The sequence below is a fragment of the Strongylocentrotus purpuratus genome, unplaced genomic scaffold (assembly GCF_000002235.5).
Source record: "Strongylocentrotus purpuratus isolate Spur 01 unplaced genomic scaffold, Spur_5.0 spur5_scaffold_21, whole genome shotgun sequence".
NCBI classification, from domain to species: Eukaryota; Metazoa; Echinodermata; class Echinoidea; order Camarodonta; family Strongylocentrotidae; genus Strongylocentrotus; species Strongylocentrotus purpuratus.
The window spans coordinates 37,504,448-37,576,536 of NW_022145607.1; the positions used below are offsets into that span (position 1 = coordinate 37,504,448).

General features: G+C 37.6%; 2 protein-coding genes across 2 annotated transcripts; one reads left to right on the forward strand and one right to left on the reverse strand.

Annotated features, from left to right (window-relative positions):
- The first annotated feature begins 6,302 nt into the window (after nt 1–6,302).
- LOC105441698 lies at nt 6,303–39,983 on the forward strand. The gene is made up of 30 exons (XM_030994382.1): nt 6,303–6,330; nt 7,391–7,504; nt 7,937–8,056; nt 10,695–10,808; nt 13,074–13,199; nt 14,156–14,275; nt 15,304–15,417; nt 16,672–16,785; nt 19,906–20,025; nt 21,587–21,697; nt 22,612–22,737; nt 23,293–23,412; nt 24,659–24,778; nt 25,346–25,465; nt 27,236–27,354; nt 27,749–27,893; nt 28,325–28,441; nt 29,423–29,677; nt 30,464–30,573; nt 31,049–31,283; nt 32,004–32,117; nt 32,680–32,801; nt 33,128–33,274; nt 33,611–33,796; nt 34,532–34,909; nt 35,085–35,225; nt 36,615–36,739; nt 37,753–38,036; nt 38,416–38,482; nt 39,243–39,983. Exons 1-30 carry the CDS (start codon nt 6,303–6,305, stop codon nt 39,739–39,741), a joined length of 4,611 nt encoding a protein of 1,536 aa, XP_030850242.1. The 3' UTR covers nt 39,742–39,983.
- A 14,018-nt stretch (nt 39,984–54,001) lies between these two features.
- On the reverse strand, nt 54,002–55,228 carry LOC115927966 (protein ALP1-like). The gene has a single exon (XM_030994383.1). It carries the CDS (start codon nt 55,226–55,228, stop codon nt 54,002–54,004), a length of 1,227 nt encoding a protein of 408 aa, XP_030850243.1.
- Nucleotides 55,229–72,089: the final 16,861 nt, after the last annotated feature.

Genomic DNA, 72,089 nt, shown 5'->3' on the forward strand with positions numbered 1-72,089 from the left:
TCTAAGTCATGACCTTTGTCTTGTATTGTTTCATTTAAAATCTTTGCTTTGAAACAAATATGTTCAGTATTTATCATGTTGTAAAAAATGCATTAATTGTTTGTAGCATTTGTCCAATTACCTCTAGTATATGTTGCTTGATTGATATTCCTAATATTTATACCAAGAATCACTAAATAATTGTGTTGATAATAGAGAATCCAGTTTGAGTCTTTATACTTGCTTCTGAATTACAAAAGAGACTAGAAGTTAGCAAAAAAGTCCTGGTAAACCTTTGTTTAAACTTGCCAATGTCAGATTTTGTTTTATATTTTGATATGAATGTGAAATGAAACTCTTCAGATTATGAATGAATGCTATTGAAAAAAATATTACCTGACTTCCCCTTCACTGCAGATGTGGATGAGTGCTCGTCTGACCCTTGTCTTAACGGAGGGTATTGTAACAATCTTCAGAATGCATTCAACTGTACCTGTAATTCTGGCTGGATTGGAACAAGATGTCAAACTGGTGACTATTTTCCCTTCCTTTTGATGTTTTGTTTTGCATATAACACCTCAAGCACAATGTTTGTTTGTGATTTTTTTTAATTCAAGATGATGTTCATAAAAATGTAATGTCCTTGTCAGATAATTAACAATAATAATAATAATTATGATTTATAACGAAACTAATTAATTGCAATTGGGTTTTATGTTTAGGATTAGGGTTAACGTTAGAATGAGGGTTGCAGTTTGGTTTTAGGTCTAGGGTTCGTGCAAGGATTAGGGTTGCAGTTGGGTTTTAGGTTTAGGGTTAGTGCTGGGATGAGGGTTGCAGTCGGGTTTTAGGTTTAGGGTTAGTGCTGGGATGAGGGTTGCAGTTGGGTTTTAGGTTTAGGGTTAGTGCTGGGATGAGGGTTGCAGTTGGGTTTTAGGTTTAGGGTTAGTGCTGGGATGAGGGTTGAAGTTGAGTTTTAGGTTTAGGGTTAGTGCTGGGACGAGGGTTGCAGTAGGGTTTTAGGTTTAGGGTTGGGATTAGGATTAAGGTAAGACCGAGGGTCGCAGTTGGGTTTTAGGTTTAGGGTTATGATTAGGGTGATATTGGGAAAATGACATGCAGAAGATAATCGAAAATAAGAATAAAGAATTCATGAACATAATTATGTCAACTATAACGAAAAAACTTCCAATTTAACGAATTTTAAGATCGCTAAGAATTGTCTGCATTCTGACTTTTGGAGATGAGGGCGTCTGTCATTCTGGTCTCATGAACTGACTTCCGTATACTGTCATCGCATACTATTGCTCCTTTCTGGGATAAATGGAGTAACGACTAGAACTGCAATCGTATTAGAACGATATGCATGCATTGATGTCTGTGTTTTAAGTGGCATGTCTCACACTGTCCCAATAAGCAGCTTTGTCATTGCAAGCAAACCCTTTTTTCACTTTATTTTGTAAGTAAAATTAATCAATGTAAGTACCTTTTTTGATAGTACTCACATCTTCAGGAATTTTCCTATTTTTTTCTGTTACTAATAGTGTCAGTGATAAGCGATTTCAAGCATCCTTTTTTGTAATTATGAATCCACTTTATGAATAGTCCCATGTACTGACTTCCGTGTAATGTTATCGTATAATAATGCTCCTATGAGTGGGATAGATATATCAAGAATTAACAAGCGAGAATCTCTTTATCCTCACATTGAAGCCAACTCGTAAGACCAGCGGGTAATTGCTGGAAGATGTAAGACAATTAAACAATATAAAATGAAAATGATAGAAAGAAATACATAAGGGAAGATAGAAAATTATAACAAGAAAAATAAGGAAATATCTAAGACAGATCAAAGAAGTGCATATAAGAAAAGAGAAAAGAAAGATAAACAAAATAAGGATATGTAGAAAATAATAGAAAAGATGAACATTGAAATAAATAAGAACAGATAGAAAATAAAAACAAAGCATTAAAAAAGGGAAAATTATAAGAAAAGATAGGAAGATAAACAAAGAGTTACATAATGAAAACAAGAAAAACAAAGAAGTACATAATGAAATATAGTAATGAACAATTTTGTTTAATGAAAGGAAAGACAGAGAGAAAGAAATACGAAGAAATACATGTACATCAAGAACAGAAGAGAAGAGAAATAAATCTAATCAAATTATATTATTATGCTGTATAACACTGAATAAACAGCACAGTATTATACAGCCCATTAGCACTAGCTTTCTTAAGCTCGTGTATTCTATTTTCATTTTTTATTGGTCAAAGATTTCTCTCTCTCTCTATCTTTTTCTCTCTTCATCTAATGACATCTTTCCTCACTCTATAAGTCATGATCTTTGTCTTATTTTGTATCATGTGAAATCTTTGCTTTAAAAAATATATGTTAAGTATCTATCTTGTTATAAAAATATGCATACATTGTTTGTAGTGTAAACAAATCAAATAACCTCTCACGGATATATCTTTAAAACATCAATCATCCAAAAACCACCGCCAAACTCACTTAAATCCTCTCTCCTTAATCTCCAACATAAATGTAGCAGAGCCCCAAGTCAATACGACTGACTCAGAAGATGTCCAGTGCAGGTCTGTCTGTCTTTTATAGTAGGCTGCCATGTTTCATCATACTTAGTATTTTTAAGCAAAGTATATTCAAATGAAAAACATCTTAAACAAATGGCAAAATAGGATTTAGGAGTAAGACTGAATATCCAAAAGGAAAGAGAGAAGAGAACCAATGATAAGTAAGAAGCGGAAATACCTAGTATCCATCAATAAAGAATTGAAGAAAACAAAGGAACATACCAGGTGAGATGGAAGACTTGGTAGGTAGAGGAGATGAATGGAGGAAGGCAGTGAATATGTATAGAAAGAAGAGACTAGAGAGACAAATAGTAATTGTAACAAATATAAGTATTAAATGAGCCTAATATGAACTCTTACATTAGCATGTATACAATTACCTCTAATTTATGTTGATTCAATACTATTCCTAACATTACCAAGAATGATCTGACATTTCCTTCTATGCAGATTTTGACGAGTGCTCGTCTTACCCTTGCTTTAACGGAGGGTCTTGTACCAATCTTGAGAATGCATTCAACTGTACCTGTAATTCTGGCTGGACGGGAACAAGATGTCAAACTGGTGACTATTTTATTCTTCTTTTCGATGTTATGTTCTGCATATAAAACCTCAAGCACAATTTTTGTATGTGATTCGATTTTATTTAAGGTGATGTTCATAAACAAGTAATGTCCTTGTGAGATAAATAATAACAATGTTAATGACGATGATAGTAATAACAATGATAACAATAATCATAAATATGATGGTTAGTTGGTATTATTTATAGTGCTTCATACTAATGTTTCCAAAGCAATGCACTATTATTACCTGGTATTAGCCTTGCGGCCCTAATAAGGCGCTCTGACATTCAAGGAATTTCTTCATACCAGGTACCCATTTACATCACCTGATTGGAGAGTGGCAAATGCAGATTAATGTCTTGCATATTTAGTGCCGGGGCGGGACTCGGACCGCGATCGATGTGATCCACAGTCCTGTGAATTATCCACTAGACCAGCGTGTTAAATCGGGGTACCATGGGACAACTCTAGGTGTGGTGAAAAGAGAAATTAGATGAAAGATCCATACATACTTTTATCCGTTATGATATAACATATATTTCTTGAAAACAAGATATTAAACACCGCTATGTCTTTTCATGACGAACAACATTTTAAAAGACAATTAAATGTCTTTTTCCTTCGCTCGCCTGCGTCATTTCGAAATGGTATGTATATAGTCATTGAAGTGCCTGATTACCCACATAATTAGGAAATTAGTTGCCAGCATATACTTTTACCACGCACTTTCGGTTCACTCCCTCAGAATAATTAGAAACAGGATGCTTCTTAACAACGAGATGCCCGTCGAATATCATCATATTCGTGTGTCGAGATGACGGATTATATGATTTGTTTGTATTCATGTATTTGCCAGCAAGGTGCTCTAATACATATCATCATTTCTAAGTGTGTTTTATTTACAAAATAACATTTATACCATACTGAAAATGTCGTTTTTTTTGGTCGCTCGCTCGCAATTTTGTTGGCACTTGGCGTGTACCGGACTGGTGGAAAATGAATCTTTTGTTATAAATTTGGGATTATAGGGTGACGCGAAACTTTCTATTTCTTAAAAGGGTGCCGTGACTATTATATAGGTTGACAAACACTGCACTAGACCATGACACCTCTATAAATATATAATACTGTTCATGGTATGGTAAATGTATACTTCCGCTAATGTTTCATCGCTACCAACTACAACGTACATGTATGTCTAAGTCTTTTGTTCATACATGTAACTACCTGGCAATGCAATTTAGTATTTTAATGTTACCAAACTTGTTCCATACATACACTGTCGCTCATAACGTTGAAATATATATTTTTTTACCCCAATTTATGGAATTTTTTTGACAATGATTTATTCCTAGTAGATCTAGATAATAGTTTACATTCTAAGATTTTATTGAATAATAATTTGCCAGTGTTTGTTTTGCGTGACTGCTAAAGCACGTGTATGCTAATATGCTTATCAACTAGGGGACCTACGCCCTTAAGTAAAAAAAAACCATAATGAGGATTAATGCCTCACAAAAGGGCACTAATATAGCACATCGGCACGGTTTTGATCCTGGTGCTTAACAGTTACGAGGCCATTGCTTTGCCACTGAACCATGACTGCACGCAGCGGGGGCTAGGGTAGGGGGCAGTTCCCACAAATAAAAAGAAACTAAGAAAATGCAATACATTTTCAATAATTCATTGAATTTTACCCCGGTCCCCAACATAAATTCCTCTGTACGGCCATGCATTATGGCTCAAGGCATGAGCACACAGAAGATTTTTTTCTTCATATAAGCATAAGCCTGCTTTAGCAGTCACGCAAAACAAACACTGGCAAATTATTATTCAATAAAATCTGAGAATGTATACTATTATCTATTAGGAATAAATCATTGTCAAAATAATTCCATAAATTGGGGGGAAAAATATATTCTGACGTTACAATCTGCCTCTATCGATATTTTTAAGAAGGCTCTGAAAACTCATCTCTTTACATGAATTCTCCTCTATGTTTAATTATTTAATTTAATCAATTGAATTTGATATTTTATATGGAATATCTAATTGCAGCCTTTAATTACTACATGTAGTAAAGACCAATAATATTATTTGATGTTAGCGCTCTGAGCCTTATGGGAATGGCGCCCTAAATGTTCATTGTATTGTATTGTATTGTATAAGCGACAGTGTATGTATGGAACAAGGTTGGTAACATTAAATTACTAAATTGCATTGCCAGGTAGACATACATGAACATTGTAGTTGGTAGCGATGAAACATCGGAAAAAACGCCATATACCTTTACATTGAGGTGTTGCTGAGTCAATGAGGAGACGACAGACTTGAAGGCAGGGTTTCCTACTGACACCACTTCGGATTAACGCAAACTGCCATATACTGCTATAAAGCAATGTCCAGATGTGGCGACAGCAATGTCCCACAATGCATCACCAACTGATAAAATGCACGCGATTATGACCTGCCTTTAATTGATGACAAATAAACTTGAGCAAACAAATGAGGTATCATTATTTTTCTTTTTCTTTTGTAGATGTGAATGAATGTGATTCAAATCCATGTGATCACGATGGGATTTGCCACAATCTTCGGAATGCATTTAATTGTACCTGTGTGAACGGCTGGACAGGAACAATGTGCGAGGAAGGCAAGTATATTTACTTGTAAAATAATATGTACTTATATATATATATATATATATATGCATATTTATATTAGAAAGCTTTTGCAGATACAATGCAGTGATTGGTCCGGAGCTCTTCACAGTCATGATATCGATTGCGACGATCGTAATTAGCATATTTACATTCCCGGTAATTTGTCGATGTCTAAAAGGTTTATGACCAACCGGTCAAATGAGTATATTATTGCGGTGTACCATATCCAAGCAACCTTGCAAACGTACCCATTGTTTGCATTTTCTCAGCTGTGTGTATTTGATGCAGAAGCAGACGGCCCGATATGTTTTATTTATTTTGAAGGCATAATATTATCAAGGCTATCTAATATTATACCAGGCAAAAATGTCCGACGTAAATATGTCCGAAGTAAGAATGTTAAATGTACAAATGCCAGAGACAAAAATGTGTATTACGCCCTCATTCAGTTGATATATGTTTTATTATATTGTTCAGTGTAAAAATGATAGAGGTAAAAATGGCAAAGTCTAAAATATCAGAACTAGGTAAATAATATGCACTATGAAATTAATGAAGTACCTAATTCTTTTGAATCGAATATCACTATGATATTTCAGTGTCGAGTCAATCCCCATCCTTGCCTTTTCACAAGTTTTAATGGAAATATATTATTTAATTCAATAACCAAAGTGTTTTATCGCCAAGGATGGCAATTTCCCGCGGGAAATACTGGTATTTTCCCAGCGGAGTGCCAAAATACTTAGAAATATCAGGAAACACTTGGAAATACCAGGAAACACCGGGAAATACAAGGAAATACTGGGAATTACCGGGAAATGCCGGGAAATACCGGGAAAGAGTGAATAATACAGAAAAATACAGGGAAATACCGGGAATTACAGAGAAATCCCGGGAATACTGGGAAATACCGAGAAATACTAGGAAATACCGAGAAATCCCGGGAAATACTGGGAAATGCCGGGAAAAAGGCCCTACTGGGAAATACTAGAAATACTGAAAAAATAGCGCGAAATACTTGTATGCGTGCCAACGATATTGTACATCGTGTAGTAAGGGATAGTATAGTATAGTCGTATAGTATTTATTTTCCGTTTTAAAAACAAACATATAATACAAGTATATACATAGTGTAAATAAAACGGCTGGATAGCCCATATTCAGCTGTGCCAGGCACGACACTGCTGGTCTTCCATGGGGTCCAGGGATCATGGCATCGATACCAATATCTTTCATCTCACTAAATTCCAACTTTCAATTAGACTCCATATGTGAGGTGCTGTGGTCGAGTGGATACGTCGCCGGACTGTCGATCACAAGGTCCGCGGTTCGAGTCCCACCGCCGCACTAATGTCCTTTGGCAAGACATTGATCAACATTTGCCACACTCCACCCAGGTGAAGTAACTGGGTACCTGGTAGGAATTTATTCCTTGAAATGCTAGAGCGACGTATGGCAGCCGTGCTCAAGCCAGGGTAATAATCGGGAGCGCCAGGAGGGTCAAATCTGACTGACATGAGCGCTATACAAGAACCCACTATCAGTATTATTTATTATATGTATTTTGATTGTCCTTACCGTTGATAGATTTTGACGAGTGTTACGTTAGACCGTGTCACAATGGAGGAACTTGTGATAATCTTCAAGATGCCTTCTCTTGCACGTGTATGCAGGGATGGACTGGATCTATATGTGATGAAGGTAACTATTCATCAAACTAATTTTGCATTTATATGTAATTCTAATATAGACGCCGATTGATCACTCCTTTAAAGGCATCATTTTGTGTGATGGAACAAATTGGATAGTAATGCCCGGCACTACATCATATTTCATATATTTTATTTGTTTGATTAGTGACAGCATTGTGAGTATATCCAGGTTTTACCTTAAATATATTAAACCTGCATGCATATTGAGGTTACAAAAAATGAGAATTATGTAAAAAAAACTGTGACTTATTATTTAGCCGTTCAGCAAATTAAATAGAAACAGCATATGGATAATTCATAGTGTATACTTTTGAACCTGTAAATGAAAGTATCAGAGATGTGAGAAATGTGTAAAAACCTTGTCCTTGTTTTCCGTCGATTAACGGCGACTCTTTTTTTTTCTTCATTTGTGTTCTTTCAGACATAGATGAATGTGTTGTTGTCCGTAACTGCAGTCAAGGATGCTCTAACACTGAAGGCAGCTACATCTGTTCGTGCAATGATGGATACAGTCTTGATATCGACATGAGGACATGTAAAGGTACATATACACACGTTGCGTATCCCCAAGCGTACATGGGCATAGCCATCCCCTTTCTCCCTCTCCTCCTCTTCCAAATCGGATGACCAAGGCCTGGGAAGAAAAGAAAATGAAGGAGAAAGAGAGGAGATAGGGTTGGGGATTTAAAACAAAATAGTTGTCACCATTAAGTCTCATATGAAATATTCATGTGTTAAGTAGAATTCTTCAATGGCCATAAATCAGAACTTTAGATGTATTTCACGTTTCGATCAACATATCCAGTGATACAAAACATTACACTTGTCTAAAGTTAGGTCTTAAATATGCTTAGTCGCTTAATCATAGGCGCCGGAAGTGGGGGGGGGGGCAGTTGCCCCCCCCCAGTCAAAAAAGTGGGGGGGGGGGGGCAAAACGCATTTTTGCCCCCCTCCAAAAACAAAACAACAAACAAACAGTAAAGGAGTAAACATAGTTTGTATTTTTAATCCAAAAGAACGTAACAATAATAAAAACCTGAATTAAATCACATATACAATTCCATTCAAAGAAAAAGGAAAGTTCACAGGAATTCAATTTCATAAACATTGCGCATGCCACCTATACCGTATTTGTCAGTGGAGGTCTTTATAATAGCGATACGCGCATATCGTGGACATATTGTGCGAGAATGGGAAAGCGTGTCCGTTTTTTGTTATAGGTGTTAGAAGCCATTAGCCCCTGAACGCTGGCGTACTGATGGGGGGGGGGGGGGGGGTGGTGTATTTCTTATTCGAAACAAGTGATTTACAAATGTTGATGTTGTGAGCACACAGAAGATTTTTTTCTTCATATAAGCATAAGCATGCTTTAGCAGTCACGCAAGACAAACACTGGCAAATTATTATTCAATCAAATCTGAGAATGTATACTATTATTTATTAGGAATAAATCATTGTCAAAATAATTCCATAAATTGGGGGAAAACAAATATTCTGACATTATGAGCGACAGTGTATGTATGGAACAAGTTTGGTAACATTAAATTACTAAATTGCATTGCCAGGTAGACATACATGAACATTGTAGTTGGTAGCGATGAAACATCGGAAAAAACGCCATATACCTTTACATTGAGGTGTTGCTGAGGCAATGAGGAGACGACAGACTTGAAGGCAGGGTTTCCTACTGACACCACTTCGGATTAACGCAAACTGCCATATACTGCTATAAAGCAATGTCCCGATGTGGCGACAGCAATGTCCCACAATGCATCACCAACTGATAAATGCACGCGATTATGACCTGCCTTAAATTGATACCTTTAATTGATGACAAATGAACTTGAGCAAACAAATGAGGTATCATTATTTTTCTTTTTCTTTTGTAGATGTGAATGAATGTGATTCAAATCCATGTGATCACGATGGGATTTGCCACAATCTTCGGAATGCATTTAGTTGTACCTGTGTGAACGGCTGGACAGGAACAATGTGCGAGGAAGGCATGTATATTTACTTGCAAAATAATATGTACTTATATATATATATATATGTATATTTATATTAGAAAGCTTTTGCAGATACAATGCAGTGATTGGTCCGGAGCTCTTCACAGTCATGATATCGATTGCGACGATCGTAATTAGCATATTTACATTCCCGGTAATTTTTCGATGTCTAAAAGGTTTATGACCAACCGGTCAAATGAGTATATTATTGCGTTGTACCGTATCCAAGCAACCTTGCAAACGTACCCATTGTTTGCATTTTCTCAGCTGTGTGTATTTGATCCAGAAGCAGACGGCCCGATATGTTTTTTTTTATTTTGAAGGCATAATATAATCAAGGCTATTTAATATAATACCAGGCAAAAATGTCCGACGTAAAAATGTCCGAAGTAAGAATGTTAAATGTACAAATGCCAGATGCAAAAATGTGTATTACGCCCTCATTCAGTTGATATATGTTTTATTATATTGTTCAGTGTAAAAATGATAGAGGTAAAAATGGCAAAGTGTAAAATATCAGAACTAGGTAAATAATATGCACTTTGAAATTAAAGTAGTAATTGTTTTGTAAATGAAGTACCTAATTCTTTGGAATCGAATATCACTATGATATTTCGGTGTCGAGTCAATCCCCATCCTTGCCTTTTCACAAGTTTTAATGGAAATATATTATTTCATTCAATAACCAAAGTGTTTTATCGCCAAGGATGGCAATTTCCCGCGGGAAATACTGGTATTTTCTCAGCGGAGTGCCAAATACTCAGAAATATCAGGAAACATTTGGAAATACCAGGAAACACCGGGAAATACAAGGAAATACTGGGAATTACCGGGAAATACCGGGAAATACCGGGAAAGAGTGAATAATACAGAAAAATACAGGGAAATACCGGGAATTACAGAGAAATCCCGTGAATACTGGGAAATACCGAAAAATACTGGGAAATACCGAGAAATCCCGGGAAATACTGGGAAATGCCGGGGAAAAAGGCCCTACTGGGAAATACTAGAAATACTGAAAAAATAGCGCGAAATACTTGTATGCGTGCCAACGATATTGTACATCGTGTAGTAAGGGACCATGGCATCGATACCAATATCTTTCATCTCACTAAATTCCAACTTTCAATTAGACTCCATATGTATTTTGATTTTCCTTACCGTTGATAGATTTTAACGAGTGTTACGTAAGACCGTGTCACAATGAAGGGATTTGTCATAATCTTCAAGCTGCCTTCTCTTGCACGTGTATGAAGGGATGGACTGGACCTACATGTGAAGAAGGTAACTATTCATCAAACTAATTCTGCATTTAAATGTAATTCTAATATAGACGCCGATTGATTACTCCTTTAAAGGCATCATTTCTTCATAAAAAAAACAGAATAAAACCCCAAAACAGCTTCTGAGTAACTGATACTTTATGTTTATGATGTATTTATACAAGGAATTACCCAATGCATTTAACTCCTAACCCCCTTTATTGATGGTACCCCGATGACCCTATATTTGCTTCCGGCTTTATTTTGTCAAAGTCATGGGAGCAAGAGAAAGAGCAACGTCGATCTGGCGCTGCTCAGTGCCTGCCGGGCTCACGATCAATTGGGCAAAAAGAATTTCCGTTTCGGTTTAATACAATTTGGAGTGGACTATTAGGCTATTATTATTATTATTATTATGATATGTATTCGATTATGCTAAGACCAAAGTTGAAGATTGAATTAAGGATGAAGTTTTGCCCTGGGTACGACATGGACAGCGGGACTAATTTAATATCGCCGGAGCATGGATCGTACATTGGCTACCTTAATACCCGGACCCCTAGCAGCAACATCCGTTTGTTTTGTGAATACATATTATGCCTGCAAAGCTATCTTCTTCTTCTCCCTGGGTTAGAGTTTCACTTGGATGTTGATGTTACGATTATTATTTATAATTTTGAATTCAATGTTGACATGGTTTATGTTTTGTCATGTGTACAAGTTTTGTTCCTGAAACATGAATCGTACATTCAAGTTTCAACTTTCAAGTTTTTATTGTTCCAAATTAAAAAAAATATATAGACATAAATATAAAACAACAGTTATACAATGCATGTAGTATCAATGAGCACTTCTCATTGATTTTCAATTCATAAAATAGATTAAGTAGAATGTGAGGAACCTATAAAAAAGCATTGCTTGTATATGATATGTTCCTGGAAAAAAAAATATTGTAGATGAAAAAACCGTAGCAGTAGAGAAAGACGTAATTTAGAGTGGAGAATTTAAAACACAACGGAATAAGAACATTTGTAATCCATTAACACCAATATCCAGAAACACCGGGTTAAAATGCGTAGTCAAAATGCGTAGTCACCCGAGCAATTTAGTTAGCATAGCACAAAGTAATTTGTTTTTATTTATTAAAAAACTGGAACAGGCATCATTAATTAACAATTAACATTGAAATTAGCATTGAAAAAACAGGACTGGAGAGGGCAAACAAATGATATTAGATTTAAGAATTAAAAAAAAAATCAAATATATTGCGCAAATCATCCTTATTTAGCTGATAGATGAACATTCCGAGGAAATAATTGAATAAATCAGATACTTTCAGAAAACGATTTGCAAGAAATAAAACGTTACTGTGTTCCTGGAAGTCTGCCAGATTTATTATTCATATTGCTCTTCTTTTGGATTATGAAAATCGAATTGATTTTTGTTTTGGAACAATTTCCCCACGCTAGCACCCCGTAATTTAGATAAGGTAGTAACAGAGTTGAATATAATATTTTTGAGACATAATATTTCAACTTATCTATTACACCTACGTTCCCAGACAACAGTTTGCATAAATGATCAATTTGAGTATTCAATGTTAGTTTGCAGTCAATAAAAAGGCCAATAAATTTAGTGGAGATTATCTGGGTTAAAGGTAAGCCATTAACCAAAACTTGTCCTGGTAGCTCAGATAGTGTATTGCTGAAAATCATAAAATTAGTTTTATTCAAATTTAGGGACAATTTGTTTGCTTGTATCCATTCAACTACCAAAAGCAATTCAAAATTCAGGGAATCAAGAAGAATTCTGGGATTGGGATGTGAGCAGAAAATGCTTGAGTCGTCTGCAAAGTGTAGGAACGAAAGAACCGTGGATGAATTTATGAAGTCATTTATATATATATATACCAAAAGAGAACCTTGTGGTACTTCTTTTTTCTTCCTCTTCCTCTTCTTCCTCTTCTTCTTCTTCCTCTTCTTCTTCTTTTTCCTTCTCTTATTCTCCATCTTGCATCTTCTTCTTTCTTCTACTTCTTTTCTTTCTTCTTTCTTTTATTCTACATATTCTTTCTCTTCTTTTTTCTTCTTCTTCTCTTCCCTTCTTCTTCCTCATCTTCTTCTTTTCCTTCCTCTTCTTGTCCTTTTTCTTCTTGTTCTTCTTTTTATCTCATTCTTTCTCTTCTTCTTCTTCTCCTCCATCTTTCATTTCTTTCTTTCTCTTCTTTTCTTATTATTCTTCTTCTTTCTCTTTTCTTGTTCTTCTTGTTCTTCCCATTGTTCCGTAGATGTGGATGAATGTGCCTTGCGTCATAACTGTAGTCAGAGATGCATCAATGAAGATATGGGTATGGGATATAGCTGTGTCTGTTATGAAGGCTATCAACTTCAGCCAGATGGAACATCGTGTCAAGGTATTAGTCTTATGAAGTTGATGTTTAAAAGCCCGATTTCGGTTGTTCAACATATGTAAATATTTCATACTTGGGAGGATTCATCCATATTGATAAAATTAGCTAAAGGAACTAAGCTCATTAAGGGGAATCATCACCTTGTAATTAATGCATTTGTATAAAGGCAGAAATAAAAAAGACAAACTGAATGGCGAAAGTTTGAAATAGATAGGACCAAATATAAAAGAGTTTTGACTGCCTGGAATATGATATCACTATATCTAGGCAAATCTGAATTGTGAAATTTTGTCGGTTGATAGTGAAACAGTCACACTTCCCTGTTTGTTGTTTACGAATGTGTCATTAATTTCTGTTTGTCTCCCAAATGCTTTACCCCTTGAGGCAGTACTAATATATATTATGGATAGCACATTATCCTAGGTACTCTAAAAATAATAGACCCTCTAAAGTCATACATTTTGAGAAAAAAAAGAAAGAAATTTTAGTCATTTTGTGTGATGGAACGAATTGGATAGTAATGCCCGGCACTACATCATAGAAACGTTGCCGTTTCAGCCAATTGGAATTTCCTAAGTTATAGTGATTACAACTTTAGAGTTTCAGAGTTGTTAAATTGTTTTTTTATTATTCCTGTAACCTTGTATCCAATGCAGCACTTATGTTTTTATTTGTTTGATTAGTGACAGCATTGTGAGTATCCCCAGGTTTTACCGTAAATATATTAAACCTGCATGCATATTGAGGTTACAAAAAAAAAGAGAATTATGTAAAAAAAACTGTGACTTAGTATTTAGCCGTTCAGCAAATTAAATAGAAACAGCATATGGATAATTCTAAGTGTATACTTTTGAACCTTTAAATGAAAATAGCAGAGATGTGAGAAATGTGTAAAAACTTTGTCCTTGTATTCCGTGGATTAACGGCAACTCTTTTTTTCTTCATTTGTGTTCTTTCAGACATAGATGAATGTGTTGTTGTCCGTGACTGCAGTCAAGGATGCTCTAACACTGAAGGCAGCTACATCTGTTCGTGCAATGATGGATACAGTCTTGATATCGACATGAGGACATGTAATGGTACATATACACACGTTGCGTATCCCCAATCGTACATGGGCATATCCACCCCCTTCTCCCTCTCCTCCTCTTCCCAATCGGATGACCAAGGCCTGGGAAGAAAAGAAAATGAAGGAGAAAGAGAGTAGATAGAGTTGGGGATTTTAAACAAAATAGTTGTCACCATTAAGTCTCATATGAAATATTCATGTGTTAAGTAAAATTCTTCAATGGCCATAAATCAGAACTTTAGATGTATTTCACGTTTCGATCAACATTTCCAGTGATATAAAACATTACACTTGTCTAAAGTTAGGTCTTAAATATGCCTAGTCGCTTAATCATAGGCGCCGTAAGTGGGGGGTGGGGGGGGGAGGCAGGGGGGCAGTTGCCCCCCCCCCCCCCAGTCAAAAAAGTGGGGGGGGGGGGGCAAAACGAATTTTTGCCCCCCCCCCAAAAAAAAAAAAAAAAAAAAAAAATACAAATGTTGATGTTGTGAACACACAGAAGATTTTTTTCTTCATATAAGCATAAGCATGCTTTAGCAGTCACGCAAGACAAACACTGGCAAATTATTATTCAATAAAATCTGAGAATGTATACTATTATCTATTAGGAATAAATCATTGTCAAAATAATTCTATAAATTGGGGAAACAAATATATTCTGACGTTATGAGCGACAGTGTATGTATGGAACAAGGTTGGTAACATTAAATTACTAAATTGCATTGCCAGGTAGACATACATGAACATTGTAGTTGGTAGCGATGAAACATCGGAAAAAACGCCATATACTTTTACATTGAGGTGTTGCTGAGTCAATGAGGAGACGACAGACTTGAAGGCAGGGTTTCCTACTGACACCACTTCGAATTAACGCAAACTGCCATATACTGCTATAAAGCAATGTCCAGATGTGGCTACAGCAATGTCCCACAATGCATCACCAACTGATAAAATGCACACGATTATGACCTGCCTTTAATTGATGACAAATAAACTTGAGCAAACAAATGAGGTATCATTATTTTTCTTTTTCTTTTGTAGATGTGAATGAATGTGATTCAAATCCATGTGATCACGATGGGATTTGCCACAATCTTCGGAATGCATTTAATTGTACCTGTGTGAACGGCTGGACAGGAACAATGTGCGAGGAAGGCAAGTATATTTACTTTTAAAATAATATGTACCTATATATATATATATATATATGCATATTTATATTAGAAAGCTTTTGCAGACACAATGCAGTGATTGGTCCGGAGCTCTTCACAGTCATGATATCGATTGCGACGATCGTAATTAGCATATTTACATTCCCGGTAATGTTTCGATGTCTAAAACGTTTATGACCAACCGGTCAAATGAGTATATTATTGCGTTGTACCATATCCAAGCAACCTTGCAAACGTACCCATTGTTTGCATTTTCTCAGCTGTGTGTATTTGATGCAGAAGCAGACGGCCCGATATTTTTATTTATTTTGAAGGCATAATATTATCAAGGCTATCTAATATTATACCAGGCAAAAATGTCCGACGTAAAAATGTCCGAAGTAAGAATGTTAAATGTACAAATGCCAGAGGTAAAAATGTGTATTACGCCCTCATTCAGTTGATATATGTTTTATTATATTGTTCGGTGTAAAATGGCAGAGTCTAAAATATCAGAGCTAGGTAAATAATATGCACTTTGAAATTAAAGTAGTAATTGTTTTGTAAATGAAGTACCTTATTCTTTGGAATCAAATATCACTATGAGTCGAGTCAATCCTCATCCTTGTCTTTTCATAAGTTTTAATGGAAATATATTATTTAATTCAATAACCAAAGTGTTTTATCGCCAGGGATGGCAATTTCCCGCGGGAAATACTGGTATTTTCCAGCGGAGTGCCAAATACTTAGAAATATCAGGAAGCATTTGGAAATACCAGGAACCATCGGGAAATACAAGGAAATACCGGGAAATATACTGGGAAATACCGAAAAATACCGGGAAAGAGTAAAAAAAAATACAGAAAAATACAGGGAAATACCGGGTATTACAGAGAAATCCCGGGAATACTGGGAAATACCGAAAAATACTGGGAAATACCGAGAAATACCGGGATATACCGAGAAATCCCGGGAAATACTGGGAAATGCCGGGAAATAGGCCCTACTGGGAAATACTAGAAATACCGGGAAATACTGAGAAATCCCGGGAAATACTGGGAAATGCCGGGAAATAGGCCCTACTGGGAAATACTAGAAATACTGAAAAAAAATAACGCGAAGTACTCTTAAGCGTAACAATGATATCGTACAATGTGTAGTGAGGGATCATGACTTCTATAGCAATATCTTTCATCTCACTAAATTCCAACTTTTAATTAAACTACAAATGTATTTTGATTGTTCTTACCGTTGATAGATTTTAACGAGTGTTACGTAAGACCGTGTCACCATGAAGGGATTTGTCATAATCTTCAAGATGCCTTCTCTTGCACGTGTATGAAGGGATGGACTGGATCTACATGTGATGAAGGTAACTATTTATAATACTAATTCAGCATTCATAAGTAATTCGTAAAGAGACCAATTGTTGATCACTCCTTTAAAGGCAACATTTCTTTTTGAAAACAATTTTTACGAAGTCTCTTCATGAAAAAACAGAATAAAACGAGAAAACTGCTTCTGAATATCTGATACTATGTTTCTGATGTATTTATACAAACATGTTTATATATTACCCAAGGCATTTAATTCCTAACCCCTTCTCTGTACCCCGATGACCCTATATTTGCTTTCGGCTTTATTTCGTCAAAGTCATGGGAGCAAGAGAAAGAGCAACGTCGATCTGGCGCTGCTCAGTGGCTGCCGGGCTCACGATCAATTGGGCAAAAAGAATTTCCGTTTCGGTTTAATACAATTTGGAGTAGACTATTAGGCTATTATTATTATTATTATTATGATATGTATTCGATTATGCTAAGACCAAAGTTGAAGATTGAATTAAGGATGAAGTTTTGCCCTGGGTACGACATGGACAGCGGGACTAATTTAATATCGCCGGAGCATGGATCGTACATTGGCTACCTTAATACCCGGACCCCTAGCAGCAACATCCGTTTGTTTTGTGAATACATATTATGCCTGCAAAGCTATCTTTTTTCTTCTCCATGGGTTAGAGTTTCTCTTGGATGTTGATGTTACAATTATTAGTTATAATTTTAAGTCCAATGTTGACATGGTTTATGTTTTGTGTACAAGTTTTGTCGCTGAAGCATGAATCGTACATTCAAGTTTCAAGTTTCAGGTTTTTATTGTTCCAAATTTTACAAAAAATATAGACATATATATATATTACACAATACATGTAGTATAAATGAGCGCGTCTCATTGATTCTCAATTCATGAAATAGATTAAGTAAAATTTGGGGAACCTATAAAACAGCAGTGCTTGTATGTTCCTGGAAAAATGAGTATTGTAGATGAAAAAAAACCCGTAGCAGTAGAGAAAGACGTAATTTAGAGGGAAGAATATAATACACGATGGAGTTAGGAAATGTGTATACAAAATAATGCATTAGCATCAAGTTCCAGAGTCACCCAGTTAAAATGCGTATTCAAAATGTGTAGTCACCCTAGCAATTTAGTTAGCATAGCACAAAGTAATTTGTTTTTATACATTAAAAAACCGGAACAGGCACCATTAATTAACAATTAAAATAAGCATTGAAGAAAAAGGACTAGAGAGGTCACACAAATAATATTAGATTTAAGAATTTAAAACAAAAACTGGAATATATTGAGCAAATCACCCTTACTTAGCTGATAGATGAAAATTCCGAGGAAATAAGGTATGAATCAGATACTTTCAGAAAACGATTTGAAAGAAATAAACGTTAGTGTGTTCCTGGAAGTCTGCCAAATTTATTATTCCTATTGCTCTTTTTTGGATTACGAAAAATCAAATTAATTTTTGTTTTGGAATAGTTTTCCCACGCTAGCATCCTTTAATTTAGGTAAGGTAGTAACAGAGTTGAATATAATATTTTTAAGACATAATATTTCAACTTATTTACTACACCTGGGTTCTGTTGGTAAGGTAATTTTTGAACCACTCCAAAGTCGTTCCTCGAATGCCATAATAGGCTACCCCAATACTAGAGAGAGCCTTGAAAGCATGTTTCATTTCTTTTGTTAAAATTGATTTTGCCTAATAACCTCTTCCTCTTCTTTTTCTTCTTCTTCCTCCTCTTCTCCTTTCTCTTTTTTCTCTTCTTTTCTTCTTCCTCTTCCTCCTCTTCCTCTTCTTCTTCCTTTTCTTCTTCTTTTTCTTTTCCCTTCTCTTCTTCTCCATCTTTCATCTTCTTCTTCTCTCCTCCTCTTCTTCTTCTTCATCTGCTTCTTCTTCCGCATATTCCTTTTTCCTTCTTCTTCCTCACATTGTTCTTTTTCTTCTTCTTCTCCCTATTCTTCCTCTTCTTCTCCTCTATATTTTATTTCTTTCCTCCTCTGCTTTTCTTATTATTCTTCTCCTTTCTCTTTTCTTGTTCTTCTTGTTCTTCCCCTTGTTCTGTAGATGTGAATGAATGTGTCCTGGGTCATAACTGTAGTCAGATATGCATCGATGAAGATATGGGTATGGGATACAGCTGTGTCTGTTATGAAGGCTATCATATTCAGCCAGATGGAACATCGTGTCAAGGTATTAGTCTTATGAAGTTCATGTTTAAAAGCGTGATTTCGGTTGTTCAAAATATGTAAATATTTTATAGTTGGGACGATTGATCCATATTGATAATATTGGTTAAGGAGCTAAGCTTATTAAGGGGAATATACCCCTTGTAATTAATGCATTTGTATAATGACAGAAATAAAAAGACAAACTGAATGGCGACAGGTTGATTTGAAATCAAAAGGACCAATAATAAAAGAGTTTTGACTGTCTGGAATATGATATCACTATATTGAGGCAAATCTGAAATTGGAAATTTTGTCGGTGGATTGTTAAACAGTCACACTTCCCTGTTTATTGTGTACAGATATATCATTAATTTCTGTTTGTCTCCCAAATGCTTTCTCCCTTGGGGCAGTAATAATATATCTTATGGATAGCACATTATCCTAGGTACTCTAACAAATATTAGACCCTCCAGAGTCATACATTTTCAAGATTTTTTTTTTAATGGTCATTTTGTGTGTTGGAACGAAAGGGATAGTAATGTCCGGCACTACATCACAGAAACGTTGTCGATTCAGCCAACTGGAAATTCCCTAGGTATAGTGATTACAACTTCAGAGTTTCAGAGTTGTTTATTATTGGGTTTTTTTCCTCTGACCTTGTATCCAATGCAGCACTTAAGTTTTTATGTGTTTGATTAGTGACAGCATTGTGAGTATACCTAGGTTTTACCGTGAATATATTCACCCTGCATGCAAATTGAAGTTACAGAAAACTGAGAATTATGTAAACAAAACTGTGACTTATCATTTAGCCGTTCAGCAAATTAATTAGTAACAGCATATAGATATTTCTAAGTGTATACTTTTGAAGCTGTAAATGAAAGTAGCAGAGATGTGAGAAATGTGTAAAATCCTTGTCCTTATGTTCCGTCGATTTACCGCGACTATTTTTTTTTCTCCATTTGTATTCTTTCAGATATAGATGAATGTGTTGTCGTCCGTGACTGCAGTCAAGAATGCTCTAACACTGAAAGCAGCTACATCTGTTCGTGCAATGATGGATACAGTCTTGATATCGATATGAGGACATGTAATGGTACAAATACACAAGTGGCGTATCCTCAAGGGTACAGGGGCACATCCATCCCCCGCCTCTCCTCCTCCCAATCCGATGTCCAAAAACCTAGGAATAAAAAGAGACGAGGAAATAGAGAGGAGATAGAGTTGGAGATTTAAAAAAAAGTAGTTGTCACCATAAAATCTCATATGAAATATACACGTATTTAGTGAAAATTCTTCCAAATGCACTTAAAATGGCCATTATATTAGAAATATAAATGTATTTCACGTTTCGATCAACATTTTAAGCGATACAAAACATAATAATTTTTAAAGTTAGGTCTTAAAGGTACTGTGTCCCTTTTGCAGCCAACCTCAAATTCTGTAGAACTTTGCAGGAATTATGAATATGTCATGTATGTCCTATCTGTGAAATTTAAACGTTAGCAGTGTCCTCATATTCAAATTATGCAAGGAAACCCGTTTACTTGCTAGACTTCACTATCAGACACTATTGAGTGACTGACTAGCTTTTTTTCTTCTTTGGTAATAACATACATGAAAAAAGTTGTAAAGGGTACATGAGCATTTGTCTACATCAATAACCAACTTCTTGTGATGGCCAAAATTAAACTGATTGAATCTTTGCGCTGCATAAAACGTACGACCATTCGGTACAATTGTCTGAAAATCAAGACTATTACTTTTGGGCTCTATAGCCCTAAAGTCGATTTGACGTCTAATAATCATTATTTTCCCACTTGAAGACATTTTCAAGCCCCACCTTTTTTAGGGACGTTATAAATAAGTATTATCTTTCAAATGCAGTTGGAATTTAACTTTTTCATTTTCTGGGCCTGCAAATGGGACATAGTACCTTTAAAGGTACTATGTCCCATTTGCAGCCAACCTCAAATGCTGTAGAACTTTGCAGGAATTATGAATATGTCATGTATGTCCTATCTGTGAAATTTAAACGTTAGCAGTGTCCTCATATTCAAATTATGCAAGGAAACCCGTTTACTTGCTAGACTTCACTGTCAGACACTAGTGAGTGACTGACTGGCTTTTTTTTCTTCTTTGCTTATAACATACATGAAAAGAGTAAAGGGTACATGAGCATTTGTCTACATCAATAACCCACTTCTTGTGATGGCCAAGATTAAACTGATTGAATCTTTGCGCAGCATAAAACGTATGACCATTCGGTACAATTGTCTGAAAATCAAGACTGTTACTTTTGGGCTCTTTTAGCCCTAAAGTCGATTTGACAACTAATGGTCGTTATTTTCCCACTTGAAGACATTTTCAAGCCGCACCTTTTTCAGGGGAGTTCTAAATTAGTATTATCTTTCAAATGCAGTTGGAATTTAACTTTTTCATTTTTTTTGGCCTGCAAATGGGACATAGTACCTTTAAATATGCTTATTCGATTAATCACAAAAGAATTATATATGCAATTATGAAGTATCATTCTTCCTATTCCGTCAAAAAATCACTAGCCTATAAAAACAAATCCCAGTATAGAAGCATACTGTGATATACAATGTGCATGTATAGTGTGAAATTTATTTTTCATTCTCATTTCATTTTTACAGAAATTGATGAATGTTTGTCAAATCCATGTTTTCATGGAGCATGCACTGACCTGCTCAACTCTTATTCCTGTACTTGCTCACCTGGTTGGCTTGGCTTCCAATGTAACAATGGTAATGACTTTATAAGTACAATACCTACAAGTCGTACATTTTGCATTTTGTCTTTTTTGAGATATCGAGCCACCGACCTGGTAAAAGGTTAACGTCATAGAAAAATGTTCCTTCTTCGTTTTTGTCCAATTTTATTCCATTTTGTATAATTCTATCGGTAATTACTCCTTAAACGATGAGCTGTATAATGTATGATGTTTTTAAATATATTTTGAGATCTTGTGTAAAGTTTATTATGGCCCATTAATATTAATATTATTATTATTATTATTATTATTATTATTATTATTATTATTATTATTATTATTATTTTAATTTTTTGTTTGCCAAAGCATTATGATGTTTAGATGTTCTCTAGACTTTCCAGGTAAATTAGTATTCAAAACTTAAGGCTTTCAATATACAATTTGATAGCTTTGGTGGCGAGCTGTGTAGACGAATTGTATGAACATCTATTGAAAACAACTAAAGTCTGAGTTATCAGTATTTTTTTTTTACTTTACTTGTCATTAACTAATCTTCATTCATTCCTTTACATTGTCAGGTTCTTGTAGAAAATAATGTTTTTATCAACATTCACAAAATTGTGTTACTTAACGGGGCATCCTAGTTCACCGACAGCCCAGTTGACAGTACAAGTACACAGACAGCCAGGCGAGACCGAATATTGGTCTCATAAACCCTCAGATCACTTTGCAGAAGTGTAGTGAGCTGTCGTTCTCCTGAGTTGACGTTTTGCAGCCTTTACTTTGGCTTGTCAAATATGTTTTGAACTGAATTAAAGTGACTTTAAGATTTCAATTGTGAAAGACTGATTATGTCTGGCACCAATCTATTCAAAGATGTAGGATTTCGAACATGGAACTGAAACCCTGTGGTATTTGCACCATTATGTGTCTCTTTTGATTTTGCAGATATTGACGAATGTAGTTCAGCAGACATGAATGCATGTAGTCAGAATTGTACCAATACTGCCGGTTCATACGACTGTTCCTGTATGGCAGGATATGAGCTTCATCATGATGGCACAACGTGTAACGGTAAGTAATGTACAGAACAAGGCCAAGCTAGACCTATTTGGTAATTTGCTGTCCAAATATTAACAACTATTGTATAGTGTTGTGAAAAAATGACATCAAACGGGTCATCTGATCTGAGCTTTAATATGACTAGTAACATGTTGCCAATGATCTGATATGGTCGACATTTCATCTGAATGCATTCACATACGCGTAATGAAAGTATATCCAAAAACCCATTCTCCTAAACCCAAAGACAATGTATTTTGTTTTTAATGGCCAGTACTTATAGTCATCAACGACTAAAGAACAACATTCATAGGTTACCTGTCATAAAGTATATTCCAGCATTTGTAATGGGAATGAATCAGAAATTCCTTGTAGGGAAGAAATTCATGGCAAATTGATGTAGCTGCAAAGTCCTATAGCAGCGGGCGATTTTCAAACGTCAACGCAGGAATAATGTCGTTATCAGGGGACAGTCATTGTTCTCAAAAAGTGACTTTCTGATTTTGGTGAAACGTTTTGTAACTTCTCGCCTACATGGTATGTTTTTCCCCCATGTTTGACTACTAGATATCAACGAATGCCTGCTTACTCATGACTGTACTCACATCTGTAACAACACCGTCGGTGCTTATTTATGTTCTTGTCGCCCGGGCTATTCTTTGCATGTTGATGGATTTACATGTATAGGTAAGCCTAATGCAAATTATCATGGAAAGTTAGTTTTGGACCTTTCTGGATTCATTAGTAATCAAAATACGTAGGCCTATATACAATTTCTATTTTGTAGAGCTCCTTCAGACATCGTATATATATCAAATGCTATATTAATCTAGGATATTACTATTATCAATATTCTTTTTATCTTTGTCATGATTATTATTGATATCATTATCTGGAACATATTATCATAAGTATCAGCAGCAGTAGTAGTAAAAGTAGTAGTAGTAGTAGTAGTAGTAGTAGTAGTAGTAGTAGCAGCAGCAGCAGCAGCAGCAGCAGTAGTAGTAGTAGTAGTAGTAGTAGTAGTAGTAGTAGTAGTAGTAGAAGTAGAAGCAGAAGTAGTAGTAGTATTAGACGTAGCAGTAGTAGTAGTAGTAGTAGTAGTAGTAGTAGTAGAAGTAGAAGCAGAAGTAGTATTAGACGTAGCAGTAGTAGTAGTAGATGTAGTAGTAGTAGCAGCAGTAGTAGTTATAGTAGTAGTAGTAATAGTATCATTATTACTACCTACTACATGTGTTACTGCAGCTACTACTACTACCTCTACGAGTACATCACTCTGAATTAATGTATACATGTTTGTCATGATTATTATTAATATCATTATCTTGAACATATTATCATAAGTAGCAGCAGTAGTAGTAGTAGTAGTAGCAGCAGCAGCAGCAGTAGTAGTAGTTGTAGTAGTAGTAGTAGTAGTAGTAGTAGAAGCAGAAGTAGTAGTAGTAGTATTAGACGTAGCAGTTGTAGTAGTAGATGTAGTAGTAGTTGCAGCAGTAGTAGTTATAGTAAGTAGTAGTAGTAATAGTATCATTATTATTACCTAGTTTATATGTATACATCATGCCAATGTCATATATATTATGAGTATAGATTTCGCATTCAAACTTTAAACTTGATTACGAGTATATATATCAATATGTACATATATAAGAAACTAACATATACAACGTTGACAACTAGGATGGAAATAAATACAAATCACACTTTGATTTCAGTTCAATTTAATAAACATTAATTTCCTTGACAAAACAAAATGAACATATCATGAAATATTGGCAAAGTTATGTAGGAAGGAGGCCAACTTCCCTTGAAAGCATGAGGCTTGTGGTAGGATCGCCATAACACTAAAAAAAAACCTATGATACATACAAACTACAAAATTTCAAGCAACGCAACCATTATTCTCTCATTTGCTTTCCCATTATATCTCTAGATGTAGATGAATGTGCATCTTCACCATGTTATGAAAATGGAACCTGGAGTTGTTATAACCTGAAGAACGCGTATGATTGCCACTGTAATTCAGGATGGCGCGGCATGAATTGTGAACTTGGTAAGTTTTGTCCAGATGGAGTTACAGTAGTCACAGAAGATAGCCACCTTAACAATAATAATCATGTAGCCTAATAAAACTGTTTAGCATATCAGGATATAAACATGTACTTTAAAGGTCTAATGTGATGAAAACAAATTATTACAAAAATAGAAAAATGCATCATAATCTTGAATATCATATGTTTGAAATATAATGTTCATGAAAAGTCATTTCGTTTCAAATATATTGTTATATTTTCATTGACTTGCAAACCAGAGGCAGAATCAATTGCCACTCCTCTCCCTAATTGGACACGCCACTAAAATCAGACTTAGGCTAGCAAGTAAAAAGCAAAGGACAGTGTTCCAAATTCCTGGAGCTGCCCTTCGGATAGGTTCATACATTATTACTCGCTCCCTTTGTTCTTTTTTTGTTCTTGTCGTTATTGTTGTTACTGGTATTTTCCCGATGTTGCTGTTGCTGCTATTTTTTTACTGCTCTTGTCTCTGCTGCTGCTGTTTCTCTGGTGAGTTATGTTGTTGTTGTTGCTGTTGTTTTCTAATCATCTAACAATCGTATATACAGATATAGATGAGTGCCAAGAAGGATCTCCATGCAACCAATCTTGCACCAACTCACCGGGTAGCTTTGTGTGTTCCTGTAACGCAGGATACTATCTTGATATTGATGGAGCTTCGTGTCATGGTAAGATCTTAGCATCATGTTAATCCTACAGCTAATTGGCCCTGTGTTCCTTTGGTCCAGTGAACATGATGTGACATAGTGAACCTCTATATGTCTTCCAATTACTTTCTCTCTCAATGGATGGATTTGTGGGACGCGTGTTCCACGGTTCAAATCATAGCCAGCAAAAATGAAGAAGTTGAGACGCCATGGTGAAGTGCAATGAAGTTTATTTCGTTTATAAATAAAGACGGAGAAGACCCCTAGACTAAATGTCACACGGGTAAGAAAAATCATACGTCATCGTCAATTGTAGCTTTGTAGCGTGGTGGTGATAAAGCAACCTCAACTTACGCCTCAGCGGCTGTTTAAATGGTGCAACACAAACAGGCTACATTGACGGCAAAGCTTGGGCGTGTCGGAGTAAAATAGAGACAACCAGCTTCGCTTAAAGCAAGTGAACGAATGTCCGCTATATAAAATACCCATCAGGGCCTTGCCTGACAAAGCGCGCATTCGTAAGGACTACTTTTCGAGCATGAATGCACATCCTTCTGAACTAAGTATAATAATCAAGTTTAGGATAGAACAATAAAACATACATGAGAAAATATCATAATTTCATTACGGTCCATTTAACATTACCTACAAACGATTTATAGATAAATAATCAAGGGACTACTTTGTCCTTAACGTAAGTACACAGACCCACGTGACCATTAAAGTAATGAGGCTTCGGGTCTGACACGTATGTTTTAAATTAGACGCACCCAATATGCTGTACGGTGTTCTTAAATAAAAAACCAAGTTTTGAAATGGTAAAAACGAGTTTGGTCACTACAGATTCATTTGATTTCATTTTCATTTCAACAGCCTAAATTAAAGATAGAATAAAAATGATGTATCTTGATGATTCGATTCTTAAAGTTTTTGTGCCCATACTTAAAAAAAAAAAATCATTCTATAAATACAACCAATTTGTCGATCGCAATGTCACTACATCAACGTAAGCATTGCAGGTAGCCGTAACAGCATGTGGTAATTCAGTAATTGCATTTACCCAATTCCATCGCTTTTCGGCTAAAGCAATTAACCGACACACGGTAACCCACACATCCATTGATTTGACAACATTTATAGGTACCGAACAAGAGGGGGATGTTCTTATTCACTACGCTCTGGAAAAAACGGTGCCCAGTCGTCGGGTATCCTGGCATCGTTTCTAAAACGGCTACAAGTACAAACTCGTGTTAATTTTTTTGAAGAAATATCAGCGAACTTGTACTGATGATGGTTTTGTGAAATGCCTGATGCTTAGAAATCTGTACAACTGAATACAACTCCTGAAAACAAGTAATTCATGTTTTGAGTGTTGATTCTGCTCTCATTTTCATACTTGATGTTGGTATCATTGAAAGGCCTGAATATTCCCCATTACAATGATCGATGCCCCATTATAGTCATGGAATATGCAGTACACCTGAGTATGGGACCGAGTCAAAAGTGAAATGTTACAAGATGCATTGTTTTTGTCAACAATGACCGCCTCACCTCACCATCGTTCAAAACACAATCCGTCCTCCAAACAAATTAAATGGAGACAATAACACTGCAGTTTGCATTTTTGTTCTTTTACTTAGCCCCATTTATTATAAGGGGTAAACTGGCTTTTAAATGAAAGCAATGTCAATATTAGTAATATAGCAGCAAGGGAGATATCAGCGCTCAATCTTGAATGGCAGAATTTGTTTTTAGAGGAGTTAATATGAACTTGATTGAATTACTTCACAGATGTTGATGAATGTTCTTCAAACCCATGCCTAAACGGTGCAGAGTGTAACAACCTTCTGAACGCCTTCTTTTGTGATTGCCGTCCAGGGTGGAAAGGCTACACCTGTGAAATAGGTATTGTTTGTTTATTTTTTGTTTTTTTTGTTCATGTGTTTGTGTATTTATGTATGTATTCTGTAATTCTGTAATTAGGAACATACAATAAAGAATACATAGAGTAATTTGACGTAGAAATACGCCCGGTAGTCCATTTATAAATACATATAAATACAAAAATATATAAAACCATTGGTTGATGAGTCAGACAGTCTGTTAGTGTTTTATTCTGCACCAATATTTATACATACACACTGGTCAGGATATATACAAGTACGATAATATTACTTACCGTATAGGGCATATTGCATCTAGCCGTGAAATGTGAAATGTGGTAAGTCCTTTGGAGTGGAGACTGGATATAAAATAAATAAATAAATAAAATAAATAAATGAATGAATATACCCCTTTAACGAGTCATTTTGTTGGAATTCCTTTTGTCAATTAGATATTGATGAATGTAGTTCCGGACCGTGTTTGAATGACGGAACATGCATTGATCATCTAAACTCGTTCACCTGTAATTGCACTGAGGGATGGTTCGGCATCTCTTGTCAGAGTGGTAGGTTTTGCAGGCCCTGAACGTGGCGTAAGCCATGTTTTTAACATTAATTGCATTGCTTTGTTTCTGTCTATATCAAATGATAAACACTGATAGGATTGTTTTAGATAACAAAGGAGGTATTCAGAAAGGCATACAAGTAATCATATATTAAAAGAAAATACCTCCATCACTTTGGCAGTGATTATTCTGAAATGCACATGTGTAAATGATCTGGGAACATTTGGGGGTCATTTGTACAAGTGCTCTCTCAGAAGTAACTTATAGCAAGCTTTGGACCTAAGGTCTTAAGTACTATCCAAGGGACTTGGGCATTGAGGCTTGTTTTTCTATCAAAGGGCAATTACAAATTTACTTAGTTTTTGAAATCAGGCCCTTCTAGTTAAGAGATCACTGCTCTACCACTGAACCAGTGTATTTTTTCTCAATAGGCTACTGTGCGTCGAAACCTTGTCTCAATGGAGGTACCTGCATACCAGCTGAACGACGGTGTGCGTGTACATCACTCTACGCGGGAACAACATGCAACATTGACCAAACACAAGATGGTATGAGGTTTATGTGTTTTAAACTAAATAATGTTGGTTTGCCAAATACAAATAATATCATATTTCAATCATCTCTTGCCTGGTATTGCAATATCTGCAGGATACATTGTGGCGATTGTGGTTTCATTCGCGTGTACAATATCAGAACAGATGTTTAAGTAAAACCGCACGTTATGACTCTTATGTGTCATGTCTCAGCCATGGATCGAATTTGTCTCTGGTTATAGCACTCTAAAACGAGTTAAATTAATTTTTAAAGAGGTGAGGAATTGCAAAAATTGTCTATTGTTAATGTTACAATATCCAACGATTTAAAAAAATAGATCATGATAGCAAGATACCTAGATGAATAGTTAATCGATTTTTAGAAAAGTTTCATAATTTATAATAATAAAGTTCATACAAAAAGATAATAATCAGCTTTGACGAAAATATCTAATAGATGAATGACCATTCTTTTCGTATCGTATTATCTCAATATGTTTTTATAAAAGCTATTGTGAGGTTTGATTTGATATTCTACATGATATCTTTTGAAATAGATATATAATCTTAAAGCAATTATGTAGTCTTTAATTGTTTTCATAGTTCTGTTATAAGAATTAGATTTGTGATTGAGCGTACATTGTATCTACCCCAAGTTCATGACCTCTGGGAAATTCTGTCTTATTCATTTCTAAAACACAAAAGTCCCCAAAAATATGAAAGTATCGTGGATGTCTCAACTGATTGCAAGCAACATACTGACCACAATATTTGTTGAGATCATGCTTTAAAATTCAGGGAATTAATTTGAAAACATGTGAATGTAGTAACAGCTAAATAGCAAATATAAAAAAAATTGAAGCAGTTATAACAACACAGTCCTTATAATTTATGTTTGTTAGAACAAATCAATAAAGTCATCGTCAAATTTTAGATTTGTATTCAGACAAATGTCACGATGAATGGCAGTGAAATCTCTCTCTTCATCCTTACTAGGTGTGCCATCCGTTACCATTCACCCAAGAAATAAAACTGTAGGTATATCAGAGATGGTAATATTGAACTGTGAATTCCAAGATGTTCAGCACTTTGACTGGTGGAGAGACGGGAAAAAGGTGCCTGACACCCGTGATATATCTAACTATATCATCGGCGAGATGAACCCCCCTGATCAGGCGTACTATAGCTGTGTCGGTATCCCAGAGAATGGACCTCATATTGAAAGCAACCAAGCACTGCTTAGAATCAGAGGTAAATTTTGTTTGGGGGGGGGGGGGGTATTGTTTGACACAACAAATAGTTACATCTGAAATTTTACTTTTAGACAACGACCCAAATATACTTCGTTATCTCATCTTACAGACTTATAAAACTTACCCCAAATGCTATTACCCAAATAATAAAAGATAACTGTCCGGGACTATTTTTCAGTAAATATCATTGCGAATATGTAATTGTAGCTCAGGGAGTGCTTGCGCTAAAATGTTTATGATAGTAATGATAGTGATAATAATTAACAGTTACATTTTTATTGCGCACGTATCCATCCATCCAGGGGGTGCTCAAGTGCCTACAGAGTAGTATTGTTACCCTGGCTTTAGCCTAGCTGCCCTAAGGCGCTTAAATCATTTGAGGAATAAACTCCCATCAGGTACCAAATTAAAACACCAGGGTGACGAGTGGCAAATGTAGATTGTTGTCTTGCCAAAGTACATTAGTACTGTGTCGAGACTCGAACCACCACCCATGTGATCCACAGTCCAGTGAGGTATCCACTAGACCATGGTACGTCTATACAACCCCATTTATGTATATTAAGCAAAACATATCCGTTGAAACTATGCAACATTGGATCGCGGCAATATTCCATCTGCACGTTTTAACACTACCTTGGGAAATATATTGAAGGTAGTCTAATAAGAATGAAAGTCATTTCACAAAATATGTTTCAAGTGGATTTTGTGTGACAACTTTTTTGAAATATCATATATATTAAGCAGTACCAGTGAATATTTTTTTAAACTTTTAAAAATACAGATATGTCTATTTTTCATCTGAAGTTCAAGCTTGTGAGAAATTTCACGACATTTCACGCTGATCAAGAATCTTCAGATTACAAGACTCTTGTGCGTGCTATTACCGATAAGGTAAGGGGATGAAAAATGTTAAATCATTTGAAATATCTCTGAATTAGAATGCTATACATTCTTCTTTACTGTTCCCGGTTGGCCTGAGGGTACATTCTTGATTAAGTTTTGAAGTAATGTTGTCCAGCTTCTTAAAATGTGAAGCTTACTCATGTGTACGGGTAGCCGAGACAGAAACAAAACGAGCCAGAAAAAAATACATGTTTACCTGTTTTTTTCATGCACACATTCATTCTTTCGTTCATTCCATTGCCCAATATGAGTTTGACATGGAAATTAGCTTTGCTCACATAAATAATAATTACCATTGTATAATGATATCATGTATATTTCATAAACATTTTGCTACTTTTGTCAGTGTCTATGTTAAAGATACAACCAAATTCGAGAAAAGACAGTTGCTAGGAAATGTCCTATCCTATGTAAAAATACTCGACTGTATTAAATATCTACGATGGAATCATTTGATATCTAGTTCGAAACGGTGTTTGAGGCGCTTGATACCGAAAGAGACACCAATGGCACTATTTACATTCACGTGAATCAACTTCTACCAGATGACGGTGTGTTGGTTGATATGAGAGCCTACATAGCCAACAGTAGCATGAGTACACAAGAAGAAATGGACCTGCTGCGGAGCGGATTATTCTCTGTGGCGGAAATTTCTGAAGGTTTCTTTGACCCTTCCATCCTTCTGGTACTAAGTACAGGTGAAAATTGCTCAATTGAAATAATTTTTAACCCGTAGGTGGTCAGAACTTTTCCTATTTCTTAATTTTCTACTTTTACCAAATTTTACCAAATTGGCAAAAAATGATCTTGCTTCCCCGCCTTCATATTTTGAAGAAGAACACAATTATTAGATGAATCAATATAAAAGACTATTGCAAAATTTTACCGAAGAATTGCCAATTTGTGACAGTGTGCTGCTATGGGTTGAAGCCAAGTGAATACTATATGATCTATGAACGATCCGATTTTGCATTCGATATGAATATTGGAACATGAAAAGTCTTCGTGATTGCGGTTCTGAATAATCATATGAATTAAAGAAAAATAAGAATTTGGGGAAAGCCAGATTTGTAGCGCTGTCAGACCAAGATTAATTAGCGATCTGAAGCGGCACATGCTTTCCAACCGACTTAAATTAGGTACCAAAGCACTACAATTTTAGTGATTATTATTCATTATTGAAAACGCAGGTCATGAAATGATCTTTGTTTAACTTTCCATATCTAAAGTAATTGCGTTTTCTTCAAAAAATTGATGGCAGTAGAATCGTCAGGTGCGCAGCGGACTTAACAATATTGCACAGACTCTCAAAAAGGAAACTAAGAGCAATTTGAATATCCTATTGCATCACTTCTTAAAATGTTCAAGTACTGCAATTGAATATTATGAAATTCAAATTCTCTCTCTCTCTCTCTTAGCTCTATGTCCAAATACCTCTTGGCCATCTCCGTATGGTATTGTCCAGTTTTCGTCAGGAGACCTTCATTCGTGGAGTAAATCGACTAGAGAATGTCCATGGTTCACCGTCAATGGTACAATGAAAGAAATATTTTGATATTCTGATTATAAGATATTCTTTTTCTTTAGACTTTAGATAGTTAAGCTTACATGAGAAAGCAAACCCATGAAAGTTAAGATTAGTACCGACTGAAAATCTCTGTTATAAAACATGAACATCATAATAACAACAGTAGTAGTACACGATGTAGTAATAATAATAATGATAGCAATAGTAATATAATAGTGACAGGAAGATGAAGAAGAAGAAGAAAAATATTGATGATACTAATAATAATAACAATAGGTTTTACCCCGGGAAGCCTTATCAGCATCATGACGTTCTTCCTGGGGGCCCTCCATTCATTATTATCCCAGGAATTTTCAGGCACCCGTTTTCACCTGAGTGGAGGGTAGCAAATGTGGATTAATATCTTGCCAAAGGACATTAATGTCGGGCTGGGATTCGAACCTTAAACCCTGATAATGAGAGTCAAAATAAAGAACTACCATACCCCGACATCAACAATTAATATACAGCATTAATATGAGACCGATAATATATTTAATCTGAACTTTGGTTTTGCATATTTCAAGATGGAGAGCCAATAGCACGAGCCGTCTGCTACGGTGATTATATCTCTCCTTGTGCATGGGTACCTTCAGATAACTGCGGTGGCAATAAAACAGCTGATCAACTCTTAATCTACTTACGAGAGGTAAACTTGATCTTATTATAGTATGTTATGGAGTTCCTGGTATTGTTCGCAGCAAATACATGAACTGCTGGCCTTGTGCAGCTAAGAAGCACATGCATCTTAATGCGGAATGTCCTTAACCCTTAAACACTTGAAAATTATATTTTATCCACAAAATCATCTATGATGTGTTATAGTGCTAGTTCATATTAAAATTTCTTTCACAAAAATAGGCTGATTATTTTAAGTGATATAAAACTACACTTGTTTGAAGAAAGTATCTTGAATAATTACACGAGAATAAAAGCCGATAACCGGTCAATTCCAACTGTGTGTTTTGTCGATAGAATCTGACGACTGGTGAAAGCGACATCCAGGACGTTCTGTCAGTGTTGACTGTGATCTCCCAGGACACGAATATTACTTCTGCTGGGGTCGGTGCTGCATTTGACATCATTCACCAGACAGGGTCAATTTCTCAACCAACGCAAGAGGTTTTTTGATCGATTAAAAAAAATATTGAACCATAAGTATCAATTGATTTGATTAAAGATCACCAAGTTGAACAACATTTCTGAATTTAATCATTTTTATCGCTTCAGCGTTTAACAGATATGTTATTACCCCTATCGTCGGATTAAAGCTTGCCTGCACACAATGCATTATCGTCATCATATAATCATCATCATTAGTAATATTATTACAATTAATATAACAACTATTTGAAGTAATATTATTATTACAATTAGGGCCCATTACCAACACCACCACCACCACCATCATCATCATCATCATCATCTCTGTAATCGTTTGTTCTTGTGTTATGCCAGAATGTTGCCTCAGTCGTTGACATCGTAAGCAACCTTGCCGCGTTAGACCAAGATCTCACCATGGATGCTCAGATGATGAATGGTGCTGTCAGCAGAGCTACCGAGGCCTTAGAAAACATCCTTCTAGCCGTCAATGTGCCTTCCAATGAGTCCTTCCAACAAGTGGCAGCAAACCTAGTAGTACAGGTATGATGATAAATGAAAAATAAATCATAAATCTGGATTTTAATACACTACCGAAGTGTGACTTCATATACTGGCTCACTTGTCAAGGTTGCTGGTTCCAAACAATTTTTAGCTAAACAGGGGTGTGGTGATCACACCAGGTCAAAACGCTGAATTTGCCCTGCTCCAGGCCGTTACTTAAATGACTTTGCAGTGAACCTCATGTGCAGGCTCTGTTGTTTAGAACCAGTAACCTCGACGACGAGCGAATATGACGTTAGCACTTCGGTGCTCTATATGGTGCTTAATATGAAATACCATCTCTATGCTTTTACAGATATCATATTACCCAAGTAATTGGGTTCATGAACGCACAATGTGCACAATTTCCACTACCTGGGGAGTATGCCTACCATTCAATAACCATGATGGAATATGACAACATGTATCACAAAAGCTCTCTTCATATTTCCCTCTTGGGATATAGAGTGGCAAATGTGTATTAATGTATTGTCAAATGACATTAGTGCTGCATGTGTCGGAGATCTTACCCACAACCTTAGCATTTCCAGTCGAGTTCTTAAACCACTACATCACCTATATGGGTATGCTCTGACAGCTCTCCTATCATTTAGAGGTGTCGTGGTGTAGTGGTTTATCCACTCTTAGTCCAAGGGTTGAGGGTTCGACTCCCAGTCTGGCGGCTTACCTCGCCATTTCTGAAGAAGCCTTTAATCTTAAAATGCATTTCTTTAGGTAATCAACTCTGAGTCTGATGGTGCCGGCGATGGGATTGCCTTCACCATCATCGGCAATGACAGCCAATCCTTTGATGAAAGTGACATCCAGGTATCCACCAACAATCTCGGCAAGAGTAACCTAGGTGGTGCTGTCCAAGCAGCCATCGTCATTGGATCAGAGACCATTGATGAAGGCACCATGGGGAATATAGCATTTACTGTGTACCGAGACGATGCATTGTTTGTAATGGATGGTGGCCAAGACAGTCTAGTGGAAAGCCATGATGGGCTTCGTAATATCACGGTCAATACTAATATCATCGGAGCGAGCCTCGGTACGAGTGAAACCAAACCTCTGAATGATCCGGTCACCATAATACTGGCACACAAACAGGTAAGATACAACATCTCTCCATAAGCTGTACAACTGCTCAATGGGCTGAAATAATGTGCTTCAAATCACTAAGTACAGAAATGAAAAGTGAACTTACTTAAAACCTGTTTTTTATTTGTATAGTCAAATGGAAATTACACGTGTTTTCCCCCAAAACTATTTTATATACTTCCAGCGAAATGCAACGAATCCGCAGTGTGTGTATTGGGAATATTCCACTAATACTTGGTCAAGCCATGGCTGTAAAATGACAATCACTTCCGAGACACAAACCGAATGCCAGTGTAATCATCTAACCAGTTTTGCTGTCCTTATGGTAAGAACGTGAAATAATAATGATGATAGAATTGATGATAATAATAATGATAATAAGGATGATAATAATGATAATAACAATAATACTAATGATAATGATAATGATAATAATAATGGTAATAATAATGATGAAACAAAGATCATGATTATGATAGTAATGATAGTAATAATAATATTAAAGGTAAATTATTCCAGAGAGTTGAACAGCCATAGCATAATTTGCATTCTTATATTATTCTGTATGACATTTACTTATGATATCATCGCGATTTGCACATTGTCGGGTGTTAATATCATGTACTGTTTACATAATCCCCTACATCAACTAAGAATCAAATTGATAGATTAAAAAAATCAAGACGAAATCGGACGATTCGTTACATTTGATTCGTGGTTCTTATCAGCCTCACCATCTAACAACACGTCATCCTTTGGAATTGGCATATTCCAATCCAGTAGTTTGCATATTCTTAACAGTACTGTTGATACTTTTTGTCAAAGTCTGCAGATAAATCTTTAAGACATTTAAAAACAACTATAAAGTGCGTCCCAGAAAAAATGAAACCGAGAACTATCGATGTTTTATCATAACTTAATCATAATTATAATTGATAAATGACACAAATTTGTAAAGCTTAGATCCTCTTCTTTCATTTGATGAAACTCATATGATGCAAATTGCACGCATGAGCGATTAAAAGCAATTTGAAGGAAGGAAACCAAAGAGTCATTTGGCGGACGGTATCTGAATTTCAAAGAGAAAATCGAAAACCGCAATCAGGAAAAATTGGATAGGAGTAACAAAGTTCCATTTGTTTAAAGTAGTGCTTGCATGTCCATAATTTTATTAAACGAATCCGTTTCGTTGACAATCAGCCGTAGACGAAAGTCTTCATGCATGGCTGATTGTCAAAGAAACGGAGTTAAGTCTTTTGTCAATTCTGCTTTTTGCTACGGCAGGCAGCCAGTGAAAACAAATTCGTTTGATAAAACTATGAAAAGGCAAACACTACTTTAAACAACTTTGACATTCCTTGCTCATTTTTTCCTGATTGAGGTGTCATATGAAAGGGCAGAAACTGAACTTTCTAGAAATGTGATTTTTCTCTTTGAAATTCAGATACCGTACGCCAAATGACTTTTTGGTTTCCTCTTTTCAAATGAATTTTAATCACTCATGCATGAAATATGTATAATATGAGTTTAATCAAACGAACGAGGAGGATCTAAGCTTTCCAAATATGTGTCATTTATTAATTATAAATGTGGATAAGTTATGATAAAACATCAATAATTCTTGGTTTCGTTTTTTCTGGGACGCACTGTATACATCTTTCTCCAAATTGGCTTATTCTTTTTCCACATTTTGTTGCCTTCTGTTTCTCATCAGGACGTAAGTGGTATCCCCAGAAGATCCGAGAGAGTTGAACAAGTGTTTAGGATTCTCAGCTACATAGGATGTTCTCTCTCTATTGTAGGCCTCTTGGTGACCCTGTCTGTCTACGGCACAGATAAGTAAGACTTTGAGGAAAATCTAACCTGAACTTTTATTCTAAAAGAAGGCACAACAAAATCAGAAAGGCAGGCAGGTGAAAACTGTCAACGAAATCCGACCCCCAAACTAAGATTTTTTTAAAACGTTGGAACCACTACATATGCATTTTAAATTGACTGAATCGGTAATGTCCCTTTAATGGAGTCCGTAATACATTCTCGGCAATTTCTGCTACACACGAAATGACTAATATTTCATTTTCTTTTCAAAATGTGTGAAGCAAGAGGGTCTTTTATTTTTAATAAAGAACTGTTTATTATATGCTATCCATGATAATTCTTGAGTAGTGCCCCAAAAGAAATTACAGAAAATAATGATATCTTTGTGTGCAACAAACGTTCCTGGCTACGCCACAATCCACTGATTGAATTGTCAAACAGTCATAGCTCTCATTTTATAAGAATTATTTATTCAAAAATTCGGTATTCTGTTTCTCTAATTTGTCTGCTTTCGTACCGATAACTATCACAAAGGTCGGATTGCCTCTAAACTTCCATGTTCCTACCCTTCTTCTATCAACAAACGTTCTCAACACTTAAGGAAACTCCAATGGTCTCCCTAGTTTAGTCAGTCTAGTATTTTACCTCATGTTGGTATATCATGGAAGTAATCTTACTCTGCCAACACCCACTTTAATTATACCTTCTTTTTTTGGGGGGGGGGGTCGAATACACAAAATGTTTTATGCTAAGTTGTTATTGATTCTTAGCCCTAGCTTAGTCTTGTTTATTTTTTGTTAGGTATTCCCTCTAAATATTTAATCGAACGTTGGTAAAGTTAAAAGCTATATAGATATCTAAACTAGCCTTTTAAAGAGTACAGACGCTTTTTATAGGAGTAGTGGCTACAAGTCAGATGCTTCAGTTGTCAAAGGATACTAGAAATTGCAATGTCCTTATTAGGTCAGCATATTTCTCCACTATGAAAACATTTAAATTTGTTCATACTAAGTATCTGTTTCTCTTTGCCCCAGGAAACTTCGTCACTTGCAGCACATCCGGATCTTAATGTGCCTCTGCATCACGCTCCTCTTCCTGTACGTCTTCTTCATCATCATGACAGCACTCGACCGATATCCTGGAGAACCCGAGGTCGGTCCAGGTCTGTGTGGAGTCATCGCCGCTGTCCTCCACTTCACCACGCTCTCATCGATGTCCTGGATGGGCGTTGAAGGGATAAACATGTTCCTAATGGTTGTCCGTGTCATGGATTCGTATATCCCACTCTTCATGATGAAAGCCTCCGTCATTGCATGGGGTAAATTGCTGTTATAACTTATTTGACAAGAACTCTTAAGGCCTATTGTCATGCAACTATGTTTTAATAGGGCCTTGCACCATACAAACATCGCTTCTTTAGCATGCTCCTCCGTTTCAGTGTTTCAATTATTGAATTTCTATGTACTTTGTACACGCTTATCATGTTCATATTAATTGGAAATCAATCAATAAATCACAACTTGCTAAACTTTGATCATAGTAGGCCTATACATCTCTGGTCTATTTGCATTTCTTTGCTTACTGGAACATGATTTCGCGTTTGTTTTTATTCTTCATTTTTTTTTTCTTTCCTCATCTTTTTTTTTTTGATAGAGATTTTTAATTAAATATGTGATATCAATGTATTTGTATGACAGGATTACCTGCTGCGATAGTGCTCCTTACTGGTGCTATCTCGAGACATAATTATTCAAACTCCGACTAGTAAGTAACCTCTACATTATGCTCATGCTTTCCAACAAACATTTATAATAAAGTATGATCAAATTATCATTCTTTGTTGAACATGTTAAAGTCTCAGGAGTATTGGTGAATGTGTCGTTGTCTAATTTCTTGTTAAGACCATCGTGTTTCATTTCCTGATATGGAGTAATTTATTGAGTTGAATCCAATTTAGCTCACTCTCAGCTCCTGCGGTAACAGAAAAAAAACAACTTTCAGATAAAAACAAAAGTTTACTGGAAACTACAACTATTGAAATGAGTATGAATGTACGGAAACAAAAAAAAACTCCAAGGAAATCGAGCTAATCGTCAAACACAAGACTGTCAATAAAAATTACGCGGTATGAGTATGCATGTCATTTGTATTTTTAAGAAAGTTGTTGCTATTTTGATCACAATTTGTTATTATAAACAACCATCCGTTAGAAATGATCCGTTAGACAAATTTTCTGAACACGAAGATGCGATTGTTAATACAAGATCAAAGTATAGGAGGGACTATAAAGGCTTTTTGTCTTGCACTCATCAGAGTAAATGGGAAGAATAATTTCTGATTTGTGTTACTTTGCATCACTGCGGTTAATTATCATGAGTGCAAGTTGAATATCTTTCGTATGTCTTTATTCAATGATATTGTTTGATTTCTGCATCATTTTTCATGCATGCATATTACCAGAATTTAGATTAAGCATTTATCCATCTGTATATTAGGATAATTTTTTACCTTTTCAATTGTACAGCTGTTTTCTTCAGAAATGGCCACTCGTCGGCGGTTTGCTCATCCCTATGGCCTTCATTCTCGCTCTTAACCTGATCATCTTCGCTCTTGTTATGCGTCGTCTCATGCGCATCAAATCAGGTGGCGGGAAAGCTAGCGAGTTAAAATCAGAAGCCCGCCACGAGATCATGCGCCGTCTCACAAATGGGATAAGCGTCCTCCTCCTACTTGGTTTGACCTGGCTCGTTGGATACTTCACCGTGATCGAACAACTCAACCTCGCAGTCCACGTCATCTTCATCCTACTCAACTCTCTCCAAGGATTCTTCATCTTTGTTTTCTACGTTCTCCGACAACCGCAAAGCCGTGCGCGCTTGCTGGAACACCTGGGTTGTTGTTTCCACGATTCATATTCGGTGGCAAAGTCAGGTCCTATGAGTATGAAACAGACGACGATGACCGGAACAGATAATCCAATGTCAGGTAATGAGTCTGTGTTGAGCAAATCTGATATCGACTAGCATGTCTATAAAGAAAATTAATGCATTACCCTGAATTACTCACATTCACATTTGTGTTGATATTGTCTATTTTGTTAAACACTGACTCAACAAAACTTTTAATATTGAAATTCCCTGATATTATATCCGAAGCTACAAATGCAAATTATGGAATACTATAATCAATTAAACACTTCAAATGGCGTTCATAGATAACATTAAACACAAACACAATTTAACGTGTATTGCAAACAGGAGGGGCGTCGGAGAATCTTTCAAAGTAGGGAGGGGGGGGGGGACCGATAAAAAGGGTACTTTCTAGACAAATTGGGCACCTATATAAAAAGAAAAGTCTCACCGCGAAAATATACAATATTTAGACATTAGTATATACCCCTAGATTGTGATTTCTTTATGAGGGATAATTTCAATGTTTTTTTTCTTCTCTTTTCTCTTTACATGTTCCAACAAACTGCTTAAAGTAGCTTGGCGAAGAAAGTTTACTTAATCACTAAAAATGGGCAAATTATACATGTCCGGATAGCGTAGTCTGCTCTAAAGTCTTGTAAATATAAATGAAACGCGGTAAGAAGCTTTTTCCAAGAACCTTCTCAGAACTTCTATTCCTGGCTTGAACATTTTTTTCGCGCAGTAGGCCGATTATGACGTCACTGGTTGGGCACGATCGCAATTCTAGGCCTCAAGCTCGCCTCTCGCACAGCTCGCGTGTGGTATTTTTCATAGGTCTATAGTATACATTATCGAGACTTTGCATGCTTCATATCCTGACCAGAAAGTGGAATAACAAACTCTAGAAATCATGTAATTACATATAATATTAAACGAATTTATGTAATATAATACGAGGGGTGAATTCGATTTGTCCAAATACCCTTCCATTCTGTGTAATTTGCTGAATTGTTTTGTATTTGTTCGGTCATCATGCTTTGGCGTGATAGTGATTGCTGTTGATTATACGAGACCGCATGATGAGTGAATCGCGAGCGTCCTGCAGCTGCACTTCTATTTATGAATGGTGCATATTTGCAATTGATTTTCGCCAAATATAATCTCACATCTAATCGTCTTTGATTTGTTATCCGTGAAATTTGCCCAAAACTTGAAAAGCCCTGCACATCCCGAAAAGTCTCGCCCGGCCCAGTTACCCCAGTGACAGGGTGCGCATGACAGATCGATCGCCAGTTCAGCGGGACCGGGAAAGCTGAGCGGCAGCTGGCCACTCAGCCAGCTCGCGCTGATATGCTATCACTTGACCTGCACCGACGCCGTCTTCTCCAAATTGTTTTCTTTTTTCCATCTATCCTACATCCCCATCATCATCATCGTCACTATCACTATCACTACCAGTATCACTGTCACTAGTTGTGGAGCTGTGCTCATCAACTTCGAGTTCTAAGTAAAACCTCTTCTTCGAGCTCGGGCATTTTGATCAGATATTTAGCATTCGAGTGGCGTTTGTATACGTATAATGCATGCAGGCGAGAGTTGTGTGAGAGCTCTTGGGAGCTCTCTCGCGCTCATCATGTGCCCAACCTCATACGTCACAAATCGTACGTCACAATAGCGGGCCGATCAAGGGCGGAATAATCGGGTAGTAATTTCACCACTTTTAATAGCAGATAAGTCAATTCTGTAACAATTTTTGAAAACTAAAACCATGAACCATTAGAAAGATTGTAACATTAACTTTGCAATGATACCAACATTATGAAGGTTAAAAGCCTTTTGAAACCTTCGCTCAGCTACTTTAAGAATCATACTTTGCAGTTTGGTGTGATGGTCTGCATATTGCGAGTGAGCAAATATCTTAAGATTTGTTAAAGGTCGCAGTGCGAACAATTATTGTATATAAAGAGGAAAAAAACAATCCCGATAGGATTTTTAGCACAATTTAATCATTAAAGAAAATGTTGCTCTTAGTCACTTCAAATTAGGAGCTCACTTATGACACATATCCAAAGGGAAAAGGATATTTATAAGAAATGAAAAAGAGCACATGTCAAGTAAAAAGGGGAGTTTTACGAGATGAAAATGAGTCACCTTTCGCGAGTGAGAAGGGCACTCACCGTAGATGAAGAAATGCAGTTATGAGAACGGAAAAAGGGCACTTATTACAAAGGAAGGGCCAATTATCAAAAGGAGAATGGCACTAGACAGGATAAGGGGCACGTGTCGAAATAAAAGGGGCACTTATTACGGAGTTAGAGGGGTTCCCTCTCAAATTTGAATAAGGGCACTCATCGGCGATGAAAAGGGGAACTTATAAGAAAGAAAAGAGGGCTTACAAAGGAAAAAAGGCACATGTCTAATATAAGGGACACCTTTCAGATTTAAAAAGAGACAATCATAAGAGGTGAATATGCACTTATAACAGCTTGCAAGGGGCACTCACCTGAAATGAACAAAGGCACTTGTGAGTACGGAATGGGTCAATTATTACAAACGATAATGGGCACTTGTGGAGGGAAAAGAGGCACCTATGAGATCTGAATAGAGGCATCTATCAGAGGTGTCAGAAGGGGCATTTGTGAGAAGAGGCAGTGGCTTTGATTAAACAAGAAAAGGGGCATTTAATAAACAAAATGATATATAGGGCAGTTATCAGAGGTTTAAAAGTGGCACTCAACAATAATGAAAAGGGACAATTATCAGAAGGGGTATACGCACTTATTACACAATAAAAAGGGCACTTGTTAAAGTAAACTGGGCACCTGTCAGAATTGAATAGGGGACAATTATCATAAGTGGAATGGGCGCCCATCAGGAATAAAGAAGAGGCACTTTAGGGTACATGCCCTCATCCCTCCACCGGCTCCGACACCTCTGCTACAAACATTAAATGCTCGTAGTAATATGCACGATTGAAATACTAATCGTTTGTGTACATGTAAGTTGTTTAGAGTATGTAGCCCTTATTTTAGATGATTCACATCTTCTGGTCGTTGTTTTTTTGTTTCCCAAAATTTAACTACAATATTTGGATTCGGAAGTTTCTGTCATTCATTTTATGTCATCATATTTTGTTACATTAAAAAGGGGTGTTACATATCGCTCACTCAAATGTAATGTTTGTTTATATTCATAAGGTATTTTTCATTATAATTATGTTGTCTACTTTCATATGTATTTCATTCGCATGATTCTCGATGCAGATTTGCTATGGTGAGGGATCATTACTTTATCGGGTCATATTTTATTATTATGCATATCATTATAATTAGTAATATTTTTCGCTTACACAAATAGGTCGCTTTTAAAACTGTTCGTTAAAATGGAGTAAATTGGAAACTAGATTGTTTGTTGGATAAAACATCACTGGAAAAATCTGTACCCAATTTGGGTACATCATACCTAAAACTAATTTTACCCAACAATCATGCATGTTCCCATTTTACCCAATACACATGACGCGGTAAACCGTATGAGGTAAATGGCAATTAATAAAAACGGCCGTGGTAATACTGCATCATATCTGAACGAGCCTTAAAGGCATCTTTTAACAATGTTAAATCTAAGATACATGGCCCTATATACGTGTTATCAGTGTCTGTGATATGGTGTAATATTGAAACCGTAAACAAAATGCGCTTCAAAATGATTATGAAGTGCCTCAAAAAGTAAAAATCTTTGAATGCCCGGTTTTATCATACTCATTCCCCCCAGTAGACTGTATTGTTAGGAAAACCGTTAGGAAAACCAAAAATGAAGTTTCGATTTCCAATCATAAATATCTTGATAATCAGACAGGCGATCGGCTTGAAGAAGTCATGGGATTCCTGACTGACCAAAAGGTTTATAATTATGATTGCAGCATGAGCTAAATTCCATAATTTTGTTTCAGAATTTGAATTTGAATTCAGAAGCAATGTTACCGAGTCACATTTAATGGGTAAAATGTTATCCAACTGTTTTAAGGGGTGAATTACCATGGTATGTGTATATAGTCACACTTGTGTTTTCGTTGTCTTCACTCTTATGTAAATAATTCATTTGTTGTGTAGGGGCCTAATGTTTGAAACATAATAAATTGTGTAAATGGATATGATTTAAACTCACAAAGATATATTATATCATTGGTAAGCTGGTGGTTGTTTGTTAAGAGGGCTTTATAGATGCATAATTTTGTTAACTTTTGTTTGCTCAGACATGTCAGATGTATATGAATATATAATTGTCTTTAGTAACAGCTAATTTACAGCTAACTTAGCGTTTCATTGTAATCTCTTGAATTTTCTGTTCGCTTATTAAATCGATTCATATTTTCTTGTGGTGGTATGTATATAATTGTTTTTAAATGTTTCGGTTACTTAATATCATTTAGTTTACGCAGAGTACTTTTTAATCATTGATTAATTCATATTGATGCTGGTTTGTCAATATGCATACATGTATATATATATATATATATATATGATGAGGATTGAGGGACAATGTATTTTCTTTTATATTCGTCTTAATGCTTAATCTTATATCATTCCTTATATCCTATAAAGTAAGTTTGAGAAAATTTCATCAAAATCCAAACAAGAGCAATGTTATTTTTTGCTAGAAAAGGCGACTGTGTCATTTTCACCTTACAAGATAGAAGGGTCTGCGCACTCATTTATTTGACATGAAGTTGTGGAATTTGGATGTGAAAGATAGCATGTCTTGGTTTGTGAATAAAATTAAACTTTCTTACTATGTTTTAGTTGTTTTATTTGTATTCTTTTTATATGATTATTTTATGTTGGATGAATTTTTTTGGTATGATAGAGAAGAAAAATTTATCTTCTTTGGTGTTAAGTTTCACTATAGATTCATGCAGTTGCGCATACTTATGTGCAGACAAGGATGCTGCACCGATTTGGGCGCTGTAGAGCCACAACGATGTACATTATTTCCTTAATGACCTTTCAGAGAATCACCTATGACTGATTCCTTTTTCTGAAGTGCTAAGAACTGTAGGGGGCTGCGAGGAGCTTGCAATATGATTTGTATAGCCATACAAGTTGTGGATGTATACTGTTTCGTTTGAAAGTGGAACAAAATGAAGACATATAACAGTGATCACGAATTTTTAAAGAAGTGCTTTGCCACACAAATATTGCTTTTTTGGCACTTCTAGATGCAGTCAATTTCCCCTCATGATTAATCCACAAATTTGTATATGCATATCAAAGTGTCACTTCCAAATACGGCCTAAACTTACCTGATTTATCCCCCGTTATCAAATAATTTGAAAATAACACAATGTAATGTAAATGTAACATACTTTTGCTTTTATATTTCTGCTATTCCATTGTCAAGAACCAGAAGGACATTAGTAATACACTGTGATACAATGTACAGTTTGTACGCAAACCTTAATGCCCTTCTAAATCTCAGCAGATGTTCTGTCGATGAGAAAGGTAGAGTCAGACTTGAAAATGTTCTCCTTGGCCTTTATTCTGCTAAAAGTCAAACCCGACCCTGGGCTAAAGGATTATTTTTGTTCAAATCGGGTTAACAAAGGAAGTCTGAGGTCTATCTTTTCTAATGCAAATCTTCTGTTTCAATGGGCAATGGACCGGTTTACTAACATTACAATTTTACGCATACTTTTTAAGCAAAGGCCTTTCTTGAAAACATGGAATCTTGCTTGAATGTTGATTAATTGAAATTAAAAGCGGTAAAAAATATAAAATCACTTGAATAAAAGGCATTAAAATATCACCAAAAAGATTAGAAGAGGAAAAAAGATATAAGGAAGTTGGTAGAAGGTAGAGAAGTAAAGAGAGAATGAAAGAAAGAGAAGGATTTGGAAAGGGAGAAGGAGAGGGAAAGGGAGACAGAGAAAGAGAGAGAGAGAGATAGAGAGAGAGATACATAAGCTATGTCAAGAGCAGTATATGAATCGGCATTGTATCACACAGGTTTAAAAAAAATGTCCTTGTACATACATTTAAAGACATCGATAGATTTAGCATTTTGAAAAGCAAAAGGTAAATTATTCCAGATTTTACCACCAGCGTTTCTAAAACAATTCTTAAAACACTGAAGATTAGGCTTGGGTAAAACAACATTCAACGTATTGGCAAGTCTAGTGTTAAAACCATGTCTGCAGTGAACAGCCATTTTCACTTCTTTGCACAATCATACTGAGGCTTTTTCATGAATACAGTTGTACATTATACATGCTAAAACATAGTCCCGTCTAATATTCAACCTATTAACATCATAATCAAAGTTCTTGAGTATTTGAGTATTTGATATACTATGTTCTATTATGTAATAGAAAAGGTCAGATTATATCATGCGCTTTGCCCAGGCGGTGCAGCCGGGCCGACTACGGACCGGCGGGGGGAGGGAGGGGCTATAAATGTTCTTTACTTCTTGGCCTCTCTCTTTCCATTTCGTGTCGGACTGGTGGGCGTATCGTCTGTGCAGCCTGGGTATACAGAAGTATCATGCTATGTTTTTTTAATGTTACACTGAAATGTGAAACCACAAGATTGTAAGTGTGAAACAATATGATTATTCATTATTTTTGTGCAAAACTATGTAACGCATATTTAGTAAATTATTGTGTTTTCTGACCAATAAAAAGTATCAAGATAAAACAAAATAATCAAAGTTCCCTACGACGGTGAGGTATCAGTGCAAGAAAAAAAATCATCTTATAAAGAGAGAAAGAAAAAAATCCTGATGGGTTTTAAGCACGATCCAATCATAGAAGACTGAATAGACTTTCAAAAAGGAACATAACTATATATAACTATATTTACTACATCAACTATAGATGCGAGCGAGCTAAGGAAGAAATTAAAGAAAATTACTTATAGTCGCTTTAAACTCGGGGTGCATGTTATGAAGAAAGGAAAAGGGGCAATAATCAAAAGGGAAAGGGACACCTTTTAGAAAACAAAAAAGCATGTGTCAAAGAAAAAGGGGACTTATTAGAGGTGAAGATTGAGTAATCCTCGCACGGTGAAAGAGGCACTCATCAGAGATAAAAAAAAATTACACAGTTTAAGAAAAGGGGGCTTTTGTTGAAGAAAAAGGGGCATCTATCAGATATTGATAGGAACATTTATCAGAAGTGAAAGGGGAATGTATGATGAGGGGAATGGGCTCTTTATAAAACAACATGAGGGCACTTATCACAAGAAAAAGGGGCACATGTCAAATAAAAGGGGCGATTATCAGAGATGAAAAGGGGAACTCATTTAATAGAAGGCGAAAGGGCAATTCGTAAAAGGAAAAGGGCCATTTGTCAAAGTTAAATGGTCACCTCTCAGATTTAAATAGGGGCAATTATAAGAGACGAAGTGGGCACTCATCAGAAGTGGAAAGGAGCAATTCTCTGAAATAGGGCACTTATCCACTTAAAAGCGGGAAGCCACTGTGCACCTGCCCCTCCCTCCTGGAGCGCCGCCTCTTGAATGGATTTCAGATGACTATTAAAGAAATTATGAAAGATTATCGTATTATGACAAGTTTTGTTATAAATTGAGATTAAATTTCAACAGGATCGCGCTGACTTTTATTAATGTTTCTTTATTTCAACCAAAACTTGAGGTTGGATTTCAAATAAAAAATATAAATACAAACATATAGTAGAAATAATATACATAAAGTCAATGCGCTGTCGACGAATAAATAGATGAATTAGAATTGGCTACAATCAAATTATTGTACATTATAAAATACATGTAAATTAAAGTAAGCTCATCAGTACAATATTTCATATTTATTGTATTTAACGTCAGAACTTATTAGGGTATGTATCTCCATACATTGAGCAGTTTATAATGAAAAAGATAACAATAATGGATAACAAAATTAAAAAAACAGGTCAAAAACATGACATATATTCAGAATCGAGTTGTGAGTGAGGGTACTATGTATGGTCTTTAGAGAGACAGAAGGGCGTTAACTCATATTCATAACATAGAACCAACACCCTCTCAGCTCTCAACAGACGATATGTCATGTAAATCTTATTGGAATCAGATTAAGAAATTTATAAACTGAGTCTAGGCTATGGAACGTGATTTCGGGTCTGTTATACAAAGCAAGTGAAGACTTTAGGAAATGTTTCAACATCCAGTGAGGAAAAGAAGTATATAGTATGAATATCACTTTATGAAAGTCTTGGACGCATGATAAGATTGATTAAAAGACTTCTAAAATTTCAGCCTAAAGCCGAACGAACACTACACGATCGTCCTGCGATCCGATATTCGAAGACTTAGAAATCGTACGAGATGGGAAATCTAAACAAACCTCATCTTAATTATATTTAGCTTCTATATAATGTTAAAGGTACTATGTCACATTTGCAGGCCAAAAAAAATAAAAAGGTTAAATTCCAACGGCATTTGAAAGTAAATACTAATTTAGAACTTTCCCTTAAAAAGAGGGGCTTGAAAATGTCTTTAAGTTGAAAAATAACGACTATTAGTTGTCGAACCGACTTAAGACCTAAAGAGCCAATAAGTAATATTCTGATTTTCAGACCATGGTACCGAATGGTCGTACGTTTTATGCTGCGCAAAGATTCAATCAGTTTAATTTTGGCCATTACAAGAAGTGGGTTATTGACGTAGACAATTGCTCATGTACCCTTTACAGCTCATTTTATGTATGTTATTACCAAAGAAGAAAAAAGCCAGTCAGTCACTCAATAGTGTCAGACAGTGAAGTCTAGCAAGTAAACAGGTTTCCTTGCATAATTTGAATATTAGGACACTGCTTACGTTTAAATTTCACAGACAGGGCCCCTTGGAAGAGCAATACTCGTTATTGAAAGGGCCACCCTGTATAAAGAAGACTTGAATAAATAAAAATAAATAAACATGACATATTCCTTATTCTTACAAATTTCTACAGAATTTGATGTTGGCTGCAAAAGGGCCATAGTATCTTTAAGAATACTAACAACGGGAATTTTAGAGGAATTATAGTGCATTGACCTATTCCTCTTAGTGTTTTATATGATTACAGAGATTACGCCATCTAGCGTACACAGTCTTATACATGTAGTAGTAGCAGCATTATCGTTATTATTATTTGTATATTATTATACAGTGTGTTTTCCACTCTATTGCGCACCGTGTAAAAATATATCAATTCATTTGGGATAGCATAATTTGACTTATCCTTCATATTATCTGATCATTTTTCAGTGAGTGGCAAGACATTACATATTACATGTTTAATCAAGAACAATTTTTTCAATGGACAGATTAAAAAAAAGACCTTTGCAATGTTTAATAATTATTTTATAACCCCATTTTTAAGTAAATCACACTTTCATGATTTATTGCGTCGACTTTAGTGTGTAATATATTTAACTTTCAAATGTATACTAAATTAGTACGTTACATCATACTAACACTTAGAATTATTTAAATTAAAGGGTCTTAAAAGCGATATACAATATTTCGTTTTATACAACGCCTACTAAGATTCTTGCAACCTCATTGGTCAATTCTGGATCACATGACATGCGCTAAAAGTACCATTGAACGGCATCATTCTCTAGCCGTGCAATTCCGTTTGATCCTTTCGCACCATTGCACTCTGACGTCACTAACGATGTACAAAGTATATTGTGAGCTAAGTGACGTCAGAGTGCAATGGAGCGAAAGGATCAAACGAAATTGCACTCCGCGTAAAAAAACAAAAACAAACATAAATCTTTGTACGCGCGGCGCATGGTATGCGCATGGTTTTCTGCCTGCTTAATAGTGCGCGCTCACTATCGGCAATTTCATGAATTAAAAGAAAAAAGAAAAATCGCTGAGATTTAGGCCCAGAAAAACTGTTTTAATTAACGTCCGAGGAGTTGAGTTGAGTTGAGGGGGGGGGGGGGGGTGTCAAATATCATAGATTAGTCCGAGCAAACTGGTATATATAGTTCAACATCAACATAGGTTTTATTGTGTGAAATAAACACCGACAACATAACTGGCTGCGGCAGGGACCGCCATGATAGAACTCAGCAATAATAATGCGCGGGACTCTAGTTGTACCCGACGCGTATACATTATGGGATACCTTGTGACGTCAGTCACTGCGTATCGTAGCTCATGCATAATTAAGTAACATTGCTACATCCCCCCTTTCATCATAAAAAAAAAGAAAACAATGTATCCGGAGTGTTTCCTGAGTAATATTATGCATCACTGAAATCATTTTAGTTATTCATATGTATAGGTTTTGATGAATAATCAGTTTGTTACCATTTCCGAACATGTGGAAATAAAAGAAAAACTGTCGACTTTGAAGCCTTTGAATTATCCAAGAATTTAAACAGATCCAAATGTTATCAGTCTAAAGGCCCGGTCACACAGGGAGGACGCATGGGGAACGCACGGCCAGCGCATGGGAAATTTGCAATTTTGGCCAGTGCGTTGTCGTGCGCCCAACTTTTGTCGAAGCTACAGCGAGCTGACACCAAATGCATAGCGTGTTGCTAGCGCGCTGGACGCATACAGGGCGCATACAGGCCGTATCCAGAACGCACATGTTAAAAACTTCCACGAATGCACAGCGTTTTGCTAGCGCGCTGGACGCATACAGGGCGCACACAGGGCGCACACAGGGCGCACACAGGGCGCATACAGGGCGCATACAGGCCGTATCCAGAGCGCACATGTTAAAAACTTCCACGAATGCACAGCGTGTTGCTAGCGCGCTGGACGCATACAGGGCGCACACAGGGCGCATACAGGCCGTATCCAGAGCGCACATGTTAAAAACTTCCACATTCAAATACATACAAGAATAACATTAACAAATATCATTATTAGTAGTATTATTATTTATTTGATCAATCGTAAAACATACAATAAATATAACAATCAAATAATACATAGATATTTCATCAAACATACAAAACAGCTTTAGGAAGGTGGAGAGGGGAGAGAGAAGGATACAATCTGCTGGTCAGGGGTAACAAAAGCAATTGAAATTGCTATAATACAAATCAAGGATTAAAAACGGCTGGGATGCTCTATTCAGAACCTTTATTAAAATGGCTTTGTTCTTCCTGAGGTCACGTAACTGTGCATATTGAAAGCGGCAGCTCGTCTCGCTTGCGTTTGTAGTCATATCAAAGTAGCACAGCGACGAGTGTACAACTCAACTTAGCTCTTCAAAATGCCTCCCAAGAGGATGAACCCGACGTGTACGAACCTCAAGAAGAAGACGCTTTCTCCTGTTGCTGGTGGCCGCGGTCGTAGAGGCAGGGGTCGTGGAGGAAGGGGCAGATGTAGAGTCAAAGAGGTACCCAGCCTTGACCCTGCTCAGCTACCCAGCCTTGAACCTGTTCAGCTGCCCAGCCTGGACCCTGCTCAGCTGCCCGGCCTCGACCCTGCTGAGCTGCCCAGCGTCGACCCTGCTGAGCTGCCAAGCCTGGACCCTGCTGTTGTCGTCGAGGATGCTGTCGAGGATGCTATACACACTCTCCATCCGCATCCCCTCAGTACTCCCCTACTCGCTCACGCGCTGGGTCAGTAGACAGCCAAGCATCGCTGGCATCGCAGGCTTCATCTGTCAAGAGCAAGAAGGACAAAAAGGACAACAAGCTGTCCGATGACGAGGAAGAATTAATGGTCGCCTTCTTGGAAGAGAACGAAATGATATGGAACAAGAAGGTGACGCATTACAGAAGACCAGACATGAAGAACGCTGCATGGCAGAAGCAGGCAGAAACCATGTCCAAGGAAGTCTCTCATCTGCAAGGGTGGTTCAAGGGCATGAGAGACAACTTCGCGCGCCTGGAAAAGCTGCCCAAGTCCGGGTCCGGGCAACGAACATTCACAGAGAGGGAGCTCTGGACCTTGGAGAAGATGCACTTCCTCCAAAAGATAACTTATCACACACCAGAGCCAGTTAGCAGTGTAAGTACAGCTACATACTGTTAGACGTTTGATACTTTTTATGTAAATACAGATCATTACTATCAGATGGTTCAATATATCTAAAGTAATCTATTATGGGTCCAATGTATCTCAACATAAATTTGTAGTCAATTTTGCATTAGCATTTTTGCATTCATTTTACTTATGATCTGTATTATTTTGTACTTGCAGGTTCAGGATACGATCCATGCACACAGTGGTGATCTCTCGGCTGCTGAGGCTGAGTTCGCCATGATCGGTGCAGAGGCGGAAGAAGAGGAGGAGGAAGGTTGTCAGAAGGCTCAGCAAGTCGGCAAAAAAAGGAAGGGTGCAAAATCATCGGAGGACGCACTCATGGCCACATTATAGAAGCGGCTGCAGGAGTCTGGCCAGCAGATGCTCCAGCTACAGCAGGCAATGCGGCCACAGACACCGGAGGAAGTCTTTGGGACCTACGTCAAGGGGGTTCTAGTCAACTTGCCAAGAAAAAAATTCAAGAAGGCACGCACGGCCATCAGCCGAATTCTTGAAGTTGCTATGGAGGATAGCGATGAGGAAGAGCCTCCATCAGTCACGCCGTCATCCTTCTCACGAGCAGGATCCTCCCAACCCAGATGTGCTCCAACCTTCTCGTCCTCTCCCAAGACCGTCGAGGGGTGGCAGCCGGCCCCCGAGCTGTGGAAGAACACCAGGCCACCACCCGGGTCGACATGGCAGTCACAGGATTGCGGGTACATGGATAGGTACCAATCCGGCATGACCAACCATATGGCACCTCCTCCTCCTGTTCCACCGCAGTTCGCCCAGCAACAGCAGCACCCCCTTCAGCGACACCAATACCCCCAGCAACGACATCGGTACCCGTTCTATCAGCAGCAACAGCACCACCACTCCAAGAAGGGTTCTCACCAAGTCTCCACAAGCTGTGACCGTGACCTAGAAGATATCTCACACATCTCCGGGTTATCTGCGCTGCTGGAGACATCCCATACCTCAGGCCAGGTGACCCCCATGGATGTGGATACTTCCACGTTATCTAGTGCTGGTGAGAAGCAGTAGGGAGATAGGGACTCGTGGTAGTAGCTCAAATGATATAGAAGGATAATTTTGTTTTAACTCTTAAACATTTAGTTTTTTCTGCCTATTTTTACATGTTTATTGACTGTTAAGTTGTAAAACAAGTTGTAAATAAAAGAAAGAATTGGTTATTGTTTGTTATCAAGAGTTAACATTAATTTTAATCAATAATTTTTTATTTGCCCATTCTACTTAGTTATAAAGAAAAACGTAAACAAGTTTTTAGAAAAAGATCGTGTTGGCTATTTAATAAATATTTTGTTTGAACTTTAAAACAATGTGTTTGTGTTTGCTTATTTAACATGTTATGGAATGGAGAGAGAGAGAGAGAGAGATAGGAAGAAAAAGAAAGAAGAAGAGGGAGAGAGAAGGATAGAGAGAGAAAATGGAAATAGAGAGAGAGAGAGAGAGAGAGAAAGAGAGGGAGAGAGAGAGGGGTGAGAATATTGTATATGCAAATAATGATGAAGACAAATGTCTATAAACCTCTCACAATTTTTCTGCTTTCATCTCTCTCTTTATCTCGCGTTCATATCTCTCTCTTCAATCTTCAATATTACCCCACATGAATTTGTTATCACCGAAAAGCGTGTTGAAGCCCTATTTGTAATGATTGTGTCATAATGGATTGTGCATAATACCTTAATAAGGGGCCAAGTCAAAATCGAAATGTTGCAAATATTCATAAAAGAAAAGGAGAATGAACCAATGACAATCACACATGACCGCCTCGACTTAAAACATTATATCGACCCTCCAAATAAAAGGAGACATTACTATTCATGTTGTTGAGATAAAAACATAATCAAATTCAGGCGCGTACGCAGGATTTTTTCAAGGGGGGGGGGGGGGTTAACATTTTTAAATCGGGCCGAAAATTTCGCAACGACTCAGCCATCCGTCTCGAAATTTGAAAATTTGACATTTTGCTCCGTTGGGGGGGAGGGGTGTAAGGTCAACTTTTGTAGGTCAGCCATTGGTATAATTTTTTGTATTATTATTTTTGTTTTTATTTTTATAAAAAAATATAAACAAATTACCAAAGGGGGGGGGGGGGGTTAACCTCCAACCCCCCCCCCCCCCCCCTGCGTACCCGCCTGATCAAATTGTATGCATTTTGCAACATTTTGTTTTTGACTCGTTTCGTGCAGTGCCCTCTATACCCAAACTCAACTATCCCTCCAAATGAATTCAACACAGTACTAGTAGTTAATTTTCAAGGACATTTAGATATACTTTATTTATTAAAAATATATCATTCAATCAGTCTCTGTATCCTTCCATATCCTTCCGAACTGCGGAGGTGGGGTGGTCTAGATCATCCTGTCTTGCCATGGAACTGAGCCGGCTTCGGAGTTGGCCCAATGCTTGATGAGGTTCCTCTGCTTTTTTCCTTCCTTGCTGGAGGTGTTGTTGCCAGAGACTACTTGGGTGTCCTGCATGTTAAAGCCAGATCTCCACGCTCCTGGGACGTAGTCGCGACCCAGATTCTCGGCACGGTCAAGCTGCTGGTTTTGCATTCCTGGATACCGAGTCCTCATAAGATTGTGGAGGATCATGCATGCTGTGACAATGAGCTTGACGGTCTCGGGCTGCTGCTGCATCGTGCTCAGGAGAACTTGGAATCGGTTGGCCAGGATGCCGAAGGCATTTTCGACGACCCTCCTGGCTCGGGAAAGCCGGTAGTTGTAGATGCGCTCCGGTCTCGTCAAACCCCGGAGGCTGTACGGCTTCATCATGGTGGGTCGTAGAGCGAATGCATCATCGCCAACGAAAAAGTAGGGCATATCCTGGTTATCGTTAGGAAGAGGATCGGGATCAGGGAAGCCTAGACTGCCACCTTCAACGCATGCCTTCAGCTCAGAGGCATTGTAGATCTGAGCGTCTGATGCTGATCCCATACCACCAATGTCCGCCCAGATGAATCGGTAATCAGCATCAACGAGAGCCATGAGGACAACGGAGTAAAACCCTTTATAGTTGTAGTATAAGGAACCACTGTTTGAAGGACACTTGCAGTTGACGTGCTTTCCATCAAGTGCACCACAGGTATGAGGGAAGTTCCACTTCTCCATGAACTTGTCAGATATGGCACGCCATTCCTCAGGGGTGGTGGGACACTTCATCATCTCATCCCTGTACTCTTTGATGATGGCTTGGCACACTTTTGGGATAAGAAGGGATATAGTGTTGTGAGGCACTCTCCACCCATAGGACATTGAACGATACTTGGTTCCAGAGGCAAGATGCCGAAGAGTGAGGGCAAGCTTCAGGCCCGGATCAAGGGCATCTCTGTAGTTTGTTTTCTGCTTGGTGATTCTCGGGCCCACTCTGGTTAGCAGTTCGTCGAACATCTCTTGGGGCACCCGCATGAAATTCTTGAAGGCTGCCTGGTCTTCGTTACGGAGTTCCACAAGAAGCTGATCATACAGGCCGAACTGTCGTCGCCTACCGATCCACGGTCGAACCCAGAATCTCCGTTGATTTCTTCTCTTTATCCTTCTCCTGATGACATGGACTTGGTGAATTGCCAGCTCCATGAGGTTCTGCTGATGTTGGAGAACCGCAATTTCGTATTGTAGGCGTATATCCTGTCGTGACCATCCATCTTCTGAGGTGTTTCTTCTATACAAGATCAGTAAGAACCTCTGTCATCACACATGAGGGTCTGTGGAGAAGTGATGACGAGGTTGTTGTTGTTTGTTTGGTATTATCGGCGTTTCATTCCTTTTTAGAATATTTACGTAATAGGTGGGGCGAAACCCGTTTAAATTCCCTTTGGATACTCGCTCAGTACACGCCAGGTATACGCTAGGGACACGCAGGAAGGAAGTCGGGTGCGCTAGAGACACGTTCAGCACGCGTTCAGCACGCTCACGTTCGCTGGACATGCGTTGGAAACGCGCTAGGTATGCGCTAGGTGTGCGCTAGGCATTCGCTAGACGTCGGCCGGCGAACTCAGAACGTATACACAGCGTGTGCTCCGCGCATGTCTGGCGCTGGTCTAGCGCGCTCCACGCATGTCTGGCGTGCCTTCGGCGTGTATATTCATGCGTCGAGCTCGGCGCACGTTTTTGAGCATGCTCAAAAAATCCCGACGCACACAGCGAATGACGACGCATGCATAGCGCTGGTCCAGCGTTGGTCCAGCGCGCTCGACGAACGAGTAACGAATGATGACGCACGCCTAGCGAACGACAACGCACTGGCCCAAATTGCAAATTTTCCATGCGCTAGCCGTGCGTTCCCCATGCGTCCTCCCTGTGTGACCGGGCCTTAACCAATGTACCTCTCAAATATGTGAACAATAATAAACTTAAATTTTGTAACTGTATAACTTTTATCTTCAATTTGTTTCAACACCAGTACAAAATCCAACTTGGTATATAATGACGCATATCATGCTTGATCCAAACATATCATAATTAGTATTATACATCATTTTAACTTCATGTTAACCAAATTCTGTATGTACAACTCATTGGAAATAAAAATGAAATATCACATTCCAACTTCTAATTTTAGAATGTAAAGCGTGTGAGTGTTGAAATTGTATGACTATATGTGAACGATTATAATATCATAAATTCAGAAGTACAATGTTATTGTTTATAGGTGAATGACTGTAATATCATGCAAGTATCAAGAGACTTATCATAGGTACATACATGTATAGTTATCAATTTTAATTTACAAAACAATATACCGTAATATCATTAATTCAAAATTACACTGTTATCGTTTGCAGGTGAATGTACTGTAATATCATGCAAGTATCAAGAGACTTATCATAGGTACATACATGTATAGTTATCAGTTTTTTAACTTACAAACTGCAAGAAGTAATTTCACATTATTTCTCAATTAGTCGATCAGGCGTTTTAACCAATCGACCTGATCTAGTGTGATACTCATTTTTTTCTGGTTGATTTGTTGGGTTAGTTTGGTTATTGTTCTTTGGAAGTGACCGGAGGGCGTTCCGTCTTCAGGGTCCTTTGGTAGGTCGAAATGGACACGCTTCTGTGGTCCAAGACTACGTAGGTCTCTTCTATTACGAGATAGAACACTTCCATTGGGTGTCTTTACCATGTATGATCTGGGTTCTTGGCACTGTTCGACGACAGTTGCTGGTTTCCAGGTTCCAGATCCATGATCTAGCATTGTCACTTTCTGACCCACGGTCAGTGGGGGTAGATCTCGAACTCCTCTTGCATCAAATACTTCCTTCTGCCTCTCTTGGCGTTGTTGGAGTTTCTCATAGACCTCATCACGATGTGGTGAGTGATTAACCTTCAAGGGTAGGTTACTCCTGAACTTTCTCCCCTGTAGTAGTTCAGCTGGTGAGGGTAAACTACTGTCGATTGGTGTAGTCCTCAAACACAGTAGGGCAAGTTGTGGATCGCCTCCAGTCATCTTTACTTTCTTCAGAGTTGATTTGACTGTCTGGATTGCCCTCTCTACAAGTCCATTGCTCTGTGGATAATGAGGACTTGATGTCACATGTTGAATATTCCACTTCTCTGTGAAACTCTTGAATTCTCGGCTTGAGAATTGTGGTCCATTGTCGCTCACAATCTTCAAGGGTATGCCTTGCTCACTGAATATGTTCTTTGTGATTCGAACAATAGTCGAACTGGTGCAACCACCTGTGATCTTCCTCACGACAGGAAACTTAGACCAGTAGTCTATGACGATGAGATACTCGTCACCTTCAAAGTGGAACAAATCCGTTCCCACTGTTTCCCATGGATGATGGGGTACTTCATGCTGAAGTAGTGGCCCCTTCTGCTGAGCTTTCTGCAACTCATTGCATGCTTGGCAAGAGCTCACCATCTGATCAATTGCTTTTGATAGTCCATCCCAGTAGACACATCTTCTTGCCTTGAGTTGCGTCTTGGTCGTTCCTTGATGACCTGCATGAAGACTCTGTAGCACTTCATGCTGCATAGGCTTGGGTATGAAAATTCTTTCCCCTTTCATAATGAGACCATCTTCTACTGTCAGGGAATCTCTGCACGAGTAGTAGTGACGCACTTCTTTGGGAATTTCCTTCATGTCTTCAGGCCAGCCAGTTAGGATAACTTCCTTAAGCACTTTTAAGCTTCTGCTAGCTTCCGTTTCTTCTTGTAGCTGTCTTAGCTTGCTGGGAGACATGTATATTGCATGGATGGTCTTGTCGAATTCCATGGTCGGTTGCTTCTCTGGGTTGATCCTCGACAAACCATCTGCTAGGGCCACTTCTCTTCCTGGCTTGTATACGAGCTCCAAGTCGTATAGTTGCAAACGGAGAAGCATCCGTTGCAGTCTGGGTGGAGTGTTGGCTAGGTTCTTCCTATGGATGCTTGCCAGTGGCTTATGGTCCGATTCCACTGTGAATTTTGCTCCGTACACGTATGTGTGAAACCTTGTACAGCCAAACACTACCGCTAACATTTCTCGTTCAATGTTTGCATATCGGCTTTCTGTCTCTGTCAGTGCCTTGCTTGCGAATGCGACTGGTTTCCCCTCCTGGAGTAGTGCTGCTCCTAGTCCTTTCATGGACTCATCTACTTGAATTGTTGTGTGCTTCGAGGGATCAAAATATGTCAGAGTGCACATGGACGACACCATTGATTTCAAGTGTTCAAATGCCTTCTGGTGTGATGGAGTCCACTGCCACTCACTGTCCTTCCTAGTCAATGCACGTAGGGTCTCTGCATTGTCAGCCAGGTGTGGGACGAAGGAAGACATGTATTGTACCATCCCTAGAAACTGATGCAACTCTCGTAAACAGCCTGGCGCTGGAAGACTGGTAATATCTGCAATCTTTGCAGGATCTGGATGCACACCTTCTTTGTCGTCGAGACAGCCAAAAAACTTCACCTGTGGGGTCTTCACGTCACATTTGTCTGCATTGAAGACAAGTCCATACTCTCGTCCCACAGCCATGAGGTTATGTAGAGCTTTGTCATGCTCTGCCTCAGTCTTTCCATAGAAAACTATATCATCTGCGATGCCAATCGTGCCTGGGCATTGCTCAAGGATCTGATCCATCTTCTCCTGAAATATGTCTTGAGCCACTCTAATCCCAAATGGCAAACGCTTGAACCTATACCTTCCAAAAGGCGAGTTGAAGGTTGTTAGGTAGCTAGATCCATCGTCGAGGGCGACGCTCCAATAGCCATGTCTGACATCTAGCTTTTAGAACACTTCAGCACCATGTAGCTTATGGGTCATCTCCTCTAGTGTTGGGACCTTGTGATATGTCCGCTTACATGCCTTATTGAGGTCCTTTGGATCAAGGCACACTCGTAGCTGTCCGTTACTTTTCCTGCTGAAAGCAAGCGAGGAAACCCAATCGGTAGGCTTGGTCACCTTCTCTATGACCTCGATCGATTCCATCCTATCCAGCTTTTCCTTCAATTCATCTCGAAGATGGATAGGGAACTCCCTTGGAGGATGGACAACAGGTTCTGCATTATCTTCAAGAGTGATGTGGTATTCGCCTGGGAATCTCCCAATACCTTGGAATCGATCTGGGTACTTATCTACCAGGTCCTGTGTACTCTTGATCATGTTTGGTCTGCTTCTCTGATGCAACTCACAGTTCACTAAAACTAGACGCATCTTGACTGAACTCTGCAATCCGAGGATGGCAGGTCCACTTGTATCCACAATGAAGAAGCTGTTGCGGAACCACTTCCCATTTTTGTACTGGCAGGGAATATCAAAACAACCATATTGTTGTATTGCTGTCTCATTGTAAGTAAACAATCTTACATGTAGCAGTCTTACAGCCGACTTGAGAGGATATCCCTGGTCATCTAGAAACTCTGGAAGCGCTTTTCTGAAGCAGCGTAGAGGCAACACATTCCCCTGCGCTCCTGTGTTTACCTTCACCTTCAAAGTGTGGTTACCTGGCTTGTTCCTCATGCTAAACTTCAAAGTTGCGAAAAGCTCATCGCTGTCATCAATAGGAATACCATCAATATGGACATGTCCAACATAGATTGACTCGATACAGATATCATCGAATTCCCTCTGTAGCTCACCACCATCCTCTGAACTGGCAATAGGAAGCAAATTCTTTGCTGAAGTAGGGGTTCGACTTTTACTTCGGTTCCTCCAATTTCCTTTGTCACCATTGGTCCGTCTGAAATTAGACCGAGATCTCTGTTTACTGTCACCTGATGATCTGCACAATTTCATCCAGTGACCTTTCGTGCCGCATTTGTGACACTGTGACTTGAATGCAGGACACTTCTTCGGTGGATGTCTCAACCCACAATTCTGGCAGGTACTAATTCTTGCTTCTTGCTGGTGTACATCATGTACTGAGGCTCTATCCAGACAGTCCAACTGACTCATGTGCGTGTCACTAGCCTCGTGTGTCCTGGCTATAAACGATTCAGCTTCATCGAGCTTGAGATGCACATCTCTGCTAAGTAGGATCTTTTGTACCTCTGAGTGCCTGATCCCAGCAATCAAAACTTCTATGATCCTCTCCTCGACAGATTCTTCGGACTTGAAATTGCATTTTGCCGCCTTCGTGCGACATCTCAGAACAAAATCATCTATAGACTCTGTCGCCCCCTGTCTGTATCTCTGGAACTCCAATCTATGGATCCGAAAATTCTCCTGGGGCTCTAGCTGGGTAGAGAATGCTTCCCAAACGTTCTTGGGGTCGCTCAGTACTTCTTCTGTCATCTTCCATGTATTGAACATCCTAAGTCCTTCGACTCCTGACCATAATATCACGTAGGTATGCTGTGCCTCTTTAGGAGTCTTTTTTTTTTTTTGAACCACAAGTTGGCAACTTATCTAAACTCTCGCAATGCTTGCGAACGGTCCGGGTTGGACCAGTCCATCCTGGGACTTGGAATAGCTCCACTAGCCATGGCAATACCTGTTACAGAAACCTTAGTAAGAGAACATTTAGCAGTGCAAAACAATTGCTTAATACAGGTTCAAATACATTTGCCATATGTGAACAAAACTTTTGTAATTCAGCATACACGTTTACATAACTTACACATCCATATGTGAACTGACCTTTTACACATTCCAACTCATTTTGACATTTGTCTCAAGTCATGCAACAAAAATACATTCGCCATATGTGAACAAACTTTTGTAATTCAGCATACACTTTTACATAGATGTAGCATACAAATCCATATGTGAACTGACCTGTTAGTTGTACACATTCCAATTCAGTATGACATTTTTCTAAAGTCATGCAACAAAAAACAAAAAATTCTGTTACAACAGTAGAACCACATTGATACACATACCAATATTCGACAGGATCTAGGTCCTATCTAGTCTAAATGACATGAAAATTACTTTACACACTGTTGTAAGTACCAGACCTAGTCTAGTCTTAGTCTAACTCTAGTCTAGCCTAGCTTAGGCCTACAGTCCAGACTACACATGCATGAATAAGTTCAAAATGAGTCAACTCGAGTCCACTAGAAAAACTAGTACAATTATAGTCCATATAATCTGTGCAGCAGTTCTGTTATTTACTCTGCAACAATCCTGACTCGCTATGTTATGGTCTAGGCCTAGGGCTAGGCCTAACTTAAATCGTTTAGACTTGTTAGAGTTCAAATTTAGCGTTCAATTTTTTAGCATTCATAACTTCACGTTCAGGCCCAAGTCTTGCTCCGTGGCTGAGTCTCTGCCTGACCGTCCCAACTTGACACTTGTCCAGTCCTGAATCTTGACTGCTCTGATGTAGGCATCCGGTCAGATCCGCTGTTCAGCATAGCGTTAAAAATCTTGGTCCAGGTCAGATCTGAATCCAGCTCACCAGCATTTAGCCTCTAGGCTAGGTTCCAGCCTTCCTGGTCCACGTCATGACGTCGGGACTTCCAACTAGAGGTCTATACTATAGTCACCATGCACAGCATGCTTATCATTTTATCGAGACAACAACGTCATCAAAACGTACACTGCTATACACAGTCTAGTCCAAGTAGTAGTAGATTCTAGAGGTCTAGACTCTACTTACTCACAGTCACAGTTAGTTCTCAGCGGTCCGATCGCTCAAAATAAATTTGGATCACACACGTACAAACGAATAGGCTGTGTCGTTAATAGCCTGCAGACGACACGTCACTGTCGGTACACACTGCACTGCAGCCCGAACGAAGCAAACTCGTTCCATATCTATCCAAGATATCCTGATCCATTGTCATAAAATCGTACCTTAGGTTCGCATCTGGCTGCCACCATGTCAAATAGCATAGATTAGTCCGAGCAAACTGGTATATATAGTTCAACATCAACATAGGTTTTATTGTGTGAAATAACACCGACAACATAACTGGCTGCGGCCGGGACCGCCATGATAGAACTCAGCAATAATAATGCGCGGGAATCTAGTTGTACCCGACGCGTATACATTATGGGATACCTTGTGACGTCAGTCACTGCGTATCGTAGCTCATGCATAATTAAGTAATATTGCTACAGGGAGGGGGGGGGGGGGGGGCACCTCAAGGGATTTTTGACAGTGTGTATAATAAACCCCGTCATATGTAGATCTAAAACTTTTACCCACTAAAACACCGTGGACAGCAGCTTCTCTAATATTACTAAACCACAACAGCACGGCTTAATCCTAGGTCAGTTCTTATTTAGCAAGGGTACAAATACTCAATTTAATTCAATTCATTCCATATTCACATTTTAATAAAAATAACAATCACAATGGCCATAACATGTAGACCTACCTAATAAAATTAACAAGGAAATAAGAAACAAATTTATGGCGAATGTAGGGGGGGGGGGGGAATTCAACAAAAAATAGAATTTAGCCTTGTTGATCGTTGACCCCTAAAGAAAGTAGGTATCACATTAAAGATACTATGTCCCTTTTGCAGCCAACATCAAATTATGTAGAACTTTGCATGAATTATGAATATATCATGTATGTCCTATCTGTGAAATCTAAACGTTAGCAGTGTCCTAATATTCAAATTATGCAAGGAAACCCGTTTACTTGCTAGACTCATCACTGTCAGACACTATTGAGTTACCGACTGGCTTCTTTTCTTCTTTTGGTAATAACATACATACATTGAGCTGTAAAGGGTACATGAGCAATACATCAATAACCCACTTCTTGTAATGGCCAAAATTAAACTGATTGAATCTTTGCGCAGCATAAAATGTACGACCATTCGGTACAATGGTCTGAAAATCAGACTATTTCTTACTGGTTATATAGCTCTTAAGTCGATTTCGACAACTAATAGTCTTTATTTCCCACTTAAAGACATTTTCAAGCTCTCTTTTTGTGGGAAGTTCTAAATTAGCACTATCTTTCATTTGTTGTGCCTGCAAATTGGACATAGAACCTTTACAGCACAAACAAATTCAAACATGGTGGGATTTGCAAAGGCCGCAAGCCTATCAATGGCAAACCCCATTACAAAAAAATATGATATATATAAATATGAAACAAACAAAGACGAAACAAACACAAATGACATTACAAATATGATTTAAGAGGCATAAGAACTAGTTATCAATTGGGATTCAAACCGTATAATAGCAATACAAATAAGTTGAAAATTAAGTATTGATCGGAAACATTTGATATATATTTTTTAAATGGCAAGTAAGTGACAAGATTATATTTGTTATTGATTTTATTTAGGGAATTCCGTGGAATGGGTCTATAGAATAATCCTAAATATCCACAGATCTTTTAAATGCGGAGAATTCACACTTTGAGCATTTCAGAATAAACATTGCAAAAGTAATTGTAGTCGCTTTAATGGATGTTAATAGACCGGTTTACTAACATATTCAAATTGTATGCATACTTTTAAACAAAGGTTGTTCTTGACAAACTGGATGATTGTCAATGCTTTGCCCGATGTATCAACATATAGTATAAACGGACTGAATTATTGTAGTTCATTCATTGATAACACGTTAAAGGGATTTTGTAACATTGTTCAGATGAGAGAAAATGGTGGTAATGTAGTGACTTCAATGCTAAATGTACAATTTAAGATAATCTGAAGGTTTGAGTAAAAATAGACCATTATTGATGATAACAATTGGAGAAATTGATCAGATCAATTCCTTGATTCTCCCAACTATATTATTACAATTTAATTACATTTTAGGTGAATATAAATCGTCTCAAAGCAATGAATTGGTTCTATATACCATTCCAGACGTTTTTAGTGTAGACATATTTTAAAATCCTGTCTTATGTCTTATTTTCATGGAAAAACGGTTGGGAAAATTCAAAAATAGTTGGGATAATTTACTGTTAGAGTGAGTCGCACAGTGACGCCTCAAAAGAAAACCATATAAATCTTTGTTGTTTGAGAACTTTTCAGGATGTTTTGCATTTAGAGGGTAAGTACAGTAAAAGGAGTAACATTTCATACAAAAATTACACAGATTGTGTCATCAACCTTCAACACTGTTACCGAGTCACTTTAATGGATAAACTCGTCAATCGGTCTCCAGGAAAGATACATCCATACATTTCATGTTTAATAGTAAATCGGCCTGTTACCCAGGGGTAGCCACATCACTGTTAATACTGCACTACCTGCGTGTATCATTACCCCAGCAATTTCAGGTATCCATTTTACACCTGAGTCGAGAGAGACAATGTGGACAAAGCATGTTGTCCAATGATGTAAGCACCAAGCGAGGATCGAATCAGAGACCTATCCTAACCAATATACCTCTTCTTCACCTGCATGACATAGATAGGGTGTTGCATAATAACTTGTAATTCTACACCGAGAGTCATCGATGTAAACAACATCCATCTTGTTACTTGGGTATCTTGGGTATCTCAAACAGGTGATTTCTTTGAGATGATCTATATATACGTCACTCTTTTTAATTTATTGGTTGAGCTCTGTTTGACCTAACAACTTAATTATGCATGCCAAATATTGTTTGACAAAAGAAACTGCTTAATGTTCGAAAAAGCTGTCCCAAAAAAGAAAATCATTGAATTCAAGCTTCCTATCGAAAATAACATTCTGAATAGCATCCGTTTCTTTTATTTTCATACCTACCGCTCATATTTCAATAATTCCCACGCTCTTCAAAGACGGCAAATCGTGGTTATTGTTCTGCCTCAGTAGACCTAATCACATGCTTTTCTCTGTCGAGAACGGCACCGATGGATCCAATATGGTGACCTAGATCGCGACAAAAGAGATTATAGAAACAAACAAAAAATAAAAAAGTAATAAGCTATTGGTCTCGCAACCTTGTGATAACCCTTCAAAAGGCCTGTGAGACCGTTGTTGCCGGTCTCATGGGCTATTGGTGTCACAAAACTTGTGATAACTCTTCTAAAGGCCCATTATACCAACATTGCTGGTCTCGAGCGCTATTAGTTTCGTACGGAAGCTTAAAAGTGCCACCGAAAACTTTTCGGGTACGCGAAGGTCAGAAAGCGAGATTCCAAATCTCGTCTTCTCGGCTTCTCAGGTACAAGAAGGTAAGGTGAGAAAGCGAGATTCTAAATATTATGTAGAAAGTAGCTTTTAGTAGGACTTGTGGACCTACAAATTAATAGCCGTATGCATATTAAGGCACCCAGAAACCCTTCAATTTCAGCCAATGAAGAGTTTAAAGATTTTCGTTTTTCCATGAATTATACCTCGTAATGTGAATACAGAGAACTCATATTATTTAGTTGGATAAATATAGATTTAAGCGTACGAAAACTTAAAACTCTCGGTTTTTAATATCTAAATTATTATAGAACTCAAAAGATAAATCATAGTGGGATTGCATTACCTCTTTGTACGCTACATGACGCAAACACTTCAAGGTCCAAGAGTGTTCAAGCCCCCTATCCCCCAAACTAAACACAATTATAAAGTGCCCTCTCCCCACCCCTCTAGGTTCATGGTCTGGTCCAACTCAGTGTGTTTTCGGTCTTCAAGTTTTCAGGAAATCAAGATTGTGGATGAATAAAGTTAGGTTTATTAATATCAATATTACCTAGTATCCCGAGATATGATAATTCATGGAAAAACGAAAATCTTCATTGGCTGATTTTTGAAGAGCTTCAGGCCTGGGTCCCTGGATATGGCTAAGGCTATATAATTTGAACATGGACCTACTACGAATGGAAAATATATCGTGCAATATTGTTTATTTACAAAAAGCTTGAAAATGGTGTAGAACTTAAGTCTCTACGACCCCCTCTCAATCGTTTCCTTCCTTTGCTGAGGATAAGAGACATGATAGGTCATGGCAACGCTGCTACACCCTCACTGCCCCACGTCCCCCCCCCCGTGAAACACACACAGGCTACGCCATCTATGAACTACTTGGACGAAAATGTCGGTAATATGTACTTGAACCTAGGGAATACTGCGTGGTAGGACTGATGGGGGGGGGGGGGGTAGCGGTGGAGCCCGGGATGATGGGTCACATACATTATTGGGGCACGCCTTTATCTTTATTTGTTCAGAAATATATATTTGCATTAAATGTTTTCTTTAAATATTCGGGGCCACGTGGTGCCCCCCTAGCACCTACTCCGCAGCCGTTATTATCATTTTGTTTATTACTTACTAGTATTTAATTTTTTTTGTGAATAGCGACCCTCATCCCGTATTATGAATAGCGACCCTCTTTTTGTATTATGAATAGCGAATTGATTTCGTATTATGAAAAGCGACCCTCTCCTCGTATTATGTATAGCGTCCCTAAATTCGTATTATGAATAGCGACCGTCTTCTTGTGTTATGAATATCGATCCTCATTTCGTTTTATGAATAGCGCCCCTCTTCTCCAACTCTGAAAGGCGGTCCTTATGAATAGCGAGGTCTAACAAGTCTTAAACAAGGCGACTTGGCGAGTTTGTAAATAATACCTTCTCACCATTTCAAAACCGAGAAGACGAGAAGACGAGAAGACGATATTTGGATGAGAATTGGAATCTCTCTTTCTCTTCTTCTCATACCCGAGAAGTCGGGAAGACGAGATTTGTAATTCCCTTTCTCACCTTCTCGTACCCGAGAAGTCGAGAAGACGAGATTTGGAATCTCGCCTTTCCGCCTTTTTGCCTTCTCAGACCAAAAAAGTCGAGAAGACATCGTCATCTCGGTGGCACTTTGAAGCTTCCGTAGTTTAAAAGGCACGTGATATCAAAATTGCTGGTCTCGTCTCAAGATCCTTAACCAATATACCTCTCCTTCACTTGCATAACATGGATGGGTGTTGCATGATAACTTAGGTATTTCTACACCGAGAGTGATCAATGCAAACAGCATCCATCTTGTTACTCGGTCATCTCAAACAGATGATTCCTTTGAGCTGATCTACGAACGGCGCTATTTTGAATATTTGGTGGAGCTCTGTTTGACCAAGCAACAACTTATGTATGCCAAATATTGTTTAACAAAAGAAACTGCTCATCTAAATGTTCTAAATAGCTGTCCCCGAAATGAAAATCATTTAAATTCCAGTTTTCTGTTGCAATTAAGAACCTGAAAAGAGCACGTTTCTTTTTTGTCATGAATACTGCTCATATTTCAATCATTCCCACGCCCTCCAGAGACGGCAAGTCGCTTTCATAGTTCTGCCTCAGTAGACCTAATCCTCACATGCCTTTCTCTGTCGAGAACAGCACCGATGGATCCAATATAATTATGGTGACCTAAATCGCGACAAAAGACATAATAGAAACTGAAAATTAACAAATTAAGAACCTATTGGTCTCGCAACCCTGTGATAACACCTCAAATATTGCTGGTCTCATGTGCTATCGGTCTTGCAAAGACTGTCTTAACTTTTCAAAAGGCCCGTAAGATCAACATTGCTGGTCTCGTGGGCTATTAACTAGTCTCGTGAACCCTATGATACGTTTTCAAAAGGCAGACGAGACCAACATTGCTGGTCTCGTCTCAAGACCCTTTACCAACATACCTCTCCTTCACTTGCATAACATGGAAAGGATGTTGCATGATAACTTAGGTATTTCTACACGGAGAGTGATCAATGCAAACAGCATCCATCTTGTTACTCGGGCATATCAAAAAGTGATGTCTTTGAGCTGGTCTATGTACGTCATCGTTTGAATATTTGGTGGAGCTCTGTTTGACCAAGCAACAACTTATGTATGCCAAATATTGTTTCACAAAAGAAACTGCTCATCAAACTGTTTTAAATAGCTGTCCCCGAAATGAAAATCATTGAATTCAAGTTTTCGGTTGCAATTAAGAACCTGAAAAGAGCACGTTTCTTTTTTTGTCATGAATACTGCTCATATTTTAATCATTCCCACGCCTTCTAGAGACGGCAAGTCGCTTTCATAGTTCTGCCTCAGTAGACCTAATCGTCACATGCTTTTCTCTGTCGAGAACAGCACCGATGGATCCAATATAATTATGGTGACCTAAATCGCGACAAAAGACATAATAGAAACTGAAAATTAACAAATTAAGAACCTATTGGTCTCGCAACCCTGTGATAACACCTCAAATATTGCTGGTCTCATGTGCTATCGGTCTTGCAAAGACTGTCTTAACTTTTCAAAAGGCCCGTAAGATCAACATTGCTGGTCTCGTGGGCTATTAGCTAGTCTCGTGAACCCTATGATACGTTTTCAGAAGGCAGACGAGACCATCATTGCTGGTCTCGTCTCAAGACCCTTTACTAATATACCTCTCCTTCACTTGCATAACATGGATGGATGTTGCATGATAACTTAGGTATTTCTACACCGAGAGTGATCGATACAAACAGCATCCATCTTGTGACTCTGGCATATCAAAAAGTGATGTCTTTGAGCTGATCTATGTACGTCACTCTTTTGAATATTTGGTGGAGCTCTGTTTGACCAAGCAACAACTTATGTATGCCATATATTGATTAACAAAAGAAACTGATCATACAATTGTTCGAAATAGCTGAACCAAAAATATTGTCACCATAGGTTTTGAGAGAACATACATTTATAATTATTGAATACATTAGAAATAGAGGGTTTTTAATTAGGAAACAATTGTCATGCATTTCACAGATGAGTTTCTTACATCATAAATAACATTCAGGTCAGTGGGTATCTCAAGTGATTTTACGACTCTGACATCAGTATTTTGATCAGAATGGTGACTCCCATGGGAGAAAAGCCAGCAAGGAAACTGCAATTTTTTGAGAGAATGCCTTCCTTGCTAAGTAATCAAATAGGAGTATTTTCAAGATTTTTTTATCCGGCTCTCAATTTTTAGTAAGACTGTAAGCTAAAGTTTGTTGGGTTTCATTTCCCTTTAATGTATTATTGTACTCTGTACTGATTTATATGTTGGTATGTATGCGTTGAATACAAAACTTGAAAAACAAGATATCTCGTGCCCCAAGTAAAAGAGGAAGTACAGGGACCACAAATAAATATAATGAAGCATAAGCCTCCCATTACGTATACTTTAGTCGTGCTGCAATTGAGTCGGATGTGTTCCAAAATAGAAAATGATTTAATTCAATTTTTTTAATTGCAAATAAGAATATGAATAGTCCACCTTTTTTTAATGTGCGTTAATACTGCACATACTTCAATCATTCCCACGCCCTTCGAAGACGGAAGGTCACTTTTATAGTTCTGCCTCAGTAGACCTAATCATAACACGCCTTTATCTGCCGAGAACGGCACCAATGGGTTTAAATATGGTGACCTAAATCGCGACAAATGAGATTCAAACATTGAAAATTAACAAATTAAGAACATATCGGTCTCGCAACCTTGTGATTACATTTCAAAAGGCCAGTGCGACCGCTATTGCCAGTCTCATGGAATAACGGTCTCGCAAAACCTGAGAATTCAAAAGGCCCGTGAGACCAACATTGTTGCTCTCATGACCAATTGGCAATTGGTCTCGTGAACTCTCTGAACTCTTCTGAAGGCAGTTGGGACTATTAAACATTGCTCGTCTCATGGGCTATCAGTACCATAAACCCTCTCATAACACATTAGAAGGCCCATGGGACCAACATTGCTGGTCTCATGACTTAAAGTAAATTATCACAAGATTTTATAAAGATGTTCCTTGAGATATAATCTTTACACCTGTACATTCTTTTGTAAAATCATGCAATGGTGAAGTGTCAATCGCCGGCCTTTTTTTTTTTTCGAAGTCCTTGATTATTTCATCTCGTAATAAAAAATATTGGGTCGAGAAGCTTCTTTTCATAGATTTCCTGTTTTTTTCCAGAACATCTCAGGTAAACTGCACTTTTAACAAACGTTAAACACGGTCATTCGGGAAGTGCCGCTTGATTATTCACAAAAGTTCGTGTAACCCGAAGACGCGAAAGTGGTACGAAGTCAGCCCCGAGCTTAAGGCATAGAGCATGCGCACGACTAGTTACAACGATTTATGTTAAAGTAGTAAGATACAAGAATGAGTCGCTAAAAGTAAAGTTGGCACTATTGATTTCGATCCTCAAGATCATCACACACCTCTAGATCCGACAGAAGTTCTAAGCCTGGAGTCGAGAAAGATTTTAAGGTACTGTACCACCTCATTATTATTTGCTTCGTTCGGGAATCACTTTGTTTTGCAATTCGTTCTTGGATCTTGATAATCTGTATCAGCTGATTATAATAATAATAATACTCAGTTCTTTTAACGCGCATAACACATTACAGGATAGCATGTCCCTATGCGCTTTAAATAGAAAGAAAAGAATTACAAGAAAAAGTCATGAAAATTAGAAAAATCCATTCAAAAGCAAAAAGTTACATGTCGTGTTGGACACTGAGTTCATGGGTGTACACTTTTAACATTGAATAAATACATTTTAAGAGAAATCTTACTCTCTCTCAAAAAAGAGTGAATTTTCACTCTATTTTCACTTTCTTGGGAGTGACGTCCGTGATCACTTGTTTAGGAGTGAATATCGATTGATTTTCGAGTGCTCTCTAAGAAGAAAAGAGTGAATGTTCACTTCATTTTCACTACATTTTCACTCTTCAGAGGAGTGATGTCCGTGATCACTCGATTTTTTTAGAGAGTAAACTTGTTTAAATCATTGTGATTTCTCATGGAATCTGGAAGTGCATTCTATAAAACTAAAGAGGCATGGCTAAAAGAACGTTTACCGTATGTTTTTGTTGAGGTGAGAGGGGCAATAAATAATGATTTTGAGCTTGATCTTAAAGTACGAGTAATACAATAATAATAGTTCACTTAAATAAGAAGGGACAATGTCATGAAAGCATTCGTATGCAATAACTAATAGTTTAAACAAAATACCGGAGTGGACAGGAAGCCAATGTAGATTTCGTAGCACAGGAGTGATTGATTCATATTTTCGAGTTTTACGTCACTAATCCCGCCGCTGAATTTTGAATAGACTGCAATTTTTGTATTTGTCGCTGAGGAAGACCGAAACGAAGAGTGTTACAGAAATCAATGTGGCATAAAAAAAGTGCATGGACTAGTTTTCCAGTGGTGTGTCTATCCCCAAATCCGCGTATTTTTTTCTTCAATCCTATACAAAGCATACGAAGGTCTTGTTTGTGTTTGACATTATTTAGAGGACGTCCATAACTTGCCTTTCTCGAGACCCAGGCTGCGAGGATACTCGCCCGTACTTAAATTTTCACCGAGATCAGCATTTTAAAAAAATTGGGTAAAACTAGTTTACCCAATTTAATTGTATTAGCATGCGATTTCGTGATATTCTCACATAAACGTGTAAAAAGGACGTCCATATCAAAAAAATGTATATTATATAGAAAGGTTTTATTGAACAAATTCCATCGTCGCAGTCTTACAACTGAATTGCCATTGGAATACAGTTGAAAAGTACTTGTATTTAAATGTAAGTTAAAAGTACAATATTCTTTCGACTATGACATAATATATATAACAAATATCATATTAAAACTCTATATCAAAATTAAATGAGTATGGAAAGAGAGAAGGGATGAATGAGGAATAGGAGCAAGGTGCAAGAATCAACAAAAGGTGAGAAAAGAATGAAAGGAAAAGAAAGGAAGGGTTAGCAAGAGGAATATATCAAGAAAGATGAGGTGAAAAACGTGTGTAATGAGCCTTCTATTAATTAGCTTTAAAATGTACAGATCCTCGTGGCTTGTACAAACCACCAATATATAAAACGTGTATTACAAATTATCAAACTAAACACTTGACAGGAAACATCAAGTATTGTAGTATTGTAGTTATGAAACTTCTCCAGGTGGTCAAATTCAAACATAGTACAATTGTGAAATTACTGGATTTTCTGGTTGCTCTGCATTTTGATTAACCCTTTTACGGCCCAAATCATCGGGCGACTGAGTAAATGGAGAAGCATTCATAGCTACAAAGACACCCGAAGCTAGCCCAGACTGGGCTACCTCGTGGTACAGCTTGAAGGCAAGAACACACAGACAGAGATAGGATA

Bases quoted from the DNA above. Each gene is read 5' to 3' on its own strand.
- LOC115927966 (XM_030994383.1), bottom strand. From the start codon at position 55,228: ATGGAGCTGGCAATTCACCAAGTCCATGTCATCAGGAGAAGGATAAAG.
- LOC105441698 (XM_030994382.1), top strand. From the start codon at position 6,303: ATGGCAAAGTCTAAAATATCAGAACTAG. The intron at 13,200-14,155 runs GTATTAGTCTTA...GTGTTCTTTCAG, and splicing joins AGATGGAACATCGTGTCAAG to ACATAGATGAATGTGTTGTT. The intron at 14,276-15,303 runs GTACATATACAC...TTTCTTTTGTAG, and splicing joins CGACATGAGGACATGTAATG to ATGTGAATGAATGTGATTCA.